At 34.9% G+C, this 72,089-nt stretch overlaps 3 protein-coding genes across 6 annotated transcripts in view; 2 read left to right on the top strand and 1 right to left on the bottom strand.

Annotated features, from left to right (window-relative positions):
* Window positions 1–56,884: 56,884 nt before the first annotated feature.
* On the bottom strand, window positions 56,885–58,856 carry LOC121225036 (uncharacterized). Its single transcript, XM_041108758.1, has 5 exons — window positions 58,684–58,856; window positions 58,144–58,318; window positions 57,691–57,885; window positions 57,519–57,566; window positions 56,885–57,408 (listed from the first exon to the last, which is right to left on the bottom strand). Exons 1-3 carry the CDS (start codon window positions 58,854–58,856, stop codon window positions 57,805–57,807), a joined length of 429 nt encoding a protein of 142 aa, XP_040964692.1. The 3' UTR covers window positions 56,885–57,408; window positions 57,519–57,566; window positions 57,691–57,804.
* A 419-nt stretch (window positions 58,857–59,275) lies between these two features.
* On the top strand, window positions 59,276–63,009 carry LOC107920298 (HVA22-like protein c). Of its 4 annotated transcripts, none has more exons than XM_016849933.2 (7): window positions 59,276–59,401; window positions 59,728–59,770; window positions 59,876–61,635; window positions 61,736–61,762; window positions 61,873–61,995; window positions 62,085–62,331; window positions 62,843–63,009. In XM_016849933.2, the coding sequence occupies exons 3-7, from the start codon at window positions 61,580–61,582 to the stop codon at window positions 62,909–62,911; spliced, it is 522 nt and encodes a 173-aa protein (XP_016705422.1). In that variant the 5' UTR covers window positions 59,276–59,401; window positions 59,728–59,770; window positions 59,876–61,579; the 3' UTR covers window positions 62,912–63,009. The 4 variants fall into 4 exon arrangements, with proteins under 4 accessions (XP_016705422.1, XP_040964691.1, XP_016705420.1 ...); XM_041108757.1 differs by having other exon boundaries at window positions 59,728–59,918; window positions 60,658–61,635; XM_016849930.2 differs by lacking the exon at window positions 59,276–59,401 and having other exon boundaries at window positions 59,615–59,770; window positions 59,899–59,918.
* Window positions 63,010–69,070: 6,061 nt separating this feature from the next.
* Window positions 69,071–72,089, top strand: part of LOC107920477 (PH, RCC1 and FYVE domains-containing protein 1) — a 5,214-nt gene continuing 2,195 nt past the window's right edge. Inside the window, exons 1-6 of the mRNA XM_016850212.2 lie at window positions 69,071–69,658; window positions 69,781–69,867; window positions 70,007–70,096; window positions 70,177–70,257; window positions 70,377–70,538; window positions 70,636–72,089. The exon at window positions 70,636–72,089 is cut by the window's right edge and continues 622 nt beyond it. Of these exons, the coding sequence (XP_016705701.1) occupies window positions 69,611–69,658; window positions 69,781–69,867; window positions 70,007–70,096; window positions 70,177–70,257; window positions 70,377–70,538; window positions 70,636–72,089 (1,922 nt within the window). The 5' untranslated portion in view covers window positions 69,071–69,610. The remainder of the gene's footprint in view (window positions 69,659–69,780; window positions 69,868–70,006; window positions 70,097–70,176; window positions 70,258–70,376; window positions 70,539–70,635) is intronic.

Raw genomic sequence — 72,089 nt, 5'->3', positions numbered from 1 at the left:
GTTTTATGATTTAATTATTATTGATTATTTGAGTTGTAATTTAAGGACCCTCTGAGACTTTGGTTTTAAATTTTGGGTTTTTATTTATTTATTTTACTTTATGGATTTATACCTGCTGGTCGTAGGAAATTCAGTTTTTAAAAAGTTGAAGTAATTTCTAAACACATGATCACTTAGACTATTTTATTAAAGCTTCCGCAACGAGTGATGTTTCAAAACAAATTTTTTAAATGAATAAAGACGACTTCCTAAGTTCTAACAAAGGTTTACTAAAGAGAATAACATGGAATGTTTTCAACGTAACAACGAGGTTTAAAAAGCACTATCGTGTGACATTGCCAGTTACGGCCATAATGACTAGACTGGGTTTGGGGGGTTACATGGCAGATCAGTTACTACTTTGAATGCAAAAGTGTTAGGCTTTGAACATCTTAAATATATCTATCCAAATGATGTTTACTTTTATTCAATTTATAATTCATGTAGAAAGGTTTTTTTTGATAAATTTTATCTTGTAGAAGGATTCTTATTTCAAAACAGTAGGTTGTGTGTAGTTTAATGCTCGCTTCGAGACTTACTTGTTCGTAAAGGCAACAGTGGAGGCTTAATGAGACACTTTGGTGTTGCTAAAAATTTACACGGCCTACAAGAACATTTTTTTTGGCCACAGATGCACAAGGATGCCAAAAAGGTTTGTGCTTGATGCATAGCTTATAAATAAGCTAAATCAAAGGTAATGCCTTATGACTTGTATACACTATTACCGATTCTTATTTCACATTGGATTAACTTATCAATGGATTTTGTATTGGGTTTTCCACAAACTAAAAAAGAGCAAATATAGTATCTATGTTGTCGTTGACATGTTCTCAAAGATGACTCACTTCATACCTTTCCACAAAATTGATGATGCGACCCATGTAGCTTATTTAATTTTTCATGAGGTGGGTGCGTCTTCATGGAATTCCTTGCACCGTAGTTTCTAACCATGACTTCAAATTCCTTAGTCATTTTTGGAAAGCCTTACGGGGCAAGATTGACACAGAATTACTGTATTCAACTACTTTCCACCCTCAAGCCAATGGCCAAACTGAAGTGGTCAATCGTATATTAAGCGCTTTACTCTACGCTGTTGTAGGTAAGAATCTTAAACATTGAGAAGGTTGTGTACCCTTCATAGAATTCGCATACAATCGTTCAATTCATTCATCTACTAGTTATTCACCTTTTAAACTTGTTTATAGTTTAAATCTACTAATTGACATTGATTTTATGTCTTTACCTATTCAAGAGATCTCTAACTTAGATGGGGGAAAGAAAGCAGAGTTGGTCAAGACTATTCACGAAAAAATACCATAATTTATTGAAAATACAAATCAATCTAAGGCCAACAAAGCTAATTAGGGCGCAAACAAGTGATATTTGAACCTGGTGATTGAGTTTAGGTCCATATAAGGAAAGAAGGATTTCTAAATGAACATAAATCAATATTAGAAGCAAGAGGAGATGAGCCTTTCTAAGGCATGAAATGCATCAATGATAATGCCAATAAGATTAACTTGCTTGGTGAGTATAATATGAGTTCTTTTAATGTAACTGATCTCTTTCCCAAATTCTTTTGAGGAAGAAGGGAATGATGCAATCATCAAGTACCAATTTCAAGCACATGAATGTGATTGGCTTAATTTTCCTCAAGGCCTAATTACTCACTCTAAGTCCAAACAAATTAGGGCTCAATTTAATGATTAGTCCAATAGTTCATGGCAAGAGACCTTCAAGGAAATGGTTTTGAGGGTTTAAAAATTCAAGACTATATTATGAGGTAGACTTGGCCCATGGACGCAAGCCTAGAAGGTAAACCTGGTTGGAAGTTATTTGTAAGCTTGGAATTGAAGTGAGCAGCCCAAATGAAGACTCTTTTTCGGATTAACCTATTTGGATAACTTGAAATTTTATTTGTTTTATTTTTTGCCTAATTTTCGATGGCTCAATTAAGAAGTTTATTTTTTTGTAAGCCCGAGTTAATTTGTTATCTTGTAAACTTGGTCCATGCAAGAGTCTCATAAAGCTGCCCACATTCGTTTACTCTTTTCTTTCCTCAAGTTTCTTAGGAAGAAAAATTTACCTTTCATAGTTGTCCATATTTTTAAGCTATATTTCAGGTATTTTTTTATCTTAGTCATACACATTTTTAGACAAGTTTTTAGGGTTTTGCTTCTCTTTTCTTTTAGGTTTTTTGTATAAAAAGGGGTAGTCACCCACCATAAAAGGACCCAACTTTTATTTGAATAAAAGTACTATTTGTGTTCTTCTCATTTGCAAGAAATCTTTTCTTGTTTCTTTTAGAAGAGTTTTCAACTCAATTTTCTTCGAGATTGTTGGTTGGAGTTTATTTAAGCTTGTTCTTTACAGGGGTCTACCGTATATCTTTCTTCCTTATTGGAACGATGGAAATGTACAAGTGTACACAATCACAACAAGTAATAAAATGACAAGTAAATGTCGAGTTATCGTACCTGTAACACCCCAAAATTTTGAGAATTTAATTGTGAGAATTTGCAGTAATTAAGTCTTTGCATCTGTGGTTTTGTGCTCTGCTTTTGTGATTAAGGTTTGGAGTTCGAGTGGCATTGTTTACAGTTTTATTATTTTTTAAAACAACCCTTGTCCATGTGTTATGTAGTTAAGTTCAATTTAGTGTAAACCTGTGACAAGAATAAGCCTGCTGGTTCACTTGTTAAGCATCTGTCTGTATTCTATCTGGTTCCGACTTCGAATCTCAGGGTATACGATAGGGAACATTCTTTTTGCTAAGTGCTAGTATTTGACTGGAAGTTATTAGGAATTAAAATTTTCGTCATCTTCCATTCATTCCTTTTTGTCACTGTCCGTTTATTTTATTCTTTCCTTTTTCGTATTTCCCTTTTTTTTTGTTTTTGACTCTTTAATTAGCTTTTTCATTTTGATCATAGTCGTAAGTACGTATGGGTCTAGACGAGGTTATACACTGTTAATTGCATTGATCGAAAGGTTAGTAAGTAAGTTTCACTGTCAATTCGTTAAATTTTAGGGTTTATGTTCTGAATTGGGCATTTCGAGCGTATTGTGTAATCTCTGATAATTAGTTGCTTGGTTTTCTCTTAGGCAGGGGTGTCGAGAGTAGCAAACCTCAACTCGACAAATCGAGTGACCATTGTTGACTTTCTAGTAAGTTTGATTTCATTGAAGGTTTCATGTTGAAACCTTCGACATATAGTATTCTATGTAAAATGTGCGTTATTGTGAATAAATTTGGTTGATTGAGTTATTAAATCGTCATTTTAGGCTTCGGAGACTCTTCTCGTTGTTGTTGCTTTGAAATCTCTCCAGGTGCGTGCCAAAAACCTTAAACTTTGCACGTTTTAGTTACCAAAAAATGTGGTTGTTGACGCCACATGGCTAGGCACACGGGCTTGTGTCTAGGCCGTGTGAACCACAAAGTCATGTGCTAGGCCGTGTGGTGGGCCGTGTAACTCACTGTTTATCGATTTTGGGCCACATGGGTAAGGCACATGTGCGTGTGTCCAGGCCGTGTGTGGCCATATTAGTGCAGGGTTCACACGAGCAATGGACACGGGCGTATGTCTGGGCCTTGTAACTTATTGTTTATCGATTTGGGGCTACACAAACTTGTGTCCAGGTCTTGTATAGCCATATTAGTGCAGGGTTCACACGAGCAACAAACATGAGCTTTTGTTTGGGCCGTGTAACTAATTGGTTGTGGCTCAAGACCACATGACCAGGAACATGGGCGTGTGCATAGGCCATGTGAGTCACAGAGGTAGGGATACGGGCGTGTGTCTAGGCTGTGTAACTCACTGTTTATGCTTTAGAACCACATGGACAGAGGACATAGGCGTGTGTCCAGGCCGTGTGGCATGTTAATGAGGCCCAAAACTTGTTTTTCAGGCCGTGAGTGTTGCTCAACACTGATACTAGCCTTCCCAATGTATGAATGATTGAATTTGATAATATGAGAACTATCTGATACTCTGAAACTAATGTATGAATAACATAATTGTTTGTGTACTGTGATACTTATTCTGATGTTGAATTGTCTTATCTACTTGTGAAACAATTTAGAATGACTGAATACATGTTGGGTATTTGTAATCTACATTTGCAAGGATTGGGATATTATGAAGAAGGAAGTAATTTGTTCTGAATTAGTGGCTAAGCCATAATGTGTATAAATCTGAATCTAATGCTTTGTCGCATTCCAATCTAGACGCTAAGCTGCATCTCTGTAGAAGTGTCAAATGGATACTCTAAAGTGTACACGGTTGGTTGGGCATTGAATGTCCTTAACGGTCTGTTGGGATGGCCGAAGATGGTGTGTAACAGATGGGGTTAGGAATATTGCATCTAAATCTAATCTGTATCGTATATGAAACTTAAATTTCTTATATATATAACTAATCTGTTCTGAATCTGAACTGAAATTACTTCTGTACCAAACCGAATCTTTGAATTCAGAACTATTTTATAAATGTGTTCTAGTTGAACAAACTTCTTTTAAGCATTGAGTTTACAAATCATTTTGTTATTGATTGGATTTCAAGTGGTACTCAAACTTAAATAGGACGATGCCGTGGGAGCTCGGTTAAGCTTTTATCTTTATTTAAATTACTACTAGTACGAAATTCGGTATTCTGTAATATTGTAATATTTGGAAAGACTTCATGCTTAGTTAATTGTTGTGTGGATATTACGTGATGAATGATTCATTTTGATTGCGTTATAAATATGGTGTCTTTATTGTCCTTGATGTAAACTTCTGGATTTGGTCTGGACATTTAGGCCGGGTTTAGGGTGTTATAGTACCCACAGGGACTATGTAAGAAAATATTTATAAAATGCAGGTAAAAACTCTTTGGTGAAGGAAAATCGTTTGTCTTGAAGAAGTGATGTAAAAACTAAAAATTAACTAAGTAATAAAAATAAAAAGTAAAAAAATTCCAATGCACAATTTCAAAAGATAAGTTTTAATCAATATGACCTAATTGTGCTAGATTGATTACATTTCTTAAGTTAAAATTACTAAAACAATGTTAATGTTGTTACGAATAAATTCACGACAATTTGGTAATTTGTTAACTATAACATAGATAGACTTATTAAATTAACTAATCTCTTGAACCTATTACTATTCCAATTCAAACAATTAATCAATTTTAATCACAATAATCTTGCAAGTTGTAGAAAGCTAATGTATTGTTTAATATCGTTGTTGATTTAGCCCTCATCTACCTTAGAAGATTAAACATACATTGATTAAGTATTGTGTCAATTAATTACAATTTTAATACGATTAATAAATAATTAATTAGTTACCTTACAATTGCTTAATCAAACAATTTACCAAGACCTATAACAACACAACCATGATTTTAATAACTTAAGTAGACGAAATGCAATCAACCTAACACAAATTAAATTTAAGCCATGTTAATTAAATTTAGAATAACAACATAACAAATATTCATAGACATGTTCATAACAACAACAAGAAAAGTTAAATGATAGGAAGCTAGAATCAAATCTTGTGTTTCTCCAAAGCCTGACTAGTTTGCTCCGCTCCTCCTTCTTTGCTCGTTCTGTTGAACCGAGGATTCTAAAAGCACTTGAATGCTGCTACCCAAGGTGGTTGAAGGGCTCTTTTCCAAGTGAGAAATCAGCAAAGGAAATGGAAGGGAAACATGGGAAACAAAGAGAGGTTTGGAAGAGAGAAAGTGAGTGAAAGGGAGAGAGATGTGTGGAATGAAAGGTGTGATGAAATAAATAGGTGAAGGGGGAATTTATTGGTAGGATTGACTGCTAAAAATAGAAAAAAATCAGCAGCCATATACCCCCATTGGCTGGCCACACGTGTGACAAGTTTGAATGTTTCAAACTTGCTAAATTTAGCTTAGGCTGAATCTTTAAAAGCAGAGAAAGTGGAGGGGTTTGAATGAAATTTCAAGGAGACTTTAAGGGCTGATTTTCAAGTCAATAAATCAGCTATTTTGTGCTAACTGGGTCAACATATTGGACGATTTTGGGTAACTCGATTGCTCGGTTGGATCAGTCTCTCGTATTAGCACAATTGGGCCCTCCTTTCATAATATAATTAATAAAATTAAAATTAATTATATTATGTATTAATATTTATAATTTGGACTGTCTTAGGTTGAAAACTTAATTCGCCTCAATGCTTCAAAAATCGCTTCACGGTTTTGTGCTTCTAGAGTGTCTGTCGAGCCAATTTTCACCCATTGTGCAAATCTGTCTAAAATAAATCAAAATTCATGAAAATTTATTATAAAATTAATTGAAATTCAATATGTTAATAATTTGAGTGCAATTTAATTATTTTATAATTATATTATGTTTATCGACAAAAATTACTACTAAACTGCATGAATTTGAATTAAAAGAGCATGAAAAAGTCTATATATTTTTGTGTTTCCACTTATCTCACCATCATCATTTTGTTGGATTAAAATCCTCAATTATTGGCACGTTTGTATAATGTATAAGGTTATTATAAAGTGTGATACAAAATTAAGTGACCAATTATGTTATAAGTGTCATATGTATTAAAGTGTCATGGAAATAATATGTACATACCATAAGTTGTATTTATAATTTGATGAGAGGCCAAATTATAAATACCCAAAATTTGATTTAATAATTAGTTATTTAAAGAGGTGGTTGTCCCCAATAAATAGGGTTATCTCATATTTTTTTCATCCCCGTCAGAGAGATATACAAAGAGAAAAATTATTTTCTTGGAAGATCAAAACCTTCTAGGCAACCTCCAACCTTCGGGTATGCTTACGCATCTAATTTTGTTCTTGATGATCTGACATGACAGATCTGAGTTTACAGTTTTAAGTTTAAATCAGAGTTTTTCGGTTCCAGCAAGTGGCATCCGAGCCTCGTCATGTTGAATTATTGGGAATTGATTAAGTTTCCTTATTTCTTAGAATGAATTGCTTTTAGATTTTATGTTATGATTTGATATTTGAATTTATTTATGTTATTTCATGTCAAATTCTTTGGATTTTGATAATTCTTTGTTAGTTTTAGGGTTTCATATTTTAATTAAATGGTTTTTGGATGTTAAGGTGGATTCTGTATAAATCTATTTGGTATTCGGTATTTGACTGTGGCTATGTTTAATTTTTTTATGAGGTGCGATTGGATCACCTCGAAGAGGGGTTGTTTTTAATAAACGGTTTGATTTTATTAAAACAACAAGTTTGGTCCACGAAATTCAGAAAAACGGGTTCGGGAGTCGGTTACGCACGAGGAAGGATTAGCATCCTCGATACGCCCAAAATTGGTACCTAGTTGATTATTTAATGTCTTAATGTCAAAAATTGAGAACCTTGGAAAAATTAAAAATACGATCCTCGTGTTAAAATAAAATAAAAAATTGGAAAAGAAACATATTTCACGTTATTCGAGAAAGAGAATCATATCCTGTAAGTTAGGACACAATGTCTCGAATTCCCGATACGCGAATGAAAAATACTTATTTAAAAAAATTTAGCCATCTCGGATTTTAAAAAACGAGATCACGACCAGTAAGTTAGGACGCGATTTTTTTAATCCCGAGATCATTTAAAATTTGAGTTTAAAAGGATTCGTGCATTTAGATTTATCGTGAAAATTGAAACCCAGTAAGTTAGGGTACGATCCTCACGAATCTAAACACGAAATGCCATCTTTAAAAAAACAAATTTTGTCATACCGAGCAAAACAACATATATAGTCGTTATAAAAAAGGGATGGAAACTAATTCCATTATCGATATGCGTGGTAATACCATGATAGATACGAAAATGTATATAAAAATAATACAGGCCATAACAACTAAATAAAATAAATAAAAAACAAATCAATAACATGTGAAACATTATAAAATAAAATAAAATAAAATAAATAAAGCACTTATGTAAAATAATAAAGAGCATGTAAATAAATGAATAAATTACCATCAAATGAAACAATGATTAATGAATAACATTATAATATTTATAGATATAGGTATGTATGTATGCGAGAATTATAAAATATGAAAGTATACGTACGTGTATGTATTATAAAATATATAAAAATATGAATTTATATGCATATGTAAAATATATGGAGATTTACATATATATAAAAAAAGGGACACATAAGTATGTGTATATATTCATAAAAATATATATGTGTATAGATATACATAAAAATTATGAAAATAGAAGTAATACAAATATATGTATGTAAAAATATGTACTATTTACGAAGATTAGAAATATGTACGATTATTATGAACATATATGCATGCACAAAGTATAAAAATAAGTGTATATGTATATATAGTACAAAAAGTATGCATGTAAATATATAGAAAAATATATTTATATATAAAAGAAATATACGTGTATATATAAGAGCAACTATAATAACGATAATAATAATAATACAAAAATAATAATATAATATAGAAATATAATAATGAATAGATGAGTAAAAAAATAAGATACAAAAATAAAACAGATGGACTAAATAGCAATAAAAAACAAAAGTATTGGGCAAAATCGAAATAAAAAAAGAGTAAAGAGGATTAAATTGTGACGCACCGAAAGAGGGGGATCAAAATAGTAAATAACCCAAAGCCCCCAAAACACAGCGCAGCAGTGGACCAACTTGCAACAAAAATAAAATTGCAGGGCTAAATTAAAAATAAGAGAAAACAACGAAAAAGGATCAAATTATAATACATTGCAAAATCAGGGGGACTGCGCGCGCAATTAATCCAAAAACTAAAAAACGCGGATCCTCCGGGTCGGGTCGGGCCAACACGCGGGTATAGTCGATCGAACGACACCGTTTAGACATTGGTGCTCCAGGTGCCAAACGGCACCGTTTCACTTCATTATTTAAATAAAAATTTCATTTTTTGCTTCATTTTCCTCCGAAATTTCAGAACACCCCCCTTTTTGTTTATTTGAGCTCTGCTAGGGTTTCAAAAGAAGCCCATCCTTGCCGTCATCGCTCCACCACCGGGACCGGTGGCCACCATCACTCAAAAGGGGATTTTTCAGTCGGGCTTCAGACTCCTTTTAAAGGCCATGCCACCGAGACGTAGATACACCGAAGGGAGGAGGCTTTCGGCTTCCTTCTAGGTCCGATTCCGGCGATGGTGAGGGATCCACGACCGTCAGAGGCTCCGACGAATTCCTTTTACTCTTTTATTATATGAAAATGAAAGAAACAGAATCGAAAGAAAGAAAAATAGGTCAACCTTCTTTTCAGTTTTTTGTTCTTCGATTTCTTGATATTCTCTGATGTTAGTGGTGTTTAAAATATTCCCTTTGTTAAGATTGTAATATTTGTATATCCACTGTCTTTTCCAGAATTGAAAAAAAAAATCCCTTCAAACATAATAGATCCGGCTTTTTATAGCCGAAAGAAAGAAGAGAAAAAGTTTGTCTTCGTTTCTGCTTGCGTGTTTGCCATCTTCTTTGCAGGTGATGTGACGAGGGCGGCGGAGTTGGTGGCTACCAGAGGAGTGGCAGTAGGTCTGGGGCAGGTGGCCGATGGGACAAAGCGATGGCAGAGGGATGGGCACGGCTCTAGGCTTGGCCAGGGTTTCCGCCCTAGTCTGACTGGGTTTGGGGCCGGTTGGGCTTATTGGGCCGATTGGGTTAGGCTAGTGGGCTGTCTTGTAATGGGTCTTGGGTTTGGGCTGGTGAGTTCAGATTGGGCTTGTACAGCTGCCCCTCTTTGCTCGTTGTCGTGTAACGATAACAGAGCAAAGACTAAGAAAGCCCAATTTCGCCCGGTCTCGTCGAGTCTTGACTTCTCTTGACGCTTCTCTTCTTCAAGTAGTTTCATTCCAATCCAATGTGTCGTGTTGCTTCAATCCACTCCACTGCAACTTCAGAGAGATATGTCTTGTAACTTCAATCCATTCTGTTGCAACTTCAGGGGGTAAGGTCCATCATTTTGACCCGCTCCACTGCGACTTCAGGGAGATCGGACTCATATCTTCAACTTGGGCCACTGCAACTTCAGGGGGATAAGTTTCGTGACTCCAACCTGCTTTACTGCAACCTCAGAGAGACAAGGTTTGTGACTTCGCTTCCATCTATTCCACTACAACTTTAGGGGAATAAGATTAGACATGATAAGGATCATTATCTTCTGTCCGCTCCGCCACAACTTTAGGGAGACACGCCTTATTGTTTTCAGTCTGTTCCACTGCATCTTCAGGGAAATAAGACTTGATGCGATCTACTCTGCTGTAACCTCAGAGAGATAAGATCCTTTAATCCGCTCCACTGTAACTTCGGGGAGATAAGATAGTGTCTTCGATCTGCTCCGCTGTAATCTCAGGGAGATAAGATCTCTTATTTTAATCCGCTCCACTGTAACTTCAGGGAGATAGGATGGTGTCTTCGATCTGCTCCGCTGTAATCTCAGGGAGATAAGATCTGAAATTCTTTGGTCTGTTCCACTGTAATCTCAGGGAGATAAGACCTGATGTGATCTTCTCTACTGTAACTTCAGAGAGATAAGATCCTTTAATCCGCTCCATTGTAATCTCAAGGAGATAGGATTACTATCTTTGATCTGCTCCGCTGTAATCTCAGGGAGATAAGATCTCTGGCTTCAATCTGCTCCGCTGTAACCTCAGGGAGATAAGATCTGAAATTCTTTGGTCTGTTCCACTGTAATCTCAGGGAGATAAGATAGTGTCTTCGATCTGCTCCGCTGTAATCTCAGGGAGATAAGATCTCTTATTTTAATCCGCTCCACTGTAACTTCAGGGAGATAGGATGGTGTCTTCGATCTGCTCCGCTGTAATCTCAGGGAGATAAGATCTGAAATTCTTTGGTCTGTTCCACTGTAATCTCAGGGAGATAAGACCTGATGTGATCTTCTCTACTGTAACTTCAGAGAGATAAGATCCTTTAATCCGCTCCATTGTAATCTCAAGGAGATAGGATTACTATCTTTGATCTGCTCCGCTGTAATCTCAGGGAGATAAGATCTCTGGCTTCAATCTGCTCCGCTGTAACCTCAGGGAGATAAGATCTGAAATTCTTTGGTCTGTTCCACTGTAATCTCAGGGAGATAAGACCTGTATAATAAACCTAATTATGCCTAATGATTAGGATGACATGATCAAAATGAAGCAAATGCTCCTAACTAGACATATGTGAATGGTGTTTGCATGAATGCAGAATTTTATTTTTCCGAGAATGATCTCGCTTAGGTTATCACTACTCAAGGTTTTGTGACTGACGTGCTACAACGCCTTCTCGCTTGACTGATTTTTCTGAAGGAACATTTAGCCAGACTGTCCCCATTGTAAACCTCAAAGTTATATCCACTGGGACGCCAAAATTTGTACCATCATTCTCTCACAGTAATCTAAGGGTAGAAATGTGTGGCTTTTCCTCTGTCCTCTTTTATCACAATTCGGGGATATAGAATCTGAACCGTTCTGGTTTCCTACACCATTCTCAAGGTGTTGTACCAAAGTCTTATGAGCAAGTGAAGGCTCTCTTCTCCGAGGTAACCTCTTCCTATTGCCTGATGATCATTGCTTGCTTGTTCATTTAAGCTTTGTAATTAACACGGCAGCTTGTCATTTTGTTCAATCAATGTTTAGACGACAACATCTGAAAGGATAGTCTTTAACTTAGACTCTTCCTTCTTAGATTTCCAACCTTTAAAATTGGCGTGTTCTAAACATTAGTCATGTTTCAGGTCCCTATATTATTTAGAAATTTTCCAGAGTAATGTGCAAAACTTCTTTCCTGAAAGTTTTATTAGTTCGTTAATCATTATTCCTATGCAACATGTTTGCAAAAAGATCATAACAATGGATAAGAATAAAGCTAGTTCTGATTATAACTCAAATAAAACATCAAAGATGGCGAAAGAAAGGTAACAAAGAAGTGGATTGAGAATGTACGTTTTCACAAAAGGAAAGGAAGAAAGAAAGAAAATAAAAATGTATTTTCAAGAATACACCTAAGAACTAGGTGCCCCGGTTATCGCCGCTTGAGTTTCTCTGTACAAACTTTCCGAAGACCCTTCTAAGTTTGACATGTGTTCAGGAGATCTGCAATACTCTGTCAATGTTCCAAGATGTTGCATATCCTTTCCTATTGGTAAAGCAAGATCATCATATGCCCCTGATCAAAATTTGATCTGCTCAAGTCCTGATGCTCCAATCCTGCCCAATACTTGAGTCGCCCTTTTCGGGTTTTCGACTCAAGCCCTCTTTGGTCTCAAAGTGCCCTTTACGGGTTTTCACCTTAGCCTCTCCAAAGTTTTTTTTTTTTTTTTTAGGAAGCAAAGCGCCTTTTACGGGTTTTCACTTTGGTTCCCCTTTCTTTCATGTGAAGTATTTCTTGACGGAGTCTGCGTTTACCGGATTTGGTAAACTTTTGCCATCCATCTCACATAGGATCAAAGCTCCACCAGAAAAGGCTTTCTTTACAACATAAGGGCCTTCCCAATTTGGCATCCATTTTCCTCTAAAATCTTTTTGCATAGGAAGAATCTTTTTTAGTACCAAGTCCCCTTCACGAAATTCTCGGGGGCGAACCTTTTTATTATAGGCTCGCATCATTCGTTTCTGGTACATTTGCCCATGGTGAATAGCTCTTAGCCTCTTTTCTTCTATTAGGTTCAACTGATCGTACCGAGATTGGATCCAATCGGCTTCATCCAACTGTAGCTCAGATAACACCCGTAGAGAAGGGATTTCAACTTCAATGGGTAATACTGCCTCCATTCCATAAACCAGAGAAAAAGGCGTTGCCCCAGTAGAAGTTCTAACAGATGTTCGATAGGCAAGGAGAGCAAATGATAACTTCTCATGCCAATCCTTGTAAGTTTCAGTCATTTTCCCCACAATCCTTTTAATGTTTTTATTGGCCGCCTCCACTGCACCATTCATTTTGGGACGATACGGCGATGAGTTATGATGCTTAATTTTAAACTTGCTACAAACTTCAGCTATTGTGCTATTATTCAAATTCGTCGCATTGTCGGATATGATCCTCTCAGGCATTCCATATCGGCAAATGATCTCCTTCTTCAAGAATTTGCTGACTACTGCTTTTGTGACATTTGCATATGAAGCAGCCTCCACCCACTTGGTAAAGTAATCAATTACTACGAAGATGAAACGATGCCCATTAGAAGCCTTTGGTGATATTGGCCCAATAACATCCATACCCCACATGGAAAACGGCCAAGGAGAGGTCATGACGTGAAGAGGTGAAGGAGGCGCGTGTATTTTGTCTCCGTAAATTTGGCATTTGTGGCACTTCCTGGCATGATCAATGCAATCTCCTTCCATGGTGGGCCAATAGTACCCAAATCTCATGATCTGTCTGGCCATCGTGAAACCACTGGCGTGCGTCCCACAAATACCCTCATGGACTTCTTCCAAAATTTTCTTGGCTTCTACCGCATCTACACATCTTAACAGTACTTGATCCTTCCTTCTTTTATATAACACTTCTCCATCTAAGACATATTCAATGGCTATCTTTCTCAGAGTTCTTTTGTCATTCTCTATCGCTTGGTCAGGGTATTCCCGATTCTTCACATATTGTAAGATACTCCGATACCAAGGACAATCATCTTTTCCCTCCTCCTCAATATTGCAACAATTAGCCGGGGTCTCAGAGATACTCATCTGAACAGGCCTCATTGCCTCAAGTCTATTCACCTGAATCATCGAAGCTAGAGTAGCTAATGCATCAGCCATTTGGTTTTCCTCCCGTGGGAGGTAATAGAAGGTGATATCGTCAAACTCCTCAGCCAATTCAAGAACTAGTTTTCTATAACCGATTAGCTTAGGATCTCTAGTCTCCCACTCCCCTTTGAGTTGGTATATCACCAACGCTGAATCCCCGTATACTCTCAGTACTTTGATGTTCCGTTCAATGGCTGCACGAATGCCCATAATACATGCTTCATATTCTGCCATGTTATTTGTACAATCGAAGTCCAACTTGCTAGCAACAGGATAATGATCTCCATTTGGGGATTCCAAGACTGCCCCAATTCCATTACCCGTAGCATTTGAGGCTCCATCAAAATTTAACTTCCATACGTGATCCATTTGAGGATTTTCTTCAGTATTCGCCACATACATCAAATCCTCGTTTGGAAAATCAAAATTCAAAGACTCATAGTCCTCCAAGGCTCTACTAGCTAGGAAAACGGCTATTGCACTTCCCTTTATGGCCTTCTGACTGACATATACTATATCAAATTCTGAGAGCAAGATCTGCCATCTAGCCATTCTCCCGTTCAAAGCAGTCGATTCCATCATATATTTTAAAGGATCTAACTTTGAAATCAACCAAGTCGTGTGATACAACATATACTGCCTCAGTCTTCGGGTTGCCCAGATTAGAGCACAACACAACTTCTCAATTGATGAGTACCTCATTTCGCAATCGGTAAATTTCTTACTGAGATAGTATATTGCCCTTTCTTTCTTTCCCGTCTCATCATGTTGGCCCAATACGCACCCCATGGAATTCTCCAACACTGTCAGATACAATATCAATGGCCTATCTGGACTTGGAGGTGATAAGACTGGAGTATTAGCCAAGTACTGCTTTATCCTATCGAAAGCCCTCTGACACTCTTCATCCCATTCACCCGGATTATGTTTCTTTAAGAGCCGGAATACTGGATCACATTTCTCTGTCAGTTGTGAGATGAACCGAGCAATGTAATTCAGCCTCCCCAGGAAACCTCGAACCTCCTTCTGAGTGCGCGGGGGAGGTAAATCTCGTATTGCCTTTACTTTGTCTGGGTCAACCTCGATCCCCTTTTTCCATCCCAATGAGCCCAATACCCAAACCAGAACCCATCTTCAGTAGAAAACAACAATCCTAACCCTAGGTGCGCCGCACCTAGGGTATCCACTTGCTTCTGCCGCACACCCACTTGCCCTGCCACAACTGCCACCACCGCACTGTCTCATCACCCTGTTCTCACCATCAATTGCCTGCAACAAGGAAGCAAACAGGAAGCAAGCAAAAACAGTAGCAAAAATAGGCTATAAAAGCCATTCAAAGAATGTAACCAGGGGGCTTCGATTTTTTTGTAAAAAAAACACATCAGAAATAAAAAAGGAACAAAAAGGTTGCTGTTTTCTTTTTTTTTTTTTCGATTCATTCATGTATTTTATTTATTTTTTTTTACAAATCCGTTCTAAAAACTATTAATAAAAGAAAATAAAAAGAGAAGGGAGAAGAAGTATACCTGGTCACCTTGCGAGCCCAGCGTCGGGGGTCTCTTCGCCGTAGTCGGAGGCCGCGCGACGGCGGGTTAAGGGGGTACCGAAATCGGAGAAGAGGGGGGCTGAAGGGGTTCCAAGGTTTTTTTTTTCTTTTCTTTTCTTTTTCTTTGTAATAGGGGCAAATGAGGGTTTCAGAATTTTTTTTGGGTTTTAATAATAAAACGAAACGGCGCCGTTTTGAGACCATTGACCCGCGCGGTGACCCGACCCGAAGGGGAGGATCCGCGTGTTTTCTTTTAATGGATTAATTGCGCGCGCAGTCCCCCTGATTTTGCAATGTATTATAATTTGATCCTTTTTCGTTGTTTTCTCTTATTTTTAATTTAGCCCTGCAATTTTATTTTTGTTTCGAGTTGGTCCACTGCTGCGCTGTGTTTTGGGGGCTTTGGGTTATTTACTATTTTGATCCCCCTCTTTCGGCGCGTCACAATTTAATCCTCTTTACTCTTTTTTTTATTTCGATTTTGCCCAATACTTTTGTTTTTTATTGCTATTTAGTCCATCTGTTTTATTTTTGTATCTTATTTTTTACTCATCTATTCATTATTATATTTCTATATTATATTATTATTTTTCTATTATTATTATTATCATTATTATAGTTGCTCTTATATATACACGTATATTTCTTTTATATATAAATATATTTTTCTATATATTTACATGCATACTTTTTGTACTATATATATACATATACACTTATTTTTATACTTTATTTGTGCATGCATATATGTTCATAATAATCGTACATATTTCTAATCTTCGTAAATAGTACATATTTTTTACATATATATATTTGTATTACTTCTATTTTCATAATTTTTATGTATATCTATACACATATATATTTTTATGAATATATACACATACTTATGTGTCCCTTTTTTTATATATATGTAAATCTCCATATATTTTACATATGCATATAAATTCATATTTTTATATATTTTATAATACATACACGTACGTATACTTTCATATTTTATAATTCTCGCATACATACATACCTATATCTATAAATATTATAATGTTATTCATTAATCATTGTTTCATTTGATGGTAATTTATTCATTTATTTACATGCTCTTTATTATTTTACATAAGTGCTTTATTTATTTTATTTTATTTTATTTTATATTGTTTCACATGTTATTGATTTGTTTTTTTATTTATTTTATTTAGTTGTTATGGCTTGTATTATTTTTATATACATTTTCGTATCTATCATGGTATTACCACGCATATCGATAATGGAATTAGTTTCCATCCCTTTTTTATAACGACTATATATGTTGTTTTGCTCGGTATGACAAAATTTGTTTTTTTTTAAAGATGGCATTTCGTGTTTAGATTCGTGAGGATCGTACCCTAACTTACTGGGTTTCAATTTTCAAGATAAATCTAGATGCACGAATCCTTTTAAACTCAAATTTTAAATGATCTCGGGATTAAAAAAAATTGCGTCCTAACTTACTGGTCGTGATCTCGTTTTTTAAAATCCGAGATGGCTAAATTTTTTTTAAATAAGTATTTTTCATTCGCGTATCGGGAATTCGAGACATTGTGTCCTAACTTACTGGATATGATTCTCTTTCTCGAATAACGTGAAATATGTTTCTTTTCCAATTTTTTTATTTTATTTTAACACGAGGATCGTATTTTTAATTTTTCCAAGGTTCTCAATTTTTGACATTAAGACATTAAGTAATCAACTAGGTACCAATTTTGGGCGTATCGAGGGTGCTAATCCTTCCTCGTGCGTAACCGACTCCCGAACCCGTTTTTCTGAATTTTGTGGACCAAACTTGTTGTTTTAATAAAATCAAACCGTTTATTAAAAACAACCCCTCTTCGAGGTGATCCAATCGCACCTCATAAAAAAAAAGAGGATTGGTGGCGACTCCCGTTTCTTTTTTCAAAACCCAAGTCAACCCCGTTTTTCATCAAAAAAATGGTGTCAACAGCTTGGCGACTCCACTGGGGACGAAACACGAGAGTCAAGCCATGAGTTGATTACTTTTTGTCTTTTTGTCAAAAATCAAAAAACTTAGTTTAAATATACGATCCTTTCATTGTATTTTTATTTATCTTTATTATGATCTTTGTCATTGTGATTCATAATTGCTGTGTTTAAGTTCAGATTTATTTTTGCACATTGCATTGCATGACCGTTGGTCACACCCTTTTTAAGTGGGAGTGAGAAGCTACGCCTTCGTGAGGTTTTCACCTCCGCATGGGATAGTGAATCGCTTTCGGGATACATCCGTACCTATGTCTTCGTGAGATTTTCATCTCCGCATGGCCATAGGGAAATGTATTCCCCTGAACTGAACTCAGTCCGTATGAGCCTATAATGGGTGAGGATCGAGGAATCTGCTGGTTCGGGTACCCTTACTTTAGAACCAACCCTCATATAGTAGACTTAGGAACTTAACCTTGGTAGAGCCACTCCAAACCCCTAGTATCTACCCGATTAGGTACTTTTTGTTTTCCTTGTTTGCTTCTGTTTTTTACTAACCGATCTTGTTTTGTTTTGATTATGATTGCATTGCATTTTAGGAAAGAGATATGGATTCAAATCCAATTACTAAATTAGAAAGCTTGTCATGGAATACGAATTCCTTGATAAAGTGGAAAACAATACGACTTCCCAAACATATTCTGAGAAACACAAGAATGGCGATGGAAGAGTTCGTGACCTTGCTTGGTGGCCTGGGGATTCGAGACGATTGTCCAAAAGCCTTCAACAAGCTGACGAGCCTTATGAAGATGGGCAGATGATGGATCGCAACCAGGATCAAGAAAATGAGCTAGCAATGGCATCTATTGGTGAGATTACCTCAAACATGCGGATGAAAAAAAAAATCGATGTTGTTTCTTGGAATATGAGGGTGAGGTCGTACATGTATCCGTTTTATGTAAGGGAATTTGCTTTCTAGAAAAGTTTCCTAAATGTAATTGAATCAGAATCAACGTCTCTTTAGGCATTCATTTCATGCATTTGCATTACATCGCATCATATGCATTAGATTTTCACGAAGTGACCCTAATTATGTAAAATTATTTCAGCTAATCTGGAAAACCAATCAACCAAACATCCTTACGGTACTCGTCGCAAAGCCAAAGAAATGGATCAAAGATTAGAGAAACTGGAGCAAACGCAAAAAGAGATGCAAGACCAGTTACAGGTGCAAATGAAAGAACATATGGAAAAGATCCAGAAAGACATGGCACAAAAGATGAAGGAGTCTCAGGATGAACTAATGACTAAATTGACGCAATTAATAACCAAGGGAGTGGATAAAGGGAAAAATCCTGTGGTTTGCGATGAAGAAGGAAACAATGATGAGCCACTTTTTTCTCCAGGATATACGCCACCGCAAGCGCAAATTCAGATTGAACCACATCCACGAAGATCTTCTGTTTCGATTAGACCTCAGCACTTTCAAGGTGACGCTTCAATACCGAAGAACCTTCAGGTCAGATCTGGTTCTAATCCTGACGATAATCTGGTTGTCTCGGACTTCGATGAAGTAGCGGAGAAAGACAAGATGAAGGAGGAGTTACCAAAGCAGTTTGAGGAGAAATGGAAATGGATTGAAGAGAAGTTTAGGGCGATAGAAAGCATCGACGGCTATCTTGGAATAGATGCGAAAGATCTGAGTTTAGTTCCGGATTTGGTACTTCCTTACAAATTTAAGATGCCGGAATTCGAGAAATATAATGGGACCAGCTGCCCAGAAGCTCATATTACTATGTTCTGTAGGCGTATGGCTGGATACGTCAACAACGACCAACTGCTCATACACTGCTTTCAAGATAGCCTCACAGGGGCCGCGTCTAAGTGGTACAATCAATTGACGCGTATCCAGATTAGTTCTTGGAGGGATTTAGCATAAGCCTTTATGAAACAATACAGTCATGTAGCTGATATGGTCCTTGACAGAATTACCCTTCAAAATATGGAGAAAAAGCCTAATGAAAGTTTTAGGCAATACGCACAAAGGTGGAGGGAGGTCGCTATTCAAGTTCAGCCGCCACTCCTAGAGAAAGAAATGACGATGCTCTTCATCCACACATTGAAGGCCCCGTTCATCACTCACATGTTGGGAAGTGCTTCGATGAGTTTTTTAGACATAGTCATGAGCGGTGAAATGATTGAAAGTGCCGTGAGAAGTGGAAAGATTGATGCTGGGGAGAATAATAGAAGGTCAGACTTAAAGAAGAAGGAAAATGATGTGAGCAATGTGAACACCTACAACAAATCGATTACACAGCCAAGAAAGGTGATTACTAGTCAGCAAGGTTCATCTAGACAAGAATCGTATGTGAAGCAAGGCACTGAGAACCTTCAATTCACGCCAATTCCGATGGCATATAAGGAGTTGTATCAAAGCTTATTCAACGCACGTGTTGTCGCCCCTCTCTACACGAAACCTCCACAGCCACCGTACCCCAAATGGCACGATGCGAATGCACATTGCGAATATCATGCGGGAAATACGGGGCATTCCATAGAGAACTGCATAGCCTTCAAGAAACTGGTTGAAAAGCTCATCAACATGGGTGTCGTCAAGTTTGGTGACTCATCTAATGCAGAAAATTCGCCACCCAATCATGATTAACAATGGGGTGAACGCAATATATGAGAAAGTGTTGGGAAGTTTTCACATCAATACCATATATGAAGGCATAATTGAAAAGGGATCTTATTAGATGTTCGCCCTTATAAACCTGGGAGTGTTCTAAAGAAACCTTTGTAGTATTTAGAGCTTACTCAGAGTAATATTCAAAACACACTTGTTGCTTTCAGCCTAGAGCAACAAGAAGTCTTTTGTGAAAAAGGCTTATGTCTGAACGTCATTATTTTAATGGAATGCATCTCTGCGATCTTTTGAACTAATATTTTTTCATTGATTATTCTTTTATTCTTCCATCCAAATCATTCTTTCATTCATAATCATACTGTGCAGATAATTATTCTTAAATTCATACATTCTATATTATTTTGTACCTACAATAGGTCCCTGGATATCAACGACATGAATGACACTGCTACAGACTTAGAATCTCCTTTTGAGCGAGACATGTGTTTAGAGGGATCTCACGACTTTGAAAATGACACAGATCGTAGCTTATCTCCAAACTTGTTGAGGATGGTAGAACAAAAGGATAAACAGATCCTACCTCTCAGTGAATCATTAGAAATTGTGAGCTTGATGAAGACTAGAATTGACCTGCCTACAGAGACGAAAAATTCAAAGATGTCTTTGTATGATCATACCAGGGTATGCCTCGATTCTTATAATAAAACCTGCACAACAGCACGATGTCAGAAATTTACAGTGCGAACGATGCAATTCTTTGCCGGGGCAATGCCTCTCTCGTTGAGTCAGCATAGCTTTACCTATTTGAAGTTGAGTTTCCATCCCTTCAAGATGTTGTTGGATTTTATCCTGATTAAAGAGGAAGATCCAAATTTTTCTGTCGTAGTTGCGTCCCAAAAGGGCTCTATGAAAGAAATCTGGTACCAAAGAAGGTTTCTCACATACAAGATGAAAGTGGAAGATCTTATGTGGAAGACTTTAGAATAACATTGATTCTGGTCGAAAAGCATGACCAGAACTTGCCTAATCTCATGAATTCAAAAAATCAAAAAATCAAAAAAATCAAAGTCAAAATAGAAAAAAGAAAAAAGGAGAGGCCAAGGCGAAAACCCGCAAAGGGCGCTTTGACCAAAGGTGGATCTGAGTTGAAAACCCGAAAAAGGACGACTCAAATTTTGAGCACAATGGGGCATGGACATCACCATTATCGAAGACTTCTAATGGGCATTGTTTCATTTTGAGAGGCTACTTTATGAGCTAAAGTCATCGTATACCGATACAGAATTTTAGAGAAGAGAGTATTGGAGAATGCATTGAGGTTAAACAATAGCACGATAGCTGAAGTCTCAAATTAGCTCAGAAGTGGACACCACGATTCGTCACTGAAGTTCCTAGAGTTGAACATCAAAAATTGAAGGAAAATGACTGAGACTTACGAGGATTGACGTGAGAAATTACCATTTACCCTCATTGTTTGTCGAACATCGGTACTGGGGCAACACTTCTCTTTTTGGTTTACAGGATTGAGGTAGTTCTACCTATTAGAATCCCCTCATTGCTTGTTGAAGGGATCCAATCGCAATGTGATCAGTTGGCCCTAGGAAAAGGGTTAAAAGCTATTCATCAGGGTCAGATGTACCATAAATAAATAATATGAGCCCATAATAAACATGCTCGTCTCAGAGAATTCCACAAGAGGGCTGGATGTTGAAAAAGATTCTTCCTTAACGAAAGGATTCTAAAGGGAAATGAATGCCAAACTAGGAAAGTCCCTATGTTGTAAAGAAGACCATTTCTAGAAGAGCACTGATCCTGAGTGAGATTGCTAATCCTATAAACTCGGATCCAGTCTAGAAACACTTCGTTTAAAGAAGAAGGAATGACCAAGGTGAAAACCTGCAAAAGGGCACTTTGATTCAAAAAAAAAAGAAAAAGAAGAAGATGAAAAAATGAAAAATGAAAAAGTAAAAATGGAGAGGCTAAGGGGAAAACCCGCAAAGGGCACCTTAGGCCAAAGGGGATTTGAGTTGAAAACCCGAAAGGGGCGGCTCAAATACTGATCAAAATGGGGCATGAGGTGATATAAGCTGCTCAAGTTTTGTTCATATTGAGGCATGTGTTGATCTTGCCATGCCTGAATCAACAGGAAAGGATAGGCGACATCTTGAGGGCATCGACAGAGCATTGTAGATCTCCTAAACACATGTCCAACTCAAAAGGGTCTTCAGAAAGTTTGTATAGAGAAGTTCAAGCTGTGATATCTGGGGCACCCAATTCTCATGTTATTTGTTGTTCTTGGAATACTTTTTTTTTTCTTTCCAAGATATACATTCCCAATTAATTCTTTTGTTGTCCTTCTTCACTATTTTCGATAATTTGTTCTTTCGAGCTATGCTCAGAACCAACTTTATTCTTATCCATTGTTATGACTTTTTTGCAAGCATTGGAATAATGATTAATGGACTAATAAAACTTTCACAAAGGAAGTTTTGCATATTACTCTGAAAAGTTTCTAAATAATACAGGAACCTGAAACAGGACTATTGTTTAGAACATGCCAAATTTGAAGGTTGGAAATTTGAGAAGGAAGAGTCTAAGTTTGGACTTTCTCTTTGGATTTTGTTGACAAATGCATTGATTGAACAAAAGGACAAGATGTCGTGTCAATGAAAAAGCTTAAATAAACAAGCAAGCAATGATCACTAGGCAATAGGAAGAGGTTACCTCGGAGAAGAGAGCCTTCATTTGTGCATGAGTCTTTGAAACGACACCCTGGAAATGGTGTAAGGGGGACCAGAAAGATTAAGATCCTATATCCTTGAATTGTGATAAAAGAGGATTGAGGAAAAACCATATTTCTACCCTTGGATTGTAGAGGGAGAATGATGGTACAAATTTTGTGCCCTAATGGATTAAACTTTAAGGTTTACAGTGGGGGGCAACCAGATTAAGTGTTTCTTTGGATATACCAGACGAGCAAAAGGCGTTGTAGTACGTGAATGATAAAACCTTAATAAGTTTTTACGTGATGTTAACCTAAGCATTAAGGAATCATCTTCATGACATTTTGCATTCATTCAAATGTCATTCATACATATCTAGTTAGGAGCATTTGATTCATTCTGATTATGTCATCCTAATCACTAGGCACAATTAGGTTCATAAAATAGAACATACAGGTCATGTTCCCCAAGGGACAGATCAATGAAGTTACAGATCTTGCCTTCCTGCATTGATAGTGAAGCAGGTCGAAGACACAAACCTTGCCTCTTTCGGTTGTGATAGAGCTGGTTGAAGACAAAAGATCTTGCCTTCCTGCATTGACAGTGAAGCAGGTCGAAGACACAAACCTTGCCTCTTTTGGTTGTGATAGAGCTGGTTGAAGACAAGAGATCTTGCCTTTCTGCATTGACAGCGAAGCAGATCGAAGACACAAACCTTGCCTCTTTCGGTTGTGATAGAGCTGGTTGAAGACAAAAGATCTTGCCTTCTTGCATTAACAGTGAAGCAGGTCGAAGACACAAACCTTGCCTCTCTCGGTTGTAGTGGAGCTGGTTAAAGAAGCAGATCTTACCTTCCCACATTAAGAGCGAAGCAGATCGAAAACAAAGTCTTGCATCCATCGATTGCAGTGGAGCTAGTTAAAGAAGCAGATCTTGCCTTCCTGCATTAACAGCAAAGCAGATCAAAAACAAAGCCTTGCCTCCATCGGTTGCATTGGAGCTGGTTAAAGGTTACAGATTTTGTCTCCCTAAGCCGTAGCGGAGCAGATCAAAGACAGCAAATCTTATCTTCAAGTGTAAGGAAGCGGATTCAAACCACAAGTTCTATATCCCTGACCTGTAGTGGAATAAATTGGAAATTACAGATCTTGTCCCCCTGAAGTTACAGTGGAGTAGATTGAAGCCAGAGATCTTATCTCCCCGAGATTACAGCGGAGCAGATCGAAGACACTATCCTATCTCCCTGAAGTTACAGTGGAGTGGGTTAAAATAAAGGATCTTATCTCTCTGAGGTTACAGCAGAGTAGGTCGCATCAAGTCTTATTTCCCTGAAGATGCAGTGGAATAGATTGAAAACCACAAACCTCGTACCCCTGAAGTTGCTACGAAGAAGATAAAGGCTACAGGACGCGTCTCTCTAAAATGCAGTGGAATGGATCGAAGCAACAAGACCTAGTGGACTGGAATGAAACTACTTGAAATGGAGAAGTACCAGAACAAGTCAAGACTCGGCGAGACCGGGCAAAATGGGCCTTTCTTAGTCTTTGCTCTGTTATCGTTACACGACAACGAGCAAAGAGGGGCAGCTGTTGCAGGCCCATTTGCCCGGGCCCAAGAAAGAAATAAAAGGCCCAGCACCCAATAGCCCAGACTAAAAACCTAAGCCCAAAAACCATCCCAATGAGCCCAATACCCAAACCAGAACCCATCTTCAGCAGAAAACAACAATCCTAACCCTAGGTGCGCCGCACCTAGGGTATCCACTTGCTTCTGCCGCACACCCACTTGCCCTGCCACAACTGCCACCACCGCACTGTCTCATCACCCTGTTCTCACCATCAATTGCCTGCAACAAGGAAGCAAACAGGAAGCAAGCAAAAACAGTAGCAAAAATAGGCTATAAAAGCCATTCAAAGAATGTAACCAGGGGGCTTCGATTTTTTTGTAAAAAAAAACACATCAGAAATAAAAAAGGAACAAAAAGGTTGCTATTTTCTTTTTTTTTCGATTCATTCATGTATTTTATTTATTTTTTTTACAAATCCGTTCTAAAAACTATTAATAAAAGAAAATAAAAAGAGAAGGGAGAAGAAGTATACCTGGTCACCTTGCGAGCCCAGCGTCGGGGGTCTCTTCGCCGTAGTCGGAGGCCGCGCGACGGCGGGTTAAGGGGGTACCGAAATCGGAGAAGAGGGGGGCTGAAGGGGTTCCAAGGTTTTTCTTTTCTTTTCTTTTCTTTTTCTTTGTAATAGGGGCAAATGAGGGTTTCAGAATTTTTTTTGGGTTTTAATAATAAAACGAAACGGCGCCGTTTTGAGACCATTGACCCGCGCGGTGACCCGACCCGAAGGGGAGGATCCGCGTGTTTTCTTTTAATGGATTAATTGCGCGCGCAGTCCCCCTGATTTTGCAATGTATTATAATTTGATCCTTTTTCGTTGTTTTCTCTTATTTTTAATTTTGCCCTGCAATTTTATTTTTGTTTCGAGTTGGTCCACTGCTGCGCTGTGTTTTGGGGGCTTTGGGTTATTTACTATTTTGATCCCCCTCTTTCGGCGCGTCACAATTTAATCCTCTTTACTCTTTTTTTTATTTCGATTTTGCCCAATACTTTTGTTTTTATTGCTATTTAGTCCATCTGTTTTATTTTTGTATCTTATTTTTTACTCATCTATTCATTATTATATTTCTATATTATATTATTATTTTTCTATTATTATTATTATCATTATTATAGTTGCTCTTATATATACACGTATATTTCTTTTATATATAAATATATTTTTCTATATATTTACATGCATACTTTTTGTACTATATATATACATATACACTTATTTTTATACTTTATTTGTGCATGCATATATGTTCATAATAATCGTACATATTTCTAATCTTCGTAAATAGTACATATTTTTTACATATATATATTTGTATTACTTCTATTTTCATAATTTTTATGTATATCTATACACATATATATTTTTATGAATATATACACATACTTATGTGTCCCTTTTTTTTATATATATGTAAATCTCCATATATTTTACATATGCATATAAATTCATATTTTTATATATTTTATAATACATACACGTACGTATACTTTCATATTTTATAATTCTCGCATACATACATACCTATATCTATAAATATTATAATGTTATTCATTAATCATTGTTTCATTTGATGGTAATTTATTCATTTATTTACATGCTCTTTATTATTTTACATAAGTGCTTTATTTATTTTATTTTATTTTATTTTATATTGTTTCACATGTTATTGATTTGTTTTTTTATTTATTTTATTTAGTTGTTATGGCCTGTATTATTTTTATATACATTTTCGTATCTATCATGGTATTACCACGCATATTGATAATGGAATTAGTTTCCATCCCTTTTTTATAACGACTATATATGTTGTTTTGCTCGGTATGACAAAATTTGTTTTTTTTTTAAAGATGGCATTTCGTGTTTAGATCCGTGAGGATCGTACCCTAACTTACTGGGTTTCAATTTTCAAGATAAATCTAGATGCACGAATCCTTTTAAACTCAAATTTTAAATGATCTCGGGATTAAAAAAATCGCGTCCTAACTTACTGGTCGTGATCTCGTTTTTTAAAATCCGAGATGGCTAAATTTTTTTTAAATAAGTATTTTTCATTCGCGTATCGGGAATTCGAGACATTGTGTCCTAACTTACTGGATATGATTCTCTTTCTCGAATAACGTGAAATATGTTTCTTTTCCAATTTTTTTATTTTATTTTAACACGAGGATCGTATTTTTAATTTTTCCAAGGTTCTCAATTTTGACATTAAGACATTAAGTAATCAACTAGGTACCAATTTTGGGCGTATCGAGGGTGCTAATCCTTCCTCGTGCGTAACCGACTCCCGAACCCGTTTTTCTGAATTTTGTGGACCAAACTTGTTGTTTTAATAAAATCAAACCGTTTATTAAAAACAACCCCTCTTCGAGGTGATCCAATCGCACCTCATAAAAAAAAGAGGATTGGTGGCGACTCCCGTTTCTTTTTTCAAAACCCAAGTCAACCCCGTTTTTCATCAAAAAAATGGTGTCAACAGCTTGGCGACTCCACTGGGGACGAAACACGAGAGTCAAGCCATGAGTTGATTACTTTTTGTCTTTTTGTCAAAAATCAAAAAACTTAGTTTAAATATACGATCCTTTCATTGTATTTTTATTTATCTTTATTATGATCTTTGTCATTGTGATTCATAATTGCTGTGTTTAAGTTCAGATTTATTTTTGCACATTGCATTGCATGACCGTTGGTCACACCCTTTTTAAGTGGGAGTGAGAAGCTACGCCTTCGTGAGGTTTTCACCTCCGCATGGGATAGTGAATCGCTTTCGGGATACATCCGTACCTATGTCTTCGTGAGATTTTCATCTCCGCATGGCCATAGGGAAATGTATTCCCCTGAACTGAACTCAGTCCGTATGAGCCTATAATGGGTGAGGATCGAGGAATCTGCTGGTTCGGGTACCCTTACTTTAAAACCAACCCTCATATAGTAGACTTAGGAACTTAACCTAGGTAGAGCCACTCCAAACCCCTAGTATCTACCCGATTAGGTACTTTTTGTTTTCCTTGTTTGCTTCTGTTTTTTACTAACCGATCTTGTTTTGTTTTGATTATGATTGCATTGCATTTTAGGAAAGAGATATGGATTCAAATCCAATTACTAAATTAGAAAGCTTGTCATGGAATACGAATTCCTTGATAAAGTGGAAAACAATACGACTTCCCAAACATATTCTGAGAAACACAAGAATGGCGATGGAAGAGTTCGTGACCTTGCTTGGTGGCCTGGGGATTCGAGACGATTGTCCAAAAGCCTTCAACAAGCTGACGAGCCTTATGAAGATGGGCAGATGATGGATCGCAACCAGGATCAAGAAAATGAGCTAGCAATGGCATCTATTGGTGAGATTACCTCAAACATGCGGATGAAAAAAAAATCGATGTTGTTTCTTGGAATATGAGGGTGAGGTCGTACATGTATCCATTTTATGTAAGGGAATTTGCTTTCTAGAAAAGTTTCCTAAATGTAATTGAATCAGAATCAACGTCTCTTTAGGCATTCATTTCATGCATTTGCATTACATCGCATCATATGCATTAGATTTTCACGAAGTGACCCTAATTATGTAAAATTATTTCAGCTAATCTGGAAAACCAATCAACCAAACATCCTTATGGTACTCGTCGCAAAGCCAAAGAAATGGATCAAAGATTAGAGAAACTGGAGCAAACGCAAAAAGAGATGCAAGACCAGTTACAGGTGCAAATGAAAGAACATATGGAAAAGATCCAGAAAGACATGGCACAAAAGATGAAGGAGTCTCAGGATGAACTAATGACTAAATTGACGCAATTAATAACCAAGGGAGTGGATAAAGGGAAAAATCCTGTGGTTTGCGATGAAGAAGGAAACAATGATGAGCCACTTTTTTCTTCAGGATACACGCCACCGCAAGCGCAAATTCAGATTGAACCACATCCACGAAGATCTTCTGTTTCGATTAGACCTCAGCACTTTCAAGGTGACGCTTCAATACCGAAGAACCTTCAGGTCAGATCTGGTTCTAATCCTGACGATAATCTGGTTGTCCCGGACTTCGATGAAGTAGCGGAGAAAGACAAGATGAAGGAGGAGTTACCAAAGCAGTTTGAGGAGAAATGGAAATGGATTGAAGAGAAGTTTAGGGCGATAGAAAGCATCGACGGCTATCTTGGAATAGATGCGAAAGATCTGAGTTTAGTTCCGGATTTGGTACTTCCTTACAAATTTAAGATGCCGGAATTCGAGAATATAATGGGACCAGCTGCCCAGAAGCTCATATTACTATGTTCTGTAGGCGTATGGCTGGATACGTCAACAACGACCAACTGCTCATACACTGCTTTCAAGATAGCCTCACAGGGGCCGCGTCTAAGTGGTACAATCAATTGACGCGTATCCAGATTAGTTCTTGGAGGGATTTAGCACAAGCCTTTATGAAACAATACAGTCATGTAGCTGATATGGTCCTTGACAGAATTACCCTTCAAAATATGGAGAAAAAGCCTAATGAAAGTTTTAGGCAATACGCACAAAGGTGGAGGGAGGTCGCTATTCAAGTTCAGCCGCCACTCCTAGAGAAAGAAATGACGATGCTCTTCATCCACACATTGAAGGCCCCGTTCATCACTCACATGTTGGGAAGTGCTTCGATGAGTTTTTTAGACATAGTCATGAGCGGTAAAATGATTGAAAGTGCCGTGAGAAGTGGAAAGATTGATGCTGGGGAGAATAATAGAAGGTCAGACTTAAAGAAGAAGGAAAATGATGTGAGCAATGTGAACACCTACAACAAATCGATTACACAGCCAAGAAAGGTGATTACTAGTCAGTAAGGTTCATCTAGACAAGAATCGTATGTGAAGCAAGGCACTGAGAACCTTCAATTCACGCCAATTCCGATGGCATATAAGGAGTTGTATCAAAGCTTATTCAACGCACGTGTTGTCGCCCCTCTCTACACGAAACCTCCACAGCCACCGTACCCTAAATGGCACGATGCGAATGCACATTGCGAATATCATGCGGGAAATACGGGGCATTCCATAGAGAACTGCATAGCCTTCAAGAAACTGGTTGAAAAGCTCATCAACATGGGTGTCGTCAAGTTTGGTGACTCATCTAATGCAGAAAATTCGCCACCCAATCATGATTAACAATGGGGTGAACGCAATATATGAGAAAGTGTTGGGAAGTTTTCACATCAATACCATATATGAAGGCATAATTGAAAAGGGATCTTATTAGATGTTCGCCCTTATAAACCTGGGAGTGTTCTAAAGAAACCTTTGTAGTATTTAGAGCTTACTCAGAGTAATATTCAAAACACACTTGTTGCTTTCAGCCTAGAGCAACAAGAAGTCTTTTGTGAAAAAGGCTTATGTCTGAACGTCATTATTTTAATGGAATGCATCTCTGCGATCTTTTGAACTAATATTTTTTCATTGATTATTCTTTTATTCTTCCATCCAAATCATTCTTTCATTCATAATCATACTGTGCAGATAATTATTCTTAAATTCATACATTCTATATTATTTTGTACCTACAATAGGTCCCTGGATATCAACGACATGAATGACACTGCTACAGACTTAGAATCTCCTTTTGAGCGAGACATGTGTTTAGAGGGATCTCACGACTTTGAAAATGACACAGATCGTAGCTTATCTCCAAACTTGTTGAGGATGGTAGAACAAAAGGATAAACAGATCCTACCTCTCAGTGAATCATTAGAAATTGTGAGCTTGATGAAGACTAGAATTGACCTGCCTACAGAGACGAAAAATTCAAAGATGTCTTTGTATGATCATACCAGGGTATGCCTCGATTCTTATAATAAAACCTGCACAACAGCACGATGTCAGAAATTTACAGTGCGAACGATGCAATTCTTTGCCGGGGCAATGCCTCTCTCGTTGAGTCAGCATAGCTTTACCTATTTGAAGTTGAGTTTCCATCCCTTCAAGATGTTGTTGGATTTTATCCTGATTAAAGAGGAAGATCCAAATTTTTCTGTCGTAGTTGCGTCCCAAAAGGGCTCTATGAAAGAAATCTGGTACCAAAGAAGGTTTCTCACATACAAGATGAAAGTGGAAGATCTTATGTGGAAGACTTTAGAATAACATTGATTCTGGTCGAAAAGCATGACCAGAACTTGCCTAATCTCATGAATTCAAAAAATCAAAAAATCAAAAAAATCAAAGTCAAAATAGAAAAAAGAAAAAAGGAGAGGCCAAGGCGAAAACCCGCAAAGGGCGCTTTGACCAAAGGTGGATCTGAGTTGAAAACCCGAAAAAGACGACTCAAATTTTGAGCACAATGGGGCATGGACATCACCATTATCGAAGACTTCTAATGGGCATTGTTTCATTTTGAGAGGCTACTTCATGAGCTAAAGTCATCGTATACCGATACAGAATTTTAGAGAAGAGAGTATTGGAGAATGCATTGAGGTTAAACAATAGCACGATAGCTGAAGTCTCAAATTAGCTCAGAAGTGGACACCACGATTCGTCACTGAAGTTCCTAGAGTTGAACATCAAAAATTGAAGGAAAATGACTGAGACTTACGAGGATTGACGTGAGAAATTACCATTTACCCTCATTGTTTGTCGAACATCGGTACTGGGGCAACACTTCTCTTTTTGGTTTACAGGATTGAGGTAGTTCTACCTATTAGAATCCCCTCATTGCTTGTTGAAGGGATCCAATCGCAATGTGATCAGTTGGCCCTAGGAAAAGGGTTAAAAGCTATTCATCAGGGTCAGATGTACCATAAATAAATAATATGAGCCCATAATAAACATGCTCGTCTCAGAGAATTCCACAAGAGGGCTGGATGTTGAAAAAGATTCTTCCTTAACGAAAGGATTCTAAAGGGAAATGAATGCCAAACTAGGAAAGTCCCTATGTTGTAAAGAAGACCATTTCTAGAAGAGCACTGATCCTGAGTGAGATTGCTAATCCTATAAACTCGGATCCAGTCTAGAAACACTTCGTTTAAAGAAGAAGGAATGACCAAGGTGAAAACCTGCAAAAGGGCACTTTGATTCAAAAAAAAAAAGAAAAAGAAGAAGATGAAAAAATGAAAAATGAAAAAGTAAAAATGGAGAGGCTAAGGGGAAAACCCGCAAAGGGCACCTTAGGCCAAAGGGGATTTGAGTTGAAAACCCGAAAGGGGCGGCTCAAATACTGATCAAAATGGGGCATGAGGTGATATAAGCTGCTCAAGTTTTGTTCATATTGAGGCATGTGTTGATCTTGCCATGCCTGAATCAACAGGAAAGGATAGGCGACATCTTGAGGGCATCGACAGAGCATTTTAGATCTCCTAAACACATGTCCAACTCAAAAGGGTCTTCAGAAAGTTTGTATAGAGAAGTTCAAGCTGTGATATCTGGGGCACCCAATTCTCATGTTATTTGTTGTTCTTGGAATACTTTTTTTTTCTTTCCAAGATATACATTCCCAATTAATTCTTTTGTTGTCCTTCTTCACTATTTTCGATAATTTGTTCTTTCGAGCTATGCTCAGAACCAACTTTATTCTTATCCATTGTTATGACTTTTTGCAAGCATTGGAATAATGATTAATGGACTAATAAAACTTTCACAAAGGAAGTTTTGCATATTACTCTGAAAAGTTTCTAAATAATACAGGAACCTGAAACAGGACTATTGTTTAGAACATGCCAAATTTGAAGGTTGGAAATTTGAGAAGGAAGAGTCTAAGTTTGGACTTTCTCTTTGGATTTTGTTGACAAATGCATTGATTGAACAAAAGGACAAGATGTCGTGTCAATGAAAAAGCTTAAATAAACAAGCAAGCAATGATCACTAGGCAATAGGAAGAGGTTACCTCGGAGAAGAGAGCCTTCATTTGTGCATGAGTCTTTGAAACGACACCCTGGAAATGGTGTAAGGGGGACCAGAAAGATTAAGATCCTATATCCTTGAATTGTGATAAAAGAGGATTGAGGAAAAACCATATTTCTACCCTTGGATTGTAGAGGGAGAATGATGGTACAAATTTTGTGCCCTAATGGATTAAACTTTAAGGTTTACAGTGGGGGGCAACCAGATTAAGTGTTTCTTTGGATATACCAGACGAGCAAAAAGGCGTTGTAGTACGTCAATGATAAAACCTTAATAAGTTTTTACGTGATGTTAACCTAAGCATTAAGGAATCATCTTCATGACATTTTGCATTCATTCAAATGTCATTCATACATATCTAGTTAGGAGCATTTGATTCATTCTGATTATGTCATCCTAATCACTAGGCACAATTAGGTTCATAAAATAGAACATACAGGTCATGTTCCCCAAGGGACAGATCAATGAAGTTACAGATCTTGCCTTCCTGCATTGATAGTGAAGCAGGTCGAAGACACAAACCTTGCCTCTTTCGGTTGTGATAGAGCTGGTTGAAGACAAAAGATCTTGCCTTCCTGCATTGACAGTGAAGCAGGTCGAAGACACAAACCTTGCCTCTTTTGGTTCTGATAGAGCTGGTTGAAGACAAGAGATCTTGCCTTTCTGCATTGACAGCGAAGCAGGTCGAAGACACAAACCTTGCCTCTTTCGGTTGTGATAGAGCTGGTTGAAGACAAAAGATCTTGCCTTCCTGCATTGACAGTGAAGCAGGTCGAAGACACAAACCTTGCCTCTTTTGGTTGTGATAGAGCTGGTTGAAGACAAGAGATCTTGCCTTTCTGCATTGACAGCGAAGCAGATCGAAGACACAAACCTTGCCTCTTTCGGTTGTGATAGAGCTGGTTGAAGACAAAAGATCTTGCCTTCTTGCATTAACAGTGAAGCAGGTCGAAGACACAAACCTTGCCTCTCTCGGTTGTAGTGGAGCTGGTTAAAGAAGCAGATCTTACCTTCCCACATTAATAGCGAAGCAGATCGAAAACAAAGCCTTGCATCCATCGATTGCAGTGGAGCTAGTTAAAGAAGCAGATCTTGCCTTCCTGCATTAACAGCAAAGCAGATCAAAAACAAAGCCTTGCCTCCATCGGTTGCATTGGAGCTGGTTAAAGGTTACAGATTTTGTCTCCCTAAGCCGTAGCGGAGCAGATCAAAGACAGCAAATCTTATCTTCAAGTGTAAGGAAGCGGATTCAAACCACAAGTTCTATATCCCTGACCTGTAGTGGAATAAATTGGAAATTACAGATCTTGTCCCCCTGAAGTTACAGTGGAGTAGATTGAAGCCAGAGATCTTATCTCCCCGAGATTACAGCGGAGCAGATCGAAGACACTATCCTATCTCCCTGAAGTTACAGTGGAGTGGGTTAAAATAAAGGATCTTATCTCTCTGAGGTTACAGCAGAGTAGGTCGCATCAAGTCTTATTTCCCTGAAGATGCAGTGGAATAGATTGAAAACCACAAACCTCGTACCCCTGAAGTTGCTACGAAGAAGATAAAGGCTACAGGACGCGTCTCTCTAAAATGCAGTGGAATGGATCGAAGCAACAAGACCTAGTGGACTGGAATGAAACTACTTGAAATGGAGAAGTACCAGAACAAGTCAAGACTCGGCGAGACCGGGCAAAATGGGCCTTTCTTAGTCTTTGCTCTGTTATCGTTACACGACAACGAGCAAAGAGGGGCAGCTGTTGCAGGCCCATTTGCCCGGGCCCAAGAAAGAAATAAAAGGCCCAGCACCCAATAGCCCAGACTAAAAACCTAAGCCCAAAAACCATCCCAATGAGCCCAATACCCAAACCAGAACCCATCTTCAGCAGAAAACAACAATCCCAATGTTTGATTTCTACAACAAAAGTATCGCTTCCTGTTAATTACTGTCCAAAGACTTGATATTAATGTTGTGTTTGGTATCTTGAGATGGATCTTGAGATGGAATTTATTGTTTACTTATAAATATTGATGTGAGCTTATTTTTACTTATTTATTGTTCTATACTTAACTAGTTCATCTTCTGCTGCTACAATATTTGCTAATATCAATTCTATACCTATGCTTAATGGGACCAATTTCAAGGAATGAAAAAGACACTTACTTATAATGCTTGACTATATGGACATAGACCTTGCACTAAGAGAAAAACAACCTACACCTCTCACTGCGGCAAGCACCCCCGGATGCTAAAAAGGATTTTGAGAGGTGGGATTTTTCAAATCATATGAGTCTAATTATCATAAAGCACAACATTCCAATAGCCTTTAGGGGCACAGAATCTGAAGAGATTACTCAGACCAAGGTTTTCCTTGATGAAATTGAGAAACGTTTTGCCAAAAATGATAAGGGTCAAGGAAACATGAGGGAGTACATTATGGAGATGTTCCATTTTGCTTCAAGACTTAAGGCACTTACGATCCAACTTTCTAAGGAATTTCTTGTTCTTATGATATTGGTAATGCTTCCTACACAGTTTAACCAATTTAATGTTAGTTAAAACTGTCAAAGGAAAAATGGAATCTAAATGAGCTCATTTCTCATTGTGCGCTAAAGGAAGAAAGGTTGAAGCATGATAAGTCTGAGAGTGCTCATTTGGTCAGTGACTCTAAAGACAACAACTTACATTCTGAATAAAGTACCCACGGAAGCAGCTGTAAAAACACCTTATGAGCTTTGGACAGGTCGAAGGCCTAGTCTAAAGCACTTTCACATTTCAGGATGTCCAATTGACCAACTGAGGCAAGGCCTTATAGGCCACATGAAAAGAAATTGGACTCCAAAACAATGACCAACTACTTTATTGATTATTCTGAGAGATCTAAGGGTTATAAGTAGGGGTGAATATTCGATTGAGTCAAGTCGAATCGAGTAAAAAAATTTTGAGTTCGTCAAGTTGACGCATCCTATTTTAGCAACCGAACTCAATTTGACTTTTTTTTAATCGAATCAAATTGAGTCAAAAAATTTCAAGTCAAGTTGAGTCAAGTTAACAGATTCTATTATTTATACTCAATGTTGCGTTTACATGGACTGATTATTTAATTAGTAAACGAAGTACAAAATTATTTTGTTTTGCCTTTTAACTTAATGGTTTTGACTTTTAACTTTTAAAAAAGTAAACATTTATCAAAAATACGTAGTTTTGCCTTTTCTTATTCGGATTTTCGGATAACTCAAATTGTGTAATTCATATTCGAGTTTATCTGAATAACTTAATTAACTTAAATAACTCAAATTATTTAATTCAAAATTTTAATTTTTTATCGAGTTTTTCGAATTAAATCGAATTTTGCTCACCCCTAGTTATAAGTTTTATGATCCCATAATTATGAATATTTTTTAGATTGTTGAGTTTGGAGGGAGAAATAAGGTTAGAGACATTGCTTTTGAAGAGGAATTGGATTCTAACTTAGTTCCTACTATCACTTTTGACGATATTCAGGTTATCATACCTATCATTGATCAAGAAGTGAATTTAGAACCTCAACAAGATAATATTGGACAACTTTAAGAATAAGTGTCATTAAGGAGGTGCACGAGAGAGAAGAAAAGCTATTTCAGATGATTATGTTGTATATCTCCAAGAACATGAGGATAATAATAGAATGATAGAAGATGATCCAATAAAATTTTAGGCTATGAAAAGTTCTAATTCTCAAAATTGGATTGATTCCATGCAAAAAGAGTATAAAGGAGACAATTTTTGTCTTACTCAATTCCCTAAAAGTAATCTTAAAATTTAGGAAATGCAAAAGGTTCCCTATGCATCAGCTGTTGGGAGTCTAATGTATGCTCAAGTATGTACGCGTCTGGATATTTCATACATTGTTGGGATTTTAGGCAGATATTTAAGGAGCCTTGGTATGGACCATTGGATACCAGCCAAGAGGGATATAAGGTATCTTCAGAGAAAAAAAAATATTATAAGAGATCAGTTCATTTGGAGGTCGTAAGGTGTTCTGATTCTAATTTTGTTGGGTGCCAAGATAGCAGGAAATTTACATCAGGATATATTTACCTATTAGTTGGAGGAGTTATATCCTGGAAAAGCGTCAAATAGACACTTGTAGCTTCTTCCCCTATGGTAGTAGAGTTTGTAGCATGCTATGAGGCATCAGACCTTGGAATATGGTTGCAGAACTCTATCACTAGGCTGGCCATTTTGAAATATGTAGAAAGACAACTCAATTTGTTTTTTGAAAATAAGTCAATGATGTTGTATTCTAACAACAACAGTAGTTCAGCTAAGTCAAAGCATATTGACATAAAGTTTCTAGTTGTGAAAGAGAGAGTGCAAAGTGGACAAATATCCATAGAGTATATAGAGTATATTGGGATAAACTCCATGATAACAAATCCGCTCACAAAAGGTTTACCACCTAAGGTTTTTCATGAGCACATTGCTCATATGGGTGTTATATTATTTTAGAACATCATGGTTTAGTGGGAGCTTGTAATTTTTTTTATGTTTGTTTTCAAACATTTATGTATTTGGTTATTTTCTGATAAGAAATGAAGTATTCAATTTATTCACTCTATTTTGTTATTTTGATATTGACCTCACTTAAGTTTAAGGAGGACCAGTTGGATATAGGCATGTTTGGTTCACATTGCATGTAATTTCCATGCTACGCTTCTATGATTGATTTATGTCATTTGACTATATTTGTATATGTGACCATTGATGAATTTAGTCATGATTAATATAACAATGACTATTTTGATCCTATATAGATATAGTTAATGGACGAGACTATTATAGAATACTTGTTACATGATAGCAAATTTTGAACTCATAAGGTTTTACTTGTTATCAGGAAACATATGTTGCCCAAGTGGGATATTGTTGGATTAAAATCCTCAATTATGAGCACATATGTATAATGTATAATGCTATTATAAAGTGTGAAACAAAATTAAGTGGTCAATTATGTTATAAGTGTCATAGGTATTAAAGCGTTATGGAAATAATGTGTAGATACCATAAGTGGTATTTATAATTTGATGAGGAGCCAAATTATAAATACCGAAAGTTGATCTAATAATTAGTTATTTAAAGAGCTAGTGGTCCTGAAGAAATAAGGTTATCTCGTATTTCTTTTCATCCTCATCACAGAGATATACAAAGAGAAAAACTATTTTCTTAGAAGATCAAAACCTTCTGGCAATTTCCAACAATGGATTTAAGTACGCTTCCGCATCTAATATTGTTCTTGATTATCTGACATGACAAATCTTGGTTTACAGTTTTAACTTTAAATCAGATTTTTTCGATTTCAATATATTTTTTTATCATCCTTCATTCTTCCATTTCTATTATTCTTTTTATTATTATTCTTCAATTGATCCTAACTTATTTTTATTTTAATTCAAATTTGGCCTCATCTTTTTGGAAAACAAGATTAGACTTTTCTCTTTCAAAAATCCATCACATATTGGCTCGATTTATCTCCTCTCGTTTCAATCTCTTTCTTTTCAAATCTATTTTATTTTCATTCTTTCTAATCGTTTGTTAGTTTAATTTTCATATCTGGATTCTAAACATTTTCAACAACTTGAAATTGATCCATTCACTGCCATCTTTCATTGTTCGTCACTAGTATTAGAATAAATTAAACAATTATTGATTTAATAATTCGAATAGACAGTGTAACACCCTATACCGGACCCGATTTACTGAGTCCAAATATAAGATGTCACCAAACTGAAAACACTTAACAAAAATTTTAAAATGGGAAAAGACTTTACTGAACATGCTTTTATTTATTTAAAATCACCATACTCTCTACCTCATTACACAATTTCTTTATAGATAGTAGTTGGATGTGCTTCTTAGAATAAAACTTAGCAGATACTACTCTTGATGAAATCCTTTATAGTACCCAAGGATTATCAGAACACCAGTTACATCATATCTTCAAATCAGTCAAGAGAAACATACTTGTTTACAATAATAAAATGTTTTAATTCAAGCAATAGAATCTCAAATGAATTCAATATAAAACCTAAGAAATTTCAAGTTTGGCAAACACTTTCACCACCAATATTCCAAATACACAAGGTTCCTTGACATGGCAAATCATTAAATGAGTATACTACCGAGAAATCTTTCAGATAATGCCTCATAGACCTGTCCAGATCTTGCCACAAGGGTGGAATATCAACTCGTCGTTTAGGCATTGCAGAATCCACAATACAAACCTTCCAGAAAACTTTCCACAAGTATATCCCAGATCACTCCACCCTTGGGGCTTTCTGAATACTACACCATGAATGTTTTCCAGAGAATTCGCCACAAAAGCTTTCTAGAGAACTTATGTTTACTGTCTCGGTGGACCATTTCTGCGGATGCTATTGGGCTTCTCCCACATGATCTTACACCTTTACGCCCTTGATTGCCTTTGGACATGCCAACGTCCAGAGTAGAAATCCTGCACAAAAGATATGAAAAGTGGTATTTGCAAGTATATGGGTTAGATTGTAATATAGTTACAACGGAGTAGGTAAGTACTCTAAGGATCGTACCTAAGGAAGGCGAGCACTAAATTAATAATAATATAAACATAAATAGATCTAAGTATTACTTTTAAATGAATTATAGTAAAAAGAATCAAAAGAAAGGTTTTGGTAAACTATACTAAAAATAATAATAAAAGAAAGTAAAAATGTAACAGGCTGATTTTCAGTGGTGACGGAACAGTGGTTTTGGGACCACAAATTTCCATCGTGTTGACTCGTAATTATTATTTTTAGAATATTTATAGAGTTATTAGATCCATTTTAAAATTTGAATGAGAAATTTTAACGTTTAGATAGTTAATTAAGGAGAAAGAACTAAATTGTGAAAAGTGCAAAATATGTTAATTATAGCATTTAGGTGATTGAATGGCCTAAGTAGTAAATATGGGAGGACCAATAGGAAAATTAATCCCTATTTTGGATAGTGCACGGTAATGGGTATTAATAATTAAATAAAAATTAAAAGAAAATAGGTTTAATAGGAATTTTGTAAATTATTCAAAATTAAAGAAAACGAATTGAAACAAAATCTTTATTTTCTCATTTTTATCTTCTTCTTCGAAAAACCTCTCCATTTATGAATTAGGAAGCTTTTTTCATCTTTTTTCTTTCCATGGTAAGGAAATTGAATCGTTTTCTTGTAATTTTTATGTTTTTGAGATTGTTGCAACTAGGTCCAGCTAGCCTATACCTTCGTTTTTGATTCTATTAAAAATTTTGGAAGTTTCCATTGATGAATATTGAATGTTTTTTTAGGAATACCATGTCTTTGGAGTTTTGATTATGCTATTTGATGAATTTGTAAAGTAATTTTTCTTAGATTTTGATTTTAGGATTAAATTGCGAAAATGTCAAATTTTAGGGTTTAATAGTGAATTTTATGTTTATTAGGGACTGCTTGAGGGCCTAGTATATTTGGATAAAATATTTACTAGTGAAAAAAGGTTAATTTGATGAATTTTGAGTTAAGGGACTAAATTGTAAAAATTATAAAAGTTTGGGGTAATTACGTAAATTTGAAAAATAAAAGGGTATTAATTGTAAAATGTATTGGAAATGAAATATATGCTAATAATTGAGTAAATTAAATTTTAGATCAAGATCCTGTAGATACTCATGGAAAAGGAAAAATAGCGGAATAGTCCCTGAACTTTTGCAACGACTACAATTCAGTCTAGGTAAGTTCGTACAATTAAAATTTAACATTTGTATTAATTGGTGATTGGTATTATATATATTCTAATTTTGGAAATGAATTATTGGTTAAATTATAATATTAAATTTGATATTCAGTTTGAATTGAATCGTGATAGAGTACAGTCGTGTTTTAGTGTATTACGGGGTTTGGAGTGGTGATGGTATTGGAAGGTATTTGTTGCGAACTCTCGCGTTATACTTTATGTATATCTGGTATTGGAAGGTGTTTTAGTGTTTTAGTGTATTACGGGGTTCAGTATTTGTTGCAAACTCTCGCGTTATACTTTCTGTTTGGCATGATTCGGGTGGACCAGCTCTTTTGAGCTTCTGTTCAGCTCTTACGAGCTTCTATTCAGCTCTTTTGAGCTTCTGTTCAGCTCTTATGAGCTTCTATTGGCATGTTCGGTAGGATCAACTCTTATAAGCTTCTGATGACGATGTACTCTTACCCGTAAGTCGTTCTTCGAATGGAAAATCTCAGTAAGGTAATTTGTTTTTAAGAATTTGAAAGATATGTTATTTATTTCACATTGATCTGAACATGGATGAATGCATCGATTGACTTTGTGAATGATAAGGAGCTTGCTTGGATGATTATTATTGTTTGAATTATTTTAATTAGTTCAGTAAGATTTATCGATTAATACGTCGAACTTATTAAGCCTCATTAAGCTTACTGGTGTTGTTTAATGTCATTGTAGATTCTCGGAAGGTTGGACGATCGGATTGGCACTCAAGTCACACTATCCAAATCATCTTGGTAGTTTTTGAAACGTTTATTTTAGATTATATGAAATGTATAGGCTCTGGTGGTTTTGGTTAATGTTTGGCTTATGTAAATATTATGAATGATATTTTGTGCAAATAACCAACTTACATATTATATAAGAATGAGGTATATTTGTTGTGCTAGTATGTATGACATATATATAATTGAATTGTTGTGATTGTGGTGCCTTCAATAGGTATTTTGATTAGGTATTGCTTGAGTGAATTGATGAATTGAATCAATGTTTATTTTGTTGTAAAATTGTATATACTTGTGGTACCAATAAAGGTGCATTGGTTAGACACTTATTAGGTTGGTTTTGATGTGTTTTTAGCTCGATTAATATCATTTTGATTTAGTATTTTGGTTGGTATTTGAATTGCTTAAGGTCTAAGCAACTTGAAATGGTAAACTTGTGTTTTAAGGTTCATTTTGGGGCCACACGACTTGAGACATGGCCGTGTGTCTCAGTCGTGTGTGACACACGGTCATGTGACACGGTCGTATGTCACCTGTAGATTCAAGGCATATAAGTCAAGCAGTTACACGGCCATGTGGCTTGGCCGTGTGACCCAAGTTAGTGAGTTACACGGGAATGGACATGGGCTGGGACACGGCCGTGTGTCCCTATTTCAAATGTCCACACGGCCTGAGACACGAGCGTGTGTCTCACCCGTGTGACCCCTGCAGTCCAAAATTTTCAACTTTTTCCTAAAATTTCTAAATGTTTTTTATTTAGTCCTAAACTATTTCTATAGTATTTTTAGGGCCTAGAGGGTTCGATTTAATGATATTATGAATGTATTTGACAGTAATTAGGTTATGTTCGCATTGATGTATGAATTGAATGGTTTACTATTCGGATGGTTTGGTAATGCTCCGTAACCTTGTTTCGACGACGAATATGGGTTAGGGGTGTTACAAAAGAAATAAATGAAACATGAGAAATCAAAGTGTAAAATGTATCAAATCTGGTCATGGGTGATTAGTTCGCTTCAGTAATCATAACCAACTATCGTGTCGGGTTTTCTTGTTCAATCAACTAGTCAATACCCCAGCAAGATCTTCCGATATTCCACTGACATATTGAGTTGGCAAGAATTACTTACCTCTCGACCTCACAGTCCAGATCGATTCAAGGTTAAGATGTTCACGGATAGGCCATACTAAATCTTGGTTAATTCCTACCTTAATGGCTTCCAAGGGTTGTCAGGCCTATGGTTTTCAGTTCTTCCACTCTTGAACAGCTGATCCGCTAAAAAACCCTTACAAAGTAATTAATTAATCATACATCCACTCGCTAATCCCCCACAGGAGGACTAGTTCCTCATGGATCTAATAAAAATATAAACTTAATAGAAAGAATAAACATAAAAAATAATTAAAGATAATAAGGCTTAGAAGAAGCATGATTTATACTTATAATTAACCATCGAATCCTTACAGAGTTTGATTGTACTATCACAAATTCGATCTCTCCACAAAAGTAAATAACAAGATCTAAAATAAAAGTATAAAACCTAAGAAAAGAGAAAAACTAAAGCCTATATCTAAAGAGAAAATTATACAATATCAAAAGTGTCTATAACATGTGTTAAATGAGCCTATTTATAAACTTTAGGGTGGTTGTCGTCCTTAACCCTAGGTTAGTTGTCGTTCTCGTGCTTAACATTTGATTATCCGGATCAAAACGCCCTTAGATCGTAATTATTTCTTGTATAGAGGTGACGTCGCGACACAACAGGTCATGTGTCGCGACATCGAGGGCAGTATCCTCAACTTCAGGGTATTGTAAGGGCCCAAAAATAAGTCTAGTAGTTTCGGGTAAGTTTATCAGGTTCTGAGTGAAAATTAAGAATTAATTGGGTTAATTAGTGGTTTATATTCTTAATTAGTTAGCTTAATTTCATCTAAAAAAATCGGTAAATAATATTCTAGAAAATAAAAATATTTTTAGAAAAATTAATTTTATGGTTTTAAATAACTTTTGGGTAAAAATAAATATTTTAGGTTAAATTAGATTTAAAAATAATTTAAAATGGGATTTAATTGGATGATTTAAAATATTAATTAAATGGGATAATTTGAAAAACAAGGGAAATGTGTATGAGGTTTTATAACAAATAAACCATATCTTCGGAATTTTGAAGGGAAAGGAGCAAATTGTAAAACAAGGGAAAATGGAGAGTGGCTTGATGGCAAATTCCCCAAATTGTGAAAATCAGGTGGGGGTTTTCAATTTTAAAAACTCTGCAACTACCTCACTTTTCATTCATTTTTCACCCGAATTGAGAGCTTTTTCTCTCTCTCTTTTTTTTTTGCTTATTTTCATAAACCAAACATCAGAGTATAAATCTAAGCATTTTCTCTCCCAAAATTCTTTCTAAAATCTCTCGAAATAATTTTCAAAGTTGGGCAAAATGTCATTCAAATTTCTTCAAAGATTTTGATTCAAACTTCCAAATTAATGATTTGAGTTCAATTGAAGGTAATCATCATCTCTAAACTTGTTTTTAAGTTGATTTCAATCATTATTTGTTAATTAAAGTGATTATAATGGATTTTCAAACTTTAATTTCTTCTTTCTTAAACTTGAGGATCAACAATGGTGGATCTTTAATTTTGAGATGGAATCCAAATGTTAATGGATGTCTAAGCTCAAAATAGGTCTAATAAGAGGTTTTTAATCTTAAACCAAAATATCAAACATGTTTTATGGAACAATTTTGAGAAATTCGAATTTGATCAAGAACATGGATGATTTTCCCAGAAAATTATGGAACATATTAAATGATGAAATTAACACTTAGAATACATGTTATTAGACTAGGAGTGAAGCTTAGAAGTGGTTTGAGGTGCTGAAAAGGGAGTTTAGTTGAGGAATTCCATATTTTGGCTTCGTTGTGCAATATCGGTAAGGTAGTTTAGAGCAATGATTTAGATTCAATATTTTATAAATTTTCATGTTTCTTGTTGCTATTGTTAGTTTGTAATGCATAATTTGTCTCTGTTAAATCTCCACATCAAGAGGAGGAACGTGCAAATCAGAATTGAAGCTCAAACTTGCTTGTTTGAACACATTTTTGCTTAAAGAGCTAAGTGTGGAGGTGAGTGATATTACAGGCAATTTGGTAAATTGGCCTGATTATATGTTAAATTAAAAGTTTAATTGGTGTTATTAATGACTTAATTGCATATTGGATGGTTGGATTTGCAAAAATTATGTTTTATTTTATAAAAAAGCCAAATGGCAATTGGTTTGGTAAGTTGTGTATTATGCTTTTAGCATGATTTAATTGTATGGAATAAATTGATATTTGGAGCATGAATTGCTGATTTATTGAAAATTTAATAAAGGTATTCTAATTGGTATATGAATATTGAGAAAATGATATTTGCTATGCTTAATTTTATTGATGTCAAAATTGCTTAGCAACATGCTTTTACTTGCATTTTAACATCCTAAATTAAGTGATTAAATAGAAGATTTTATGCTTTGTATGTATGATTATATTGGAAACATTGCATTGTGAATCCATTGGATATAGTTGGCATGCCATAAGATTTGTAAGTACTCACCATTATTCGTGATATTCTGAGCATATGGCTCTTGGTGGACTAATTTGTTTGGAGTAGAAAAGGGAGTGTTGAGGTTGAGTCTCCACTCATTGGTTATTTGAGGCGCTATAAGGGAGCGTGTGGCTTTGGCCCGCTCAATTCCGAGGACTGTATTTGATTTGTGAGAGTTTGGAGTGTAACATCGTTAACCCCTCTCTGTCGTCGAATTAGGGTCACAGACATTACTAACAAATCAAATCAATTAATCAATCATAATTAAAATGTAATCTAACTATTAATAGTATAAAATACAGGGGCAGGTCACATCAATCTAATACTTTCATACTAGAGTCTTATACAATTGAATAACGAATCATGCTATTTCATTCAAATTCATGGTAAAAATTACTCATACAGTCTTAATATACAAGTTTATAGGACCCTAAAAAAAGTCTAAGAAAAAATAGGGGCTAATTTGAAATAATTCTAAAAGTTTAGGTTAAATTTGTAACATCTTGATTTTGGGTCTAGTTGGAACAGTGGTTTTGGGATGAGAAATCCGATGAGAAAAAAATTTATTTTATTATATTTTTATGGTCTACGATTTCACAAAATGATTTCGTGAAAATTTCGTTCAAAAATTTCGACATTTGGGCACTCAATTTAGTCAAAAGGACTAAATTGTAAAAAGTGCAAAAGTTGAGTTATACATGTTACTGGTGTCCAATTGTTGTGAAATTTTAAATTGGAGGTCCTTATATGGTAATTAGACCATTGGTTAATTTGGTAGACAAAAATGGACATGGTTAGGCATGTTTCCGAAGTTTTTCATTAAGGGCATTTTGGTCATATAGTTATAAAAATGAATTAAAAACAAAATTAAAAGCCAATTTTTGTCCATCTTCAACCCCATGGCCGAATTTCACAAGGGGAAACCATGGCTAGGGTTTTTCAAGCTTCCAAGCTCGATTGTAAGTCTGTTCTAGCCCCGTTTTTAATGTTCTTTACGTTTTTGGAATCCCGGTAGCTTAATTTAGCTTATTCTAGTAATAATTTAACCTAGGGTTCATATTTGGAAAAATACCCATAGGTGAAATATGTTTATTTTGATATTTTATGGTAGAATATGAAGCTATAAATTATGTTAAACAACTTTTGCTAGTCGGTTTTAAGTGAAAACGAATATATTGACATAATCGGCAAAAATACCTAATGTTCATAAGTAAGTGTTAGAGTAATAATTTGATGTTGTCATAGAAGGGAAAAATGTTCATTATGTTATAAAACATAAGAATAAGAGATGAAGTTTAATTTCCGAGCTTTAGGGCAAAAGTGTAATTATGTAAAAGTTTAAGGGTAAAATCATAATTTTGTCAAAGTTAGATTCGAGGACTGTTTTGATGTATGTGGTATTAAATAAACTAAATTTGCAATTATAGATCACGAAGAACGAAATCCGGAGCTAGACTGGGGAAAGAAAAAGATTGAGGACTAAAGTGTTAGATTTGATCACATTTTTGTACTGAGGTAAGTTTACGATAAATAAATGCAATATTTTGATAATTGTTATTAATGCTGTTATTTTTCAGCATTATGTATTTATTTTATGAAAATATCTAATGTTAACTCAAGTATGAGATGACAGAGACTCAGTGTTAAAATGCCCCGTTGAAACATGAGGAATGTATCGGATACAAATGTCATGACATTAAGAGGATGAGATCCCATATAAGACCATATCTGGGACATGGCATTGGCATCATTGAGATTATGAGAGGTCCCATATAAGACCATGTCTGGGACATGGCGTTGGCACTGAGATGAGAGGTCCCATGTAAGACCATGTCTGGGACATGGCGTTAGCACCGAGATGAGAGGTCCCCTGTAAGACCATGTCTGGGACATGGCATGGGCACCTATATGAGAACTCCCATATAAGACCATATCTGGGATATGGCATTGGCAGTACAAGAAACATCTCATGTAAGACTATGTTTGGGACATAGCTTTGGCATGTTATATTCAGACAGGAGACCCGAGTATCCTTAATATTCCAAGCGATTCAACGGGCTAGTAAATAGACGATGTTACATGAAAGTTCAGGTAAAAGCCTAATAGACAAGTTCAGGTGAGTTAATAAGATTAAGAGTATCTTAGTTATCAGTTGAGAAAAGAAATTTCAGCAACGAAGGAGTAAGTTAAGCAAGCAAGTAAGTAAACGAGTAAGCGAGTAAGAGAGTAAGTAAAGATCTTAATGCTTAATAAAAATTTATGAATATAATTGTTTATGATAAATGTTGTTATTTATTTACTTGTAAACTTACTAAGATTTATGCATACTTCTTTTATTTCTTTTTCTTTCATATAGTACTATCAAGCATAGTCGGGATCTTGAAGACATCGGAGAGCGTTCACACTATCAACCACCACAACTCAGTATTTTAAAACGATAAATGTTTTGAGCTATGGCATGTATAGGGACTTGGTCATTTCGATTGTATATTCTTAAGATATGACCAAAAGATGATATGTAAATATTTGATGATGAATAGTTATTAAAATGGCTAAGTATGAAGGTGTTTGTTGTTATAAATGTCTAGGTGCTAAATTATGCATAGAAATCATGAAAAAGTAAAAATTGGTAGTAAATCAGTTTTGAGACAGCAGTAGTGACGTGATTTTGAAAAATCACCAAGGATAGTAGAAAATGAATTTGAGGGTGGATGAGATATAAAATTAAATCTTATTGAGTCTAGTTTCATATAAAAATAACGGAGTAGACAAAAGAATTATGTATTCTGAGATATTTGCATTTTAGTTAGACAATGTGAAAGTGTTTCCGGAATCCCCTGTTCTGATTTTGGAAAATCATTAAAAATTATACAAAAATGGTTATCAGTTGTAATTTATATTTATAGATTCCTTATTAAGTCTATTTTTGTAGAAACAAGTGAGAACACTATATGAAGTCTGTACAATGAGATAATTGAATTTTAGTGACGAGAGGTCAGGACAGTCAATCAGTGAAACAGGGGAGAATTTAACTAATAAACTGTACTAATTGGTTGAACCAAAAATTTTGAAAACTTTATGGTAAAAATATATATGAGTCTAGTTTCAGGTAAAATTTACGTATCTAAATTTTGAGTTTTGTAGCTCTATTTATAATTAATTTAGTAACTGCTGCGCAGGTGGATAGTCTTATTATGAACAGTTAAATAACTTTTAAAAGTAAATTTTTATGCCCCGAACTTTTAAGTTAAGTCAAGTAACACCTCATGCTCAACTCCAGAAACGGTCTCGGGTAAGGAGTGTTTCAAAATTTAAGAAAAATACCTAAAAACAGGGGTCAAACGGCTGTGTGGAACGCCCTCACACCATGTGACTTTTGAAGTTGGGACACACGACCGTGTCCCAGCCCGTGTCTTTGCCCGTGTAACTCACTGACTTGAAACACATACTCGTGTCCCAGCTCGTGTCTCTAATTGTGTAACTCACTGACTTGGGTCACATGGCTGTGTCGCAGTCTGTGTGGAAACTAAACTTGTATTGTTTTTCTACACAACCGGGGCACACGCCTGTATGGGTGCTCGTGTGTGTCACACAACCATTTGACAGACTGAGTCTCAGGCCGTGTGCACCTAAATGTATCTTAAAATTCAAGTTTACCAATTTCTACTTACTTGGGCATTAAGCAACTCAATTACCAACCATTTTACCTATTCAAAACACATTTAAACATGCTCAAAACATGCCAAAATAATCATCTTATGTGTCTAACCAATGTACCCTCATTGGTACCACATTTTATATCATCAAACACACTAGCAAAGCAATCAACCATTCAAAGCTTTCCTTCATGCCAAATTTTACCATAATTGGACTAACACTTAGCTACTACTAAACTTGAAACTAACACATACCAAAACATTAAGCTAAGCTATTATACCAACATAGCCTCAATCACTACCATATTTACACATAATTATCATTTCACTAGAAAAACCAAATATGTATCACTAACATAGCCTCAATCACTACCATAATTTTCTATAATTGTGACTTTGTCACTTTTCTTTCTTTTTCATAGTACCTCACTCACAATTGCTTTTATTTCTCACGTACTTTTTCTACTCGTTTAATTTTCTTTTTGAATTTTTCTTTTTGCACTTTTAAGCTAACCTATAATCACTAGACTCCACTAATCTTTCCTATCACTCTGTTTTTACAAAACCACCATAATGTCTCAATATGTATAGCCATACGTCTATAATCATGCAGTTCAGGACTAAAGAAAAGGGTAAGCACAAATTATAGTTATTAGCTCATGTTTTGTATAGAGGTACATCAAGAAAGGTTTTCTGGCTGAAAATAGGTACTGAAGATGAATAAATAGGGTTGGCTTTTTGGCTCTAGGTGTATACCAAACAATGCCTTAGGTTATCCGTAGGTATCTTAATATTCACAAATTTAGTCAACCAAATAATCACAGATTCAACAATTTATCATTCATACTAGTATGCTTGTTTCCTTGTATTCTCTATATCATTTGGTACATTCAATTGCTTAATATCTATTTATAGTGTAATATATAAAACTTATTAGTCTAATAATAAAAAATTTAAAGTCTCCTATTCTCACGCCAAATTTATTGTAAATACAATCAACCTATGTACATGCTCTTAACCGATCACTTGTATTTCTACAAGCTCAAGCACACAAATGACAAGAAAAATTAAAAAAGCATAAAAAAATTAAAACAAATCTAAAACAAATTTTCTATGTTACCGCCCACAATTTAGATAACACATTGTCCTCAATATGTATCCCTTGTAAAAAATTGTAACAGCTCATTTTTAGTGGAATCAAAACAGTGGTTTCCGGATCATAAATCCGAGTAAAAAAGAAAAAAATTATTTTAACATTAGTACATGATATGCATTATGATAGGAATAACGTATGAAAATTTCGTTAAGAAAATTTTATTGATTACATGTCAAATTTAATAAAGGACCAAATTGCATAAAATGCAAAAGTTGAGTTCTAATGGCTATAAGTGCCAAATAGCTATGAAATTCAAAATTTGAGGTCCTTATATGGCAATTAAACCATTAAATGGAGTTAGTAGATAAGTATGATGATTCATCCATGGAAAATTAAATAAAAAAGGACTAAATTGGAAATAAAAAGATTAAAAGATGATAATTAATTAAATAAAAAATATCATCTTTTTCATCATCTTTCCCCAAATTATTTTCATGGAAACCCTAGCTGAGAGAAAATAATTCAAGCAAGCTTACTTGGTTTAATTGGGTAAGTAATCTTGTCTCATTTTTAGTAATTTTTATATTTCCAAGATCATAATAACCTGATCTAGCTATTTTGAGGATTAATTTGTAAATTTATAAAAGTATTAAAGTTTTTCCATGGATGAATATGCATTAATTGTGAAGTTTTATGGTACAAATGGAAAGGTTGTTGATAGATAAACAACTTTTATGAAGGAAATTTTTATGAAATTGTGATTTAGGGACTAAATTGAAAAGATTTAAAATTCATGGAAAAATACTGATTTTTGTGAAATGCATGGACTGTTATTGTTATATGAAAATTTTGGCTAGGCTTGGAATAAGGATTAAATTGCATGAATTTTATTTTCCGAGCTAAGGGACGAAATTATAATTAATCAAAAGTATAAGGGAAAAATAGTAATTTTGCCTAAGATGTGAATTGGAATAAGTTGAATGTGAATTGTATTGAATTAAGTTAAATTTACTCGTATAGATCTGGATAGACCTAGTACGAAATTGAATCGAGGAAAACAAAAAGTATCGGATTAGTACCCTACAAACACGAACATTGTCGAGGTAAGTTCATGTAATTAAATTGTGTATATTTATATGTTTGAATTGGAAGTTGTATATGTGAATTTTATAAATGTCATATCTATGAAATTGATCACATATCCGATAATACCCGATAAGTAATAAGTCTCGTTTGAATAAATCAGATTCGATAGATACGGAGTTCCCGAATTGGTTGTGGTCCTGCACATGTTGCGAACACACCATAGCTCGAAAGAGCATCCTGTTATTATCTCTCATGAGCATATCGATATTTGGCCCTCTCGAGCTTCTCATTATATGGTTATTGCAAGCTTACCATTAATAGCTCTTCGGAGCATCCTGATTGGTTGTGATTCTGCATGTGTTGTGGACACACCATAGCTCTTATGAGCATCTTATTATATGAATTTATTATCTCTCATGAGCATCCCGATATTTGGCCTTCTCGAACTTCCCGTTATATGGTTCTTGCGAGCTTACCGTTAATAGCTCTTCAAAGCATCCCGATCGGTTGTGATCCTGCATGTGTTGTAGACACATCGTAGCTCTTATGAGCATCTCGTTATATGGCGTTATTATCTCTAATGAGCATCCCGATATTTGGCCCACTCAAGCTTCTCGTTATATAATTCTTGCGAGCTTACCGTTAATTTCTCTTTGCAGCATCCCGATCGGTTGTGATCCTACATGTGTTGTGGACACACCGCAACTTTTATAAGCGTCCCGTTATATGGCCCTTCGTGAGCTTCTCGATTAAAGGCTCTTTATGAGCTTCCGGATATGGCTCGGTTGAACTTCTCAATATATGGCTATCCGGTGCTTCCCGTTAATGGTTCTTCGGAGCTACCCATTATTGGCTCGCATGAGCTTCCCGATTATAGCTCTTATGAGCTTCCTGTTATACATCCCTGATAAGCTTCTCGTTACTTGGCTCATATGAGCTTCCCGTTATATAGATCGAGAGAGGGCTTCCCGTTTATGTGCTTATATGAGCATTCCCGAATATGAATTGACGAAGTATAGACTTGTACACTTTATGTGTACTACCTAGGAATCCATCGATATTTTAAATGATTCAAGGGTAAAATCCTTATACGAGAAAATAAATGAATTCAAAGTGAACTGTTACTTGTATATACATGAAATACATGGAAATTTGGTATTGATGAGCTCATTCATGATTCTTAATATTCAAGTGAAATAAATGACTAACATGTTTGAGGAAGTTGTGTGTTTAGGCTAATAGCCAAATTGCTTGGATGCATTTTATATGTTTACTTTAATGAAAATGAATGGTAAGTTAATTTCCCGTTATACGAACTTACTAAGCATTTAAATGCTTACTCTGTTTTATTTCATTTGTTTTATAGTACTTAGAAGCTCATAAAAGTTGGACGTGGGTCGAAGCAGCATCACACTATCCTTCAATTCGTTTTGGTATATATAGCAGACTTTATTTTGGGTATAATGGCATGTATAGGTTAAATTGGCCAAATGATGGCATATAAATATTTGGTTGAAACTAGCCATTGGTATGGCTTGTGTTGGTATATTTTGAGATGTAAATATATGGCCTAAACATGTTTGATATGTATATTTGAAATGGTTATATGATGGAAAGTATATAAACATATTTATGAATGGTTTTGAGTTAGCATAATTGACAAAATATGGTTATATGCATATATATGTGTAATTGGTAAGTTTCAACACTTGAACATAAGTGACAATATGTCATGCATAAGACTTAGTTTTTGGCTTGATTTTAGGGTTATGAATTGGTTTGTGAATATGCTTAAATGTTGTTGTAGGTGAAAGGAAAATTGGGTGAGAAAAGTAGCCTAGGAAATAGTCTATTTTCGTCCACACGGGCAGAGACATGGGCGTGCGTCTCAGCCATGTGTGACACACGGTCATGCACACGGGCATGTGGTTTGGCCGTGTGTCCCATGCATCTTAAAAATTGAGAAATAGAATGTCCAGACATTTTCACACGGGCAGAAACACGGGCGTGTGCCTCAGCCGTGTATGACACACGGCCTAGCACATGGGCGTGTGTCTTGGTCGTGTGATCCCTGCACCTAAATAATGTAAATTAAATTGTTCACATGGCCTAGCACACGGGCATATGGCTTGGCCGTATAACCCAAGCCACTAAGCAACCTAAATTAGACACAGGCTGGAACACGGCCGTGTGCCCCTATTTCGAATGCCCATACAGCCTAGGACACAGGTATGTCTTTTGGCCGTGTGAGCCACACGACCTGGCCACACGGGCATGTGTCCCCTACACCTAGGAAAAATTTTGAAATTTTGCAAAAAATTCTCTGAGTTCCCGATTTAGTCCCAACTTGTTTTAAATGCATATTTTGAGCCTCGAATGCCCATTTAAGGGACAACATGATTGATATCGGATATGAATAGTAAATGATATGAATTAACTATATTTGTTCTGTAAACTCCAGTAATGCTCTGTAACCCTGTTCGGTAAGAATTATTTTGTTTTAAGGAGTTGTAGGAATTATTCATTTATTCCAACCTCCGTAAAGCTTGCATGTAACATTATAAATACGTTTGGTTCACTGTAATGGAATAGAGCTGTAATAAGTAATTCAATTGTTTGGTTGAATGGAATGATGTTGTAATAGCATAAGGGAAAAAACTAAAATGACTAGAATACCCTTAACATAATTTTTTTAAGTAGATGATTATTGTTATTGTTATTGTTATTAAATTTTAATAATATTATTATTAAAAATAATTTAATAAAAATAATAAATAATCTAACCATATTTTAACATAATTATTATTAAATATAATTTAATAAAATAATATATATAATTATTATATAAATTTACTAAAATCATAATATATAATACTATAAAAATACTATATAATCTATTTTATTATTTTTAAACTGTAATACATATTTAATGTGCTAAAATATCATTAGTGAAACAAATAATTTAATTATTTTACAATAAAAAATAAAATATTAAAAGTAATAAATAACTTGAGAATTATATTTTACATCCAAATATAATATTCATATATTAACAAAAAGTTACATGATTTTATATATTTTCAATTGTTATTCAATTGTATAGCAATTATACCAACCCGAACCTGCCTGATTGCCACCACAACTCTAATTATACCAACATTTCATTGGTTGCCCATAGATATCTTAACAAATAGAGTGACTACAAATTGCAATTCAACTAATGAAAATGATTAAAATAGCAAAAACAAAAAAGTTACCAAAACAAGATAAACTTGTGACTATGACATAACACGCAATTCTCATAGAACACATTTACTAGTGCAAAATCCATCAAATTTCGCTAACACACATCATATTCATTTAAGTTGTTAGCTCCATTATAGCAGATACAATGTCCCTATCTGCAGCCTTGAGTGCCTCCCAGCCTTTGATCTCGACACTCTTGCTTGTGTCATCACCAACTCAATGTCTTCTGGCTCAACTCCAGTCTCATCCACTTCCTTATCGTCCTGGCCCACAGTTGATGAACATCTTAACAGAAAAAAACCAAGAGAAATTCCCAACCGTCATTCAATGACAATCCTTATCATTCCCTGAATGTGGAATTCTAAATGCAGGATCCATAGGCAAAAATGTATGCTTATAATAAAATCATCATCAAAATACTGATCATCAAAATAAGCTGCACTATTATATTAGTAGAACCATGCACCTTAAAATGTATTCTTGATGAATAAAATCATAATCCATTTTTTACTTTAAAAAAGGGAAGAAATGTATGCTTATAATAGCTACCTTGCAACACCCCTTACCCGAGACCGTTTCCGGATTTGAGCATGAGACGTTACTTGACTTAACTTAAAAGTTCGGGGCATAAAAATTTACTTTAAAAATTAATTTCACCATTCACAATAAAGCTATCCACCTGCGCAGCAGTCACTAAAATAATTATAATTCAAGCTACGAAACTCAAAATTTAGATCCATAAATTTTTCTTGAAACTAGACTCATATATCTATTCACCATAAATTTTTAAGAATTTTTTATTTATCCAATTAGTACATTTTATTAGTTTAAGTATCCCCTGTTTCACTAATTGACTATCCTGACCTCTTGTCACTAAAATTCAATTATCTCATTTTAAAGACTTCATATGGTGCTTCCACTTATTTATACTTAAAATAGACTCATTAAGGAATTTAAACATATAAATTATAACTCAATTCCTTTTGTACAATTTTTAATGAATTTCTAAAGTCAGAACAAGGGACTTCAAAATCATTCTGACCCTGTCTCACTAAATTTAAAATATCTAAAAATATATAACTTTTTTGATTACTCTATTGCTTTCATGTGAAAGTGGACTCTTTCATATTTAATTTCATATCTCACTCAAATTCTAATTCTATTTCCATTATTTTTGGTGATTTTTCAAAATTACATCAATGCTGCTGTCCAAAAACTGTTCTATTGGAAATTTAAAAAAAAATTCAATATAACCCCTTTATAATTACCTAACCTTCCCTGCAAATTTCAAATCACAACCAACTTCAGTATTTCAACTACTTCACTTGAATACTAATGAAGTTCAACCAATCAACCATTTCAAACTAAAAACATGTATTTTTTCAATGTCTAACACAACCATCACATTCAATTTTACTTTGCATACTTAGTCATTCATTCTATTACTTTTTACTTCAATTCTCTATACATGTCATATAAATCCAAAATGTTATTTAACAAAATCTATCAGAGTATATCTGGATAGTGTGATTCTCGATGTAGATCCGATCCTCCGAATGTATAAATACGTTAATCTACAAAAACAATAAACACACACATGTAAGCTTATAGAAAAGCTTAGTAAGTTCATAGGCATAAAACATAAATCTTACCAAACATTTGTACACTTATACAATATACATCATTACTAAGTTTACCTCTCAACCACAATCTTTGGTGAGTTCCTTGGTATAAACTCACTACTACTTATTCTTTTACCATAATTCCTTTGGGCCCATTTGTCACTTACCATCCTTGATCAAAATTAAGGAACGGTTACGGAAAATTGAGTACTTCACTTTCACTTTGCCATAGTATAACTATGGTCTTACGTATGATCACTTATCATTTGTCCCTGGTCAGATAAGTGTAGCTAAGCTGCCACTTATCACTTTGTCACTTGATCAAATAAGTATAGCACTTATCACTTTTTCACTTGATCAGATAAGTATAGCACTTATCACTTTTTCACTTGATCAGATAAGTGTAGCTAAAGCTACCACTTATCACTTTGTCTCTTGATCAGATAAGTGTAGCTAAAGCTACCACTTATCACTTTATCTCTTGATCAGAAGTACTCAAATTCGGCGTTCCGCTTAATTTGATCATTTATTCAATTTTCGCATTTTTATTTTACTCTCATTTCAACACTAAATACATTTCATCATACATTATATAATTCATGAAATTAACATTTAATCATTAAATTTCAGCCATATGAACTTACCTGGGTCGATTTGCAGAATTTGTAAAAGTTCAGGGACTAATCAACTACTTTTTCTTTTCCTCGGCTTGCTTCGGGTTCTCGATCTAAAATACAAATTTATTCATTCATCAGCATATAATTCTATTCTAATTCATTTCACAATTTATGCCCTTAAATTTTCGAAATTACACTTTTACCCCAAACTTTATAGTTTTTACAATTTGATCCCTACTCAATTAACCCCTCAATTGATCTAATTTTTCTCAATTAACACCTTATCCAACTATTTAGACTACTACATAGCCTTTCATATTCAAAACCGCAACACCAAACCCTAATTCCCAACTTTTTCACAATTAGGTCCCTAAAATCAATTTCTATCAAAATTACTTAATAAAATCATCATATAACAAAATTAAAGCTTTAATTCCATGTTTATTCATCACAAAAATCCAACACTCATCAATGGTAACTCTCAAAATCAGCCATGAAATCAAAACTAATGAAATAATTAGTTGGACCTAATTGTAAAAGTATCAAAACCACAAAAATTAGAAGAAATAATCAAGAATTAAACTTACATGATTCAAATATATGAAAAAACCAGCTTGGAGGGACTCTTCAATGGCATTTTTTGGCTGATAATTATGAAGAATTACCTAGAAACTCTTTTAATTGAGATTTTTTTTATTTGTTAACTTTTACAAAATTTCCAATTTTACCCTTATTACATCACTTTTCCACATTTTTCTTGCCCAACTGTCCAGCCCATATAATTTGGGCCTAATTTCCTTTTAAATCCCTCATTTTTAATCACTTAAGCTATTTAATCACAATTTAACAAATTTTACACTATTTTCAATTTAGTCCTTTTTAGTTAATTAACTACCCGAACGTTAAAATTTTCTAACGAAACTTTAATACCAACTCAATGACACTCTAAAAATATTTCTAAAAATACTTATGGCTCGGTTTAAAATCTTCTAGGTCTCGATACCTCATTTTTTATTTTAATTATTTTAATATTTATTCCTAGTACACTATTCACTATTTCAAAAAATTTCCTAACTTCACATTTACTTATTCTTACTAAATTAATAATATTTTCTACTCATTTGTCAGATTTAGTGATCTCGAATCACCATTCCGACACCACTGAAAATTTAGGCCATTACATACCTAATGACTGTCTCTTTATTTTTCAAATTTGCATTGTAAAAGCTGTAAAAAAGTTTGAACAAGAATATAGCATGGAGGTAATTTCACCTTGTTTAATGCTACTGCAACAAAGACGATTAGTATCTATATAAATTGCCTAGACACCTATCATCCAAGATCCTACTGATATATCATCATGAGCATAAGTCTTCAAAGATGCACTGCATGTAATATAAATTAGAAGAAGTGAAACTCAATTTCATTAGGAATTTTAAGCAACATAAGAAGGTATAGTTTGCAACACAACTTTTCAAATGAATGTTTGACTATATTCAACTTTGCATGCAAAGCAAAATGATTGGTAATTGACATACAAAATAGATATACATTTAGCTTAACTGTCATTCAGTTTATAACACATAAATACCTGCAGGTGGACTAATCTTATAGCACCCAAAATGTATTAATTACTAATGTCAAGAAACCTTGGTTTCTTTTCAGTTTGAAAATCTCAAAGTAGAATGTCTATCTCATTCTTTCAAGATTATAGCAACGACAAATAAAAACTAACCTGTTTGTGTTGATATATTGAGCAAGATTTTTGGAGAGTATAAGAAGTGAACCAGATGCATGTCGGAAATACCTGAAGGGAAGAACATAATAGTATGAAAACAAAAAATAGAAAAAAATATGGTAGTGCAAACATCAAGCTAGACAACTTACGATTTCTCATCCCTAAATTTTATAACATACCTCCTTATTTACAAGACCAAGGAACTCTTCTCGCTCTCTGCTCACAGGCTGCATATTAGGAACAAAATGAAGTCAAATCCACATTGCAAGTGGCAGTGATAGGAAGATAACAATAGAAGAACAGAATCAAAAGATAACAATCACAGAAAAAATCTTCAAATAGAGTCCTTACAGATGCTGAAGCTAAAACAGCCAATGCACAACTTATTTCATACAGCTGATCTCTTTTTTCTAACGCTCTTGCTATAGCCTGTTCTTGTGCTTCTTTAGCCGTTGGGATAGTCATCTATTTCAATGCCACATCCTCTTTTCTAGCCTTAGATTCCTTCATCCTTGCCAGCTCTTCTTCTTCTTTCTCTTCCTCCTCCTACAAAGGTACCAATTAAAAACAACCAATAAAATTCAAAGAACTACATAAGACCAGGAATATTGCTTTTGGGCTTTTTGTTTAAGCTAAGCAGAAAACTTCAAGATTAAATGCCTTTATTTAAAGCTAAGATTATATTAAACTCCTTCACAGCAAGCAGGGTCAACTGAGCCCCATAGGAGGCAAAAAAAATAAACAACTTACAATAGAGGAGACTATTCATATGAAAAATAATATAAAACATATTCCTTTTTCAACCTTGATCAGTTCTTCTTGCATCTCAAGGTACTCCAACTTCCTTCTCCTTTCCGAAACAGAATCTTCAGATAGTAGAGCTGTAACACCAACGGTATCCACAACTTCATCAGGTAGAGAAGAAAGCGTAGCCTGAACAGCATCTTCTGGCTTCAGCTTTCCTGATACAGTGAATGCCCTACAGGGGAAATCAGAAAAAATATAGATTAAGATTAAATTAGGAAAAAAAAGAAGAAATGAATATCAACTGTTAAACTTCAGTGCCAGCAAAACATTGCAGAAAGACCACATAAAACACAACTCCTGTGATGCCTATGATTCCACCTAAAGAGGAAAAATTCTTCCACGGGAATTCAGAATCAAAACTGAAATTCGAAAGATCAGAAGGTATTTCTCTAAATCTAATGAAAAAGAACAATCCAAAATCAACATTGAGAAACCAGAAAGAAAATAGAGGAGGAAAAGTAATGGGAAATTGGAACGATTAGAAAGAGGTACCCTTAGACATTCTTGAGTTAGACATTCTTGAGGGTTTGATTAAACCTGGAATCAAGGCTTTCTTTGTTACGTTGATCTTCTTGCCATGACTGCTGTTGTTGTTCTTTCAAACCCCTCTTCTTGCTTACTCCAAACGTTCTACACAGGTATATTGGGAGAATGGTGAGGGTAAAGAGAAAGTAAGAAGAGAAAGTTTCAATAAAACAGAAAAATTTCATACTTACACGATAATCTTTGAGATTTATTGGAAAAATCTCATATTGGGAGTTGGGAGTTTCAAGAGGATGTAAAATGGGTAGAAAAGGAAAAAAATTGTATATTACTGGAAGCATTGAATAGCTATTCATTAGTGAATGGAGGGAATGCCTATTCAACATTTTCCCGTAATAGAGCTGGAATGGATTCAGGCTGTAATATCATTACAGCCAACCAAACTAAAATTTGGTGATGGGCCCCGAATTGGGAGAATGCATTCCTATTCCCCAACCAAACATGCTATTAGATCCTATTATAAATACTAATACCATGTTTGGTTTGGGGAATAGGAATGCATTTCCCCAATTCGGTGAGCCCACCACCAAACGTGTGTTTGGTTGGTTGTAATAGCATTACAGCCATTCAGGCCCTATTACACCTATTGGCTGTAATAGCCATTCCTTCCCTTAAGCACTGAATAGGGATTCCATCTGTCGTTTCTTTCCTATTTTCCATTTTCTGCCCTCAGCATCTTATCCTACGTTTCCTTCTTTTCCAAATTGCAGAGGTAATTTTTTTCCTTCCATTCAACTTTTTTCTTCTTATGTTTGGGTAGTTAGAAACTTTTCTGCCTTTAGCTTCCTTCTCCTACATTTCTTTTCTTCATTTTATCAGGAACGAAAAAATGTTTTTTCACTCTTTGCTTAAAATCCATTTCTTGGGTTAGGGTCGGGAAGATTATTTTTTCTTTTCTTTCTACTCTTTATGATTCATGCGATACATGCATGCCATCCCTGAAATAAAAGAAATAGAATTTCTAAATGGCGGATTAAATCGCATTGCTATTGTTGAATTAATCTTTACGGTGAGTCATGTCTGGTTTGTTTCTTTCAGTCTTTCTTCCTCTCTCTCTCTACCGCTCTTTGTCTTCTACAAGGTAAGATTTTCGTCAACGGCCTTGCATCATCGGCGTTCATTTTACTCTACCTTATTATCATTATTATTCTCTTATCCTTAAAAAAACCCCTAATTTGTTTATAAGTTTGCCGGTGCGGTTTGATTTAGGGCTTAAGCGAAGACTTCAGGTATACAATCTTCTCTTCCCTTTCGAGCTACTGTCAAAAAGTTCAAAACTAGCAAGTTAGCAGTAAAATGTTTGGTTTTTTCTTTCTTTATATTATGTTGAAAATTACTCTCTCTGGTTCACTTAGGCATGAGTATCAGTTTTGATTTCTTTTATTAGTTTGAGTTATTATTAGGTTCTATGAGATAAAACTTTAATCAGTGGCGAAGATTGATAAAATTTGATTAATTTTTAGTTGTTCTGCTCACTGTTTGTTGATTTTGATTGTTTATCTTGTCTTCTTAACTGCATTGATTTTATTGTTCCTATGAAAACAAGAATGAAGGAAAGGGTCAAAACTAGGCGCTTTAGGCTAGCCCCGATAGAAGGACGAATATGGTTATTCACTTGTCTAATTAGAGAAGTTGTGCATGGGAAATTAGTGCTTTTAGGAATAAATAACGAGGATAGTGTGGATGTGGTGAACAATGGTTACTATAACTAAAATCTATCACAACAACTCAAGATTGATGATAGAAGTACGATCTTCTCTTTCCTTTCGAGCTACCGTCAAAAAGTTCAAAACTGACAAGTTAGCGGTAAAATGTTTGGTTTTTTTCTTTCTTTGTATTTTGCTGAAAATTACTCTCTCTGGTTTTTTCTTTTCTTTTTACTGTTAACTCTTGCTGGAGCTTTCAAATGAGTTCTGGGTTAAACTCTTGCTGAAAATTACTTCTCTGGTTTTTTTTGTTTGATTCAAGGTGGTAAGGGTTAAACTCTTGCTGGAGCTTTCAAATGAGTTCTGGGATTTTGGTTCAAGCTAAGGAAGAGTTAACGGTGATTTGACTTTCAATTTAGAAAACCGGTTTTTATTTTTCTACATTTCTAGGACTCTTTAGTTACTTTGGTTCTTTTATGACTTTGGATGGGAAAGAAAAAAGACAGTTTTTAGTAATTTAATGGTGGAAAAGAATGGAGGTTGGTTGATTTGATGAGTCAACTTGGCTGTGAAATTTGATTTTTTTTCTTGATGAACATTGCAAATTTGGGGTAATATGATTTTGTTATGATTTTGATACCTCAACTGTTCCTTCTTTCTGTGTTCCCCTCAAATTCGATAGCCATTTTTCATTATATAATTGCTTTTTGATTTGTTGTCTTGTATGAAGTGATCTACTACACCTTCAATGGAGAGACTATTTGCTTAAAGTATAGGACACAAATGATTAAATTGTATTGTTTAAGATTCGAGAATCAAGAGGTCTTAGTCTCCCAATTGACTTCCTTGAGTTAGTTTGATAAGCATGCGATTCTCGAGGTCAATTATAACTCCATTCCATTACAGTGATTCAATTATAACTCCATTTCATTACAGCAAACCAAACCTAACCTAAAAGTAAGGTCTGAGACCACTAAAAAGAAGGAATTCGGTGCCTCTTTTCTCGTGCAGCATAAGATTCTCGAGGGAAAAATCTGTTATATTTCTTTCAAAATCAGAGGGGAAAAAAGGGGCCCCTTTACCCCACGGTTCCACTGTTAATCTTTCTTCACTTTCAAACCTTTCACATTATCCCCTCCAAAACGCTTTTTACAAAGGAAACCCCAAAAATATACCTATCACCAAAAAGTGAAATCCAATTCTCCTCCAAAGCAAAGCAAAAACAGGGACTTAGTGAGTGAGTGATGGGTTCCCAGAACTTTCTTCAAGTTGTTGCCAAGAACTTTGATGTTCTTGCTCTGTATGTCTCTCTTTTTAACAAAGATTCTTTCATTTGTGCTACTTTGGGTGTTCTTTTTTCTTCTTAACTGAGCTTTGCTTTTTTTGTTCTGGTTTTACAGGCCTTTAGTCACTCTTGTTTACCCTCTGTAAGTAGGGTTTTTTCCCCCTTTCTTTTGAACCACCTTAAAACCATTGATTATGGTTTACATGTTCTAAACGCTTCCAAGGTTTGTCGTGTTTTTTTCGTTTTTGGCAGATACGCTTCAATCAAGGCTATAGAAACGAGGTCTAACAACGATGATCAACAATGGCTGACGTATTGGGTCCTTTACTCTTTGATTACACTTTTCGAACTTACTTTTGCCAAAGTCCTCGAATGGTAACCTCACCTGCTACTACTGTTTTTCTTTTCTTTCTTTTAAAAAAAAAATTCAATGGGGTGTGTTAATGTTTTGAAACCCTGTGCAGGTTCCCGATTTGGCCATATGCAAAGCTGATATTTACATGCTGGTTGGTGCTTCCTCAGTTCAATGGGGCAAAATACGTATATCGTCACTTCATAAGACCATTTTACATGAACCCGCAACGTGCCACCACCATCTGGTATGTCCCCCGCAAGAAGAGTATTTTCAGCCAGCAAGATGACATTCTAACTGCTGCCGAGAACTACATTGAAGAGCATGGCACTCACGAATTTGAAAGGCTTATAACCAAGGTACATACATTTTCTATTTTTTAATTTCAGATCTAACCTTTTTACTTATTTTTATAATTTTATTATTGGGTCCAAATTGTTTTTCAAATTGATTTAAGCATTCAACTGATGTCTAAAGGTATTATTGGCCCAACATTGTTGCTTGACTCTATTTTCATGTCTCTAACCTTGGGAGGGTAAAACTAGAAAATTGCTTTAAGAAGGGGTTGAAATTAGATATAAATTGTGATTTATTATTATTATAATTTCATAAACTTTAGCAACACCAAATGAGAAATTTGCCATTTTAAAAGGGGTCAAGGCCTTGCTCCTTTTGTCTACTCCCTAGTCCCTACTTTATCACCTTAACAACAACAATATGAATTTGGACCTCCAAATAATATTAAAAAATAAATAAATAATGTCAAATTAATGTACACAAATTAAAATCCATGTTCAGCATAACATTAATTAGATTTTTTTTATTATTTGGTTATGAAACAAGGTAGAAATTATAGAAACGTAATTGCAGGCTGAGAAAGAAGAAAGAATCCGACGCAGCAACAACTACATGATCTTTGATGACGATTATATATATTGACTTGTTTTGTAAACTAGCAACTTTCTTTGTTGTAAGAAATGCTATTTAATGATGTATCATCTTGGCTTAATTATCACATTTTCCTTTTTTTGTTCAAACATTTCGGAGCACTATTTAAAGTTAATATTTTATAACAAGAGTATTGTATTAATGCTACTAGTGTAATAACATGAGCAAATAGCTTATTTAGTTCGACATAAAATAAAGATTAATTAGTGTAAATTTAAACATACCATCAAAAAATGAGTAAAAATTGAAGTAAAAGATGAGATCTTTTCAAAATAAGGGGAAAGTTTTCCTTCTTTTTGCTGACTAAAAATTATTAATTGTGATTAGTTTATATCTAACCAATAATTAGAAATACAATATATATTTGATATAAATCATTACAGAAAAGAAATGGATTGAGATAAAATCCTTGATGTAAGGCAAAGCAACTTCAAACCATACACAATTTACTAGATCAATGGCTTTTATTAATTTTAGTGCTAGAAATAATACTATACACTAATAAATTTTAAAGCAATGCCTTAACTAGTTAGCAATTTTTTTATTTGTAATATAAGGCTATTCCTACCCAATGCAACTTCTTTTTTAAGATTATAATTACACAATTTTCATAACTAATCCAAATTACAATGAATATATTCGAGGTAATTCAAATTCAAATATTGAATATTGAATAAAAATCAAATTTTAGAGATGATATTATTGTGAGAGATAATAATATAAATCCTGAAAAAATTTATCTTTATGAATTGTAAAATGAACATAAAAAATACTTTGATCACGCAAAAATATATGATTATATTACGACACATTATTAAAAAATATAAGTGAGTATAGTTTTAATTTTTTTGGTGCTGTCAATAATTGAATTATATGTCTAACCTCAAAAGCTTGTTGAAAATATGATAGAGACTCGGATATATATATATATATATATAATTTAACCCTAAACCCAAATAGTATCTAACCCTAAACCCTAATTTCCACTGGAACTAATTTTCAATTCCGTCTTTCTCATTTGTTGCTGTCACTCAGTTGCTAAGCTTCCTCAAGTCCTCTTAGTATTTTATTTCTTTTTTGCTCATCTGCTATTTGTTGGATTAATCTGCATTCTTTTGAAATCTCGATTTTTATGCATGCACGATACATAAACCATATTAATTGGATTTTTATGCATTGTTCTTTTAACTTGGAATGGCTTGGGCAGTCATGTCAGCCCGGGCCTAGAGAGAAATAGTGTCTAGCCTCACTAATTCACATCAAATGCATTAAATATAAACTCATAAATGTGTCTGATTGATTTCCTTCTATTTCCACTTTATATTAAGATGCTTCACAAATTAATCATGTATATAATTTGATTTCTTTTTTAAATTTTAGAACATATGAATTTATATTAATGTATAATTCTATATACAATTGGTGAGCCAATTAATAATATATCATTAAATATTCATCCAACTTTATTTTATGCACTATCGTACCCAACATATATTATAAGTTTCCAACATTTAGAGGTGATCATGGGTTGGGCTATCTGGCCCCGGCCCGACGGTCCGCCCGAAAAATAGGAGGGTTTAGATAAAAATATAGGCCCGAAATATAAGTTTGGGCAAAAAAAGGAGGCCCGTTAAGAAAACGGGCCGGGCCTCGGGTAAAACTTTTTTGGCCTGGGCTCGGCCCTGCCCCACCCGAATTATATATTAAATATATATTTTTTTATTTTTAATCAAATATATATTTTTTATTTTTAATTAAATATATATATTTAATATGGGCCGGGATGAGCCGAGCTCAGGTTTAGCAATTTTCTTTCGGGTCGGGCTTGGACAAATTTTTAAGCCCATATTTCGGGCCGACCTAGAAATTGGGCTTAAAAATTTGTCTAGACTCAGCCCGAACCTGGCCCGGCCCATTATCACCTCTAATCACATCTAATGATATATATTGGCTTGGCAACAATATTCAACAAAAGCTGCATGAACTAAAAATAAATAAGAAAGCCACATGACGTGCAAGGGGATGTAGCTCAGATGATAGAGCGCTCGCTTAGCATGCGAGAGGTATGGGGATCGATACCCCGCATCTCCATTTTATTAATTTCGTTACATTTTTCACATTAGGGCTTGGGTATTATTACTTTGGGCAAATTTTCTCAATTCCTTGCCCAGTTAAACTGACTTTGGCCCACCAATTTTTAGGAGAATAATTTTTTTAGTATGTTTTTATATATAGAGGTGAAAGTAGAGATTGGTTCAAACTGCAAATTATTCCGCTACTATTAAAATACATAGATTTAATTTTTGTATTAGTAAAATAATTAAGTATGATTAGATTTTAATAGAATTAACATTTACTTTTTAAATGTGAGATGTTTTTTTTTAAATTCAACTCCAAGCAAAAAAGATTTCATTTGTAGAACCATATAAGTTTTAAAGATATTATTTTTCTTTTAAACGGTAAATGGTACTTTTTTGTCCATTAAATGCTAACTTTATTAAAATTTAGTTTTATTCGATTCTTTTAATCGTATAAGAATTAAATTGAACAAATCATTACAACAAAAGGACTTACTATGCCTTTTCACCTTTATATAAATTTGTTGATACTGATGTTCACCAAGGAGGAGATAATAAGGAGACAGTGGTGGTGACTATGAGGTCGGCTCACCTATGACAAATGGAGAGTTGAAGGAGCTAAAAGTGGAGGAGGAGATAGGAGAGGAGAAGGTCAAGTAAAGGCATAAGTGATGAGAGAGAAAAAGATTCTTCATACATCGTGTAGTGGGGTATATACAGGAGAAGTTCCTTTTGTTTGGTAGTGCCATGTCAACGATAATATAGTTGGTAGGCTGTCTGAGTGGTCAGCTAGGTAGGTGGTAGGTCCGTTACATATCAATTGTTGTTAAGCATAGTACTATGTAGTTTTGCTCTAACATTCTCTTTATTGAGATAATACAAGATTATTATGCCTTAGTAGCCCTCCAGTAGTCCTCCTTAGTGGATAAAAACAAGTGGTCACTTCTAAGGGTACAAGAAAGATGATCATTTGTGGGTGCCTTCTATGTCACTTCTCCTGCTGCCACGTGTCTAAGCCGAAGTAGAAGTATAATAAAAATAAATATTTTCTTTAGGGTTATCTAGAGTTAACTCTAGCCCGTCTTTAACCCTTAAAACTTAACCCAGATGTATCTTTTATATAAATTAAATACTTTCTTCAAAACCATCTAGAGATGGAGGGAATCCAAACTCAACTCGAATGCTGTATATAAATAAAAGAAGTCTCTCCAGAGCCTTATTAAATCTAATAGTAAATGGCATCATGTGTTGGATTTATAGCTGAACAAGACTTCTGTTTTTACCTGTAATAGAAAAAGGGGAAAAAAGGTTGTTTAGGGTAGATATTTCTAAAGTGTGTTCTTTTTCTTTATTGAAAAATGAAAAAGTAGAATTATACTGTCTTCTTTTTTGACTTAAAAGTATGGACAAATGGCTACTAATGTCAACTTACTCAAATAAGCTTTTTATTTTTATTAATTTTTTGTTTTGGTTGTTGATTTCAAATGGGTCATCGAAATCCATGGGAGTACATTAAATTTTAACCAGCCTGCAAATTTAATGATTGCTAGTTTTTCTTTGTTTTAGAGTAAATAGTAACCAACTTCTAGTCAAATCAATTAAGGTGATCAAATTTTTTATCGAAATTAAATTATATATTCTAAGATAGTAAAAATGTAATCTCATAATTTTAATAGTCTATATCTTTATAATTTTTATAGAGTTAAATTAATTTTTTATATTTTTTAGAAAAGTCAAAGTACAATTTGTACCATTTTTAATTTAAAATTTTATAAATTATAAAAACCTAAATGAAAAAGTTTCTATTTTAAGAGAGTTGGGCACCTGTCAACCCCTTCGTTCCGCTACTTAAGGTGATTTTGATAGAATGAAAAAATCTATATGTAAATTATGCATTATCTATTAAGCTTATTTTTGGTGAAAATGGTAGAAATCATGATAATAATAATCTTTGTTTTGTTTGTTTATTTTTTTTTAAATTTCACTATGATAAATATAAGGGTAAATTATGACTACGGTCATTAAATTATTAGTAAGTTTATGTTTTGGCCACTCAACTTTAAAAAGTTACAAAAATGATCATTGAATTATTCAAAAGTTTTTATTTAAGTCACTAGATAGTTAAGTTTTATTTTTTAAAGTCTAGCTAGCAAGCTTCAAGCAATAGTATGACGATCAGTATGATGGACCAATACCCATCAACGGGTAGAAGAACATACTTTAGATTCAAGTCGATTTAAGTTGATTTGACGATTAGTGTCGAAGATCAAAGAAAAAAGTTGTTTGGATTTTGGTTCATAAATTCATTACGTTCAAAGTTGTTTCATTAAAAAAATTTCAATTGTAAAAAAGAAATGGAAGAAGAGCTTTTCATCGGTGCAGGTGGTGCAAACAAGGAAAATTATACAACAACGATTTTAATAGCCTAATAACTTAAACGAAAACTTTCAAATAGCTCAATGATCGTTTTATAACTTTTTGAATTATGTGACTAAACATAAACTTACTAATATTTTAATGACCTTGAATATAGTTTATCCTAAATATAATATAAATATATGATCCAACAATTACAACATAATATGCATATTTCCTCAAAAGAAAAAAAAACATAATACGTTAATTTTAATTTATTGTGTAGTGTGATATAAGAGTTGTGATTTTGGTTTAATTATACATATAATTTTTTTATTTTAATTCATTTGTGTACATTTAAAATAATAAATACATCTAATTAATTTTCATATTAGATAAATATAATTGTTTGTAATATATAAACATCAATTGTATTATATTTATAAAAGTGTTAGTTGTATATGAAAATTAAATCAAATCAAATCAAGATTTCATGTATCCAATTATATAAAATCAAGCTTCATGTATAACACCACATGTTAGACAAAAGTTTATGTGTAGTTTTGGAATTTATCTGAATGAAAAAATAAAGATAAAAAAAGAAAGATTAAGGTAAATGGCACCTCACATCCTCAATTTATGGACTAGATTCTAAAATTGGTTCATAAACTTCAAAATATTTCAATTAAGTCTTGAAAGCATCGGTTTTGTATCAATTAGGCCCTTTTATCGTTACACTAACAATTAGTTTAAAGGTTAAATGCCAAATTCAATCTAACGTGGAGTATATTTAACACACGTTAGTCAAATTCTAGCGTGCTCAAAGAAAAGAAAAAAGAACAAACCTTTCTAAATTTTATTGACATTGTATGTCTATTAAAATGTTAGATTCACTACACACAAAAAAAAAAATGTTACGTGTTTAAAATATGTTCCATGTCAGATTCAAATTAGCATTTAATGCTGAAATTGATGGCTAGACCAATGAAAAGACCTCATTAATATAGTATTAATACTATAATAACTCAATTATATAATGTTTGAAGTTTAAAGCCAAATTTAGGAAAGAAAATATTTTTATTCGCATTAACACAAAGTCTGCAACTTTTAATCATGATGGGGTTTCTTATTGATGCCACCAAATCAAATTCCAAGTAAAAAGGTAGCGCATAGTGCTGCTCGGTCGAATGGGGTTAGATAGATTTAGGTTTTGTGTAGAAAAACATTAGGTTTAAATTCGAGTTTATTTGAACTCATTTTATTATTAAAAATAATTTTATTTAAATTTAATTATAAAATGAGTGGTGCAGGTTTTACTCATGATACATGATATTATAAGGTTAATTGCACTAGATGTTTCATCTTTAAACTTTAAAATATTTGGATTAAATTCTCAAGTGTTACCCATCAATGGTAGTTGATTGGATGTGGAGAATATATAAAACATGAGTGTTGGATACAGTTTCATTAAAATTTATTTTTAAAATCTTTTTCCAACACATTAGATCCAAAATGCATCTAAATTTTGATTAAAACTGTTTTAATATGCTTTGAGTTAGGTTTGGACTAATTTAGAAGAAGTGCTATGGTTTGGGTATGTTTGGTGGAATTAAGCCACTATAACATAACGAACCAAGTTGCGGGAACTGAAAAAGAAAAGAAAAAACCAAAAAACGGATTAAACAAACAATCGCTATCACGTATAGATTTTTCAGTTGCTGAAGTGTGGCGTTAAGAAGCGGCTCAAAAACCGAAACTTTTCATAGACAAACAGAGAAACTGATACCAAAAAAGAAATTTCCAACTTTTATCTTTTTTATAATTCCCCCATTCAAATGAGAAATTTATATATATTAAAAAAACAAGTCCTTGAAATTCTAAAAAGATCCCATATTTTCCTTTTTCTTTTTTCTTACAGCTGTGGGAATTATCTGTTGGAGCTCAAAATTTGTTGAAAATTAGGAAATAGAAGGGGTAAAATTTTGGCTCAGTTTCTGGGTTTTAAAGTAAAATCACATTGGCATTGTGGGGATTGAAGCTCTTTTTCAGATGTAGAAGAAATGAGTTGTCTGTTGCTATGTTTTGGAAATAAAAGCGTGGAATTTGAGCTGTTTTCGAGAGCTGGAGTTACCGAATTTAGCGGTTTTCTGTTTGTAAAAATTACAGAGACGGTAGCTTGGTGAAGTGGTGGTGTGTTTCATGGAGCAAAGTTGGGAAATAATAAAGGTGGATTGGTGGTCTAATGGCTGAACCTTGAATGGCTGATTCACAGAGAAATGGTCTCTTCGAGAGGGATGTCAACCAGGTTCCTTTTTCCTTCTTCTTCTTCTTCTTCTTCCATATTTTAACAATCTTTTTTCTTTCTTGGTCTTGGGTATTAATAAAGAAACACCTTTTTTTGGGGGGGGGGGTGGTCTCATTTTGTAGGCCATTACAGCGTTAAAGAAAGGAACGTGCTTGCTCAAGTATGGACGTAGAGGGAAGCCCAAGTTCTGCCCTTTTCATCTCTCCAATGTATGTTACATTCCATTGTTCATTTCATTTCTGGCTTTGTTGATTGAAGTTTTTTTTTTTTTTTGCATTAAATCATTTGTAAAATGAACATGAACATCTTGAGATTGTGTTTTATTGTCGGTTTTACCCCTTTTTCCAGGATGAGTCTAAATTGATATGGTACTCTGGGAAAGAAGAGAAACAACTTAAGCTTAGTCAAGTTTCAAGAATCATTCCTGGGCAGCGTACTGTGAGTTTTCTACTGTTTGTTGCTCTTTGATTCCCACAGCTTTCATACCCATAATGTATCTTTGTTCTTTTGGTTTTCAGGCAGTTTTTCATCGATATCCTCAGCCGGAAAAGGAGTATCAGTCCTTTTCATTGATATGCAATGACAGGTCCTTGGATTTGGTGAGTGAATGTTTATGGATGTCTTTATAGCAGACAAAGTTGTTAAATGCATTAAAATGTACCTATCCTACTATGGTGTATGCATATTTTGACTTCATACCATCTTTTACCATGTACAGATATGTAAAGATAAGGATGAGGCCGAAGTTTGGTTTGTTGGTCTTAAGGCATTGATTTCTCATGGTACCTGTCGCAAATGGAAGATCGAAGTAGGAAGTGATGCTGCATCAGTAGATACTCCTAAATCACACAACAGGAGAACTTCTCCGAATTCGCATTTTGTAAGTTGTAATACCTGTCTGTTGTGCATTTTATGAAAAAGCATAGTAACCTTTGGTTCTTAGTTGTGTTTTTTAAACCCGTTTCTCATTATTACAGGATCGAGGAGATGCGCAAGGAATTCAAGTGCCTTATGAGGCGCACACTAGATTGGGAAAGGCATTTGCTGACATAATTACACATGCTGCTTCAGCCAAAATTTCCAATCAAGTAGATGCAGTTGAGTTTGGCCTATTATCAACTGGTTCTGTCGAAAACTTAAATGGTCGAAGTTCGGGGGCTGATGCAATTAGAGTTAGTTTATCAAGTGCTGTAAGTTCATCAAGCCATGGTTCTTGTCATGAAGACAATGATGCCTTGGTCGATATTTTCATATGGGGACAAGGTATTGGTGGCGGAATACTGGGGGGCAGTGGGGATAAAATTGGAAGTTCTTTCAATACAAAGATGGACGCACTTCTTCCAAAGGCATTGGAATCAAAAATGGTTGTAGACGCACATTATATTGCTTGTGGAAGTAGGCATGCAGCTATAGTAACAAAGCAGGGTGAGATTTTCAGTTGGGGGGAAGAATCAGGGGGCAGGCTTGGGCATGGTGTGGAAGCTGATGTCCCCCGCCCTAAGCTCATAGATACTCTTAGAGGCATGAATTTTGAATCAGTAGCATGCGGTGAGTATCATACTTGTGCTATTACAGTCTCTGGGGATCTTTATACATGGGGTGATGGAACACACAATTCTGGTCTGCTTGGGCATGGAAGTGAAGTAGGTCACTGGATCCCCAAAAGGGTAAGTTACTTGGATGGTATGCATGTGTCCTATGTCTCATGTGGACCTTGGCATACAGCTCTGGTGACATCTGGTGGTCAGTTGTTCACATTTGGAGATGGATCTTTTGGTGCACTAGGACATGGAGATTGTAGTAGCACAACTGTTCCACGGGAAGTGGAGACTTTGAGTGGATTACGGACAACAAGGGTTGCCTGTGGTGTTTGGCACACTGCTGCAATTGTTGAGGTTGGGACTGAATCATCTGGTAATGGATCTCCTGTTAGCTCTTCTTCAACAAAGCTGTTTACATGGGGGGATGGAGATAAAGGCCAACTTGGGCATGGCGATAAAGAACCTAGACTCTGCCCCCAAAGTGTAGCTGCTCTATTTGATGACATCAGCCAGGTTGTATGCGGACATGATCTCACAGTTGCTCTTACAACCACAGGACGAGTGTATACAATGGGGAGTTCAGCTTATGGTCAATTGGGGAGTCCTACAACTGATGGCAAGGTTCCAACTCAGGTTGAAGGTAAAATAACAGATAGCATTGTTGAAGAAATTGCATGCGGATCGTATCATGTTGCTATTTTGAATTCAAAAAAAGAGGTTTATACTTGGGGAAAGGGCACAAATGGGCAACTAGGACATGGAGATACTGATGACAGAAATACACCAACCCTTGTTAATTTCCTGAAAGATAAGCAAGTTAAAAGTGTAGTTTGTGGTTCAAACTTTTCTGCAGTTGTATGTCTTTATAAATGGGTATCTAGTGCTGATCA

Source organism: Gossypium hirsutum, chromosome D13 (genome assembly GCF_007990345.1).
Source record: "Gossypium hirsutum isolate 1008001.06 chromosome D13, Gossypium_hirsutum_v2.1, whole genome shotgun sequence".
NCBI classification, from domain to species: Eukaryota; Viridiplantae; Streptophyta; class Magnoliopsida; order Malvales; family Malvaceae; genus Gossypium; species Gossypium hirsutum.
Note: the sequence above shows the minus strand (reverse complement) of the source record. Positions and strands in the feature narration are given on the sequence as shown.

What these genes read in the sequence shown, in the direction of transcription:
- LOC121225036 (XM_041108758.1), bottom strand. Translation starts at nt 58,856, where the DNA reads ATGAAATTTTTCTGTTTTATTGAAACTTTCTCTTCTTACTTTCTCTTT. An exon ending in AAAGAAAGCCTTGATTCCAG is followed by an intron (nt 58,319 to 58,683) that starts GTTTAATCAAAC and finishes TTTCCCCTGTAG; the next exon opens with GGCATTCACTGTATCAGGAA. An exon ending in TGCAAGAAGAACTGATCAAG is followed by an intron (nt 57,886 to 58,143) that starts GTTGAAAAAGGA and finishes GTACCTTTGTAG; the next exon opens with GAGGAGGAAGAGAAAGAAGA.
- LOC107920298 (XM_016849930.2), top strand. Translation starts at nt 59,615, where the DNA reads ATGCATGCCATCCCTGAAATAAAAGAAATAGAATTTCTAAATGGCGGA. An exon ending in GGCTTAAGCGAAGACTTCAG is followed by an intron (nt 59,919 to 61,735) that starts GTATACAATCTT and finishes CTGGTTTTACAG; the next exon opens with GCCTTTAGTCACTCTTGTTT. An exon ending in TTGAAAGGCTTATAACCAAG is followed by an intron (nt 62,332 to 62,842) that starts GTACATACATTT and finishes ACGTAATTGCAG; the next exon opens with GCTGAGAAAGAAGAAAGAAT.